At 43.2% G+C, this 72,089-nt stretch overlaps 3 protein-coding genes across 3 annotated transcripts; all 3 read left to right on the plus strand.

Moving 5' to 3' along the window:
* Positions 1–15,726: 15,726 nt before the first annotated feature.
* LOC127299293 (protein CHROMATIN REMODELING 20) lies at positions 15,727–30,592 on the plus strand. The gene is made up of 26 exons (XM_051329242.2): positions 15,727–15,955; positions 16,982–17,355; positions 17,849–17,911; positions 17,998–18,093; positions 18,180–18,272; positions 18,742–18,932; positions 19,010–19,247; positions 20,449–20,544; positions 22,685–22,762; positions 22,862–23,302; positions 23,420–23,700; positions 23,902–23,989; positions 24,087–24,290; positions 24,753–24,872; positions 25,063–25,229; positions 25,746–25,887; positions 26,136–26,285; positions 26,384–26,439; positions 26,512–26,815; positions 26,974–27,115; positions 27,305–27,363; positions 27,747–27,979; positions 28,994–29,197; positions 29,279–29,357; positions 29,477–29,724; positions 30,052–30,592. The coding sequence occupies exons 2-26, from the start codon at positions 16,996–16,998 to the stop codon at positions 30,419–30,421; spliced, it is 4,503 nt and encodes a 1,500-aa protein (XP_051185202.1). The 5' UTR covers positions 15,727–15,955; positions 16,982–16,995; the 3' UTR covers positions 30,422–30,592.
* A 4,758-nt stretch (positions 30,593–35,350) lies between these two features.
* Positions 35,351–36,055, plus strand: LOC139832890 (uncharacterized). Its single transcript, XM_071822837.1, has one exon. It carries the CDS (start codon positions 35,351–35,353, stop codon positions 36,053–36,055), a length of 705 nt encoding a protein of 234 aa, XP_071678938.1.
* A 19,450-nt stretch (positions 36,056–55,505) lies between these two features.
* Positions 55,506–56,720, plus strand: LOC127332697 (protein FAR-RED IMPAIRED RESPONSE 1-like). The gene has a single exon (XM_051359023.1). It carries the CDS (start codon positions 55,506–55,508, stop codon positions 56,718–56,720), a length of 1,215 nt encoding a protein of 404 aa, XP_051214983.1.
* The last annotated feature ends 15,369 nt before the right edge of the window (positions 56,721–72,089 follow it).

Consider the following 72,089-nt stretch of genomic DNA (forward strand, 5'->3'; position numbering starts at 1 on the left):
AAGGATCATCATCACCTGCAGCACATGGAACATCTTGCTCCACTTGGGAGCCATTATCCTCCAAGAACACCACGTCACAAGATACTTCAATAGCCGTAGTGGACTTGTTGTAGTATCTATAGGTGTGGGAGTTCTCCACATAACCAACAAATGTACCCACTATAGTTCTACTTTCAAATTTACCGAGCTTCCCTTTATTGTTCTTAACAAGACATTTGCATCAAAAGAAACGAATGTACATGACATTAGGCTTGTTACCTGTTGCTGCTTGTGACGGTAAAGCACACGTCCGTTGGGAACCCCAAGAGGAAGGTATGATGCATACATCGGCAAGTTTTTCCCTCAGTAAGAAACCAAGGTTATCGAACTAGTAGGAGTCAAGAAGCACGTTGAAGGTTGATGGCGGCGGAGTGTAGTGCGGCGCAACACCAGGGATTCCGGCGCCAACGTGGAACCTGCACAACACAACCAAAGTACTTTGCCCCAACTTAACAGTGAGGTTGTCAATCTCACCGGCTTGCTGTAACAAAGGATTAGATGTATAGTGTGGATGATGATGTTTGCAGAGAACAGTAGAACGAGTATTGCAGTAGATTGTATTCGATGTAAAAGAATGGACCGGGGTCCACAGTTCACTAGTGGTGTCTCTCCGATAAGAAATAGCATGTTGGGTGAACAAATTACAGTTGGGCAATTGACAAATAAAGATGGCATGAGAATGCACATACATGTTATGATGAGTAGTGTGAGATTTAATTGGGCATTACGACAAAGTACATAGACCGCTATCCAGCATGCATCTATGCCTAAAAAGTCCACCTTCAGGTTATCATCCGAACCCCTTCCAGTATTAAGTTGCAAACAACAGACAATTGCATTAAGTATGGTGCGTAATGTAATCAACAAATACATCCTTAGACATAGCATTGATGTTTTATCCCTAGTGGCAACAACACATCCACAACCTTAGAACTTTCTGTCACCGTCCTGCATTTAATGGAGGCATGAACCCACTATCGAGCATAAATACTCCCTCTTGGAGTTACAAGTAACGACTTGGCCAGAGCCTCTACTAATAACGGAGAGCATGCAAGATCATAAACAACACATAGATGATAGATTGATAATCAACATAACATAGCATTCAATATTCATCGGATCCCAACAAACGCAACATGTAGCATTACAAATAGATGATCTTGATCATGTTAGGCAGCTCACAAGATCCAACAATGATAGCACAATTAGGAGAAGACGACCATCTAGCTACTGCTATGGACCCATAGTCCAGGGGTGAACTACTCACACATCACTCCGGAGGCGACCATGGCGGTGAAGAGTCCTCCGGGAGATGATTCCCCTCTCCGGCAGGGTGCCGGAGGCGATCTCCTGAATCCCCCGAGATGGGATTGGCGGCAACGGCGTCTCTGGAAGGTTTTCCGTATCGTGGCTCTCGATCGACGAAGGCTTAAGTAAGCGGAAGGGTAGGTCAGGGGGCGCCACAAGGGCCCCACACGCTAGGGCCGCGCGGCCAGGGCCTAGGCCGCGCCGCCCTACTGTGGCGTCGCCTCGTCGCCCCACTTCGTTTCCCTTTCGGGCTTCTGGAAGCTTCGTGGAAAAATAAGATCCTGGGCATTGATTTCGTCCAATTCCGAGAATATTTCCTTACTAGGATTTCTGAAACCAAAAACAGCAGAAAACAACAACTGGCTCTTCGGCATCTTGTTAATAGGTTAGTGCCAGAAAATGCATAAATATGACATAAAGTATGTATAAAACATGTAGGTATCATCATAAAAGTAGCATGGAACATAAGAAATTATCGATACGTTGGAGACGTATCAGCATCCCCAAGCTTAGTTCCTACTCGTCCCGAGTAGGTAAACGATAACAAAGATAATTTCTGAATTGATATGCTATCATAATCTTGATCAATACTATTGTAAGCACATGTAATGAATCCAGCGATTCGAAGCAATGGTAAAGACAATGGTTAAACAATTGAATCATATAGCAAAGACTTTTCATGAATAGTACTTTCAAGAGAAGCATCAATAAGTCTTGCATAAGAGTTAACTCATAAAGCAATAAATTCGTAGTAAAGGCATTGAAGCAACACAAAGGAAGATTAAGTTTCAGCGGTTGCTTTCAACTTGTAACATGTATATCTCATGGATAATTGTCAACATAAAGTAATATGATGAGTGCAATAAGCAAGTATGTAAGAATCAATGCACAGTTAACACAAGTGTTTGCTTCTTGAGATGGAAGAAGTAGGTAAACTGACTCAACATAAAAGTAGAAGAAAGGCCCTTCGAAGAGGGAAGCATTGATTGCTATATTTGTGCTAGAGCTTCTATTTTGAAAACATAGAGAGAGCATAAAAGTAAAGTTTTGAGAGGTGTTTGTTGTTGTCAACGAATGGTAATGGGCACTCTAACCCCCTTGCCAGACAAACCTTCAAAGAGCTGCTCCCATGAAACATTTTTATTTTTGGGTGGCACTCCTTCCAACTTTGCTTTCACAAACCATGGCTAACCGAATCCTCGGGTGCCTACCAACAATCTCATACCATGAAGGAGTGCCTTTTTATTTTAGTTTTATTTAGATGACACTCCTCCCCACCTTTGCTTTCTCAAGCCATGGCTAACCGAATCCTCGGGTGCCGTCCAACAATCACATACCATGGAGGAGTGTCTATTTTTTGTAAAATTATGAAGGTTAATTAATTTGGGACTGGGAATCCCATTGCCAGCTCTTTTTGAAAAATTATTGGATAAGCGGATGAAGCCACTAGTCCATTGGTGAAAGTTGCCCAACAAGATTGAAAGATAAACACCACATACTTCCTCATGAGCTATAAAACATTAACACAAATAAGAGGAAATAACTTTTGAAGTGTTTAAAGATAGCACTCAAGCAATTTACTTTGGAATGGCAGAGAAATACCATGTAGTAGGTAGGTATGGTGGACACAAATGGCATAGTTATTGGCTCAAGGATTTGGATGCATGAGAAGTAATCCCTCTCAATACAAAGCTTAGGCTAGCAAGGTTATTTGAAGCAAATACAAGTATGAACCGGTACAGCAAAACTCACATAAAAACATATTGCAAGCATTATAAGACTCTACACTGTCTTCCTTGTTGTTCAAACCCTTACTAGAAAGTATCTAGACCTTAGAGAGACCAATCATGCAAACCAAATTTTAGCAAGCTCTATGTATTTCTTCACTAATAGGTGCAAAGTATATGATGCAAGATCTTAAACATGATCCTTATGAGCACAACAATTGCCAAGTATCAAATTATTCAAGACATTATACCAATTACCACATGTAGCATTTCCCGTTTCCAACTATATAACAATTAACGAAGCAGTTTTATCCTTCGCCATGAAAATTATGAGTAAAGCTAAGGACATATTTGTCCATATGCAACAGCGGAGCGTGTCTCTCTCCCACACAATGAATGCTAGGATCCAACTTTATTCAAACAAAACAAAACAAAAACATACAGACGCTCGAAGTAAAGCACATAAGATGTGATGGAATAAAAATATAGTTTCACTAGAGGTGACCTAATAATTTGTCGATGAAGAAGGGGATGCCTTGGGCATCCCCAAGCTTAGATGCTTGAGTCTTCTTGAAATATGCAGAGATGAACCACCGGGGCATCCCCAAGCTTAGAGCTTTCACTCTCCTTGATCATATTGTATCATCCTCCTCTCTTGATCCTTGAAAACTTCCTCCACACCAAACTCAAAACAACTCATTAGAGGATTAGTGCATAATCAAAATTCACATGTTCAGAGGTGACATAATAATTCTTAACACTTCTGGACATTGCACAAAGCTACTGAAAGTTAATGGAATAAAGAAATCCATTAAACATAGCAAAACAGGCAATGCGAAATAAAAGGCAGAATCTGTCAAAACAGAACAGTCCGTAAAGACGAATTTTTTAGGTGCACCAGACTTGCTCAAATGAAAATGCTCAAATTGAATGAAAGTTGCGTACATATCTGGGGATTACTCACGTAAATTGGCAGATTTTTCTGAGTTACCTACAGAGACTACTGCTCAAATTCGTGACAGCAAGAAATCTGTTTCTGCGCTGTAATCCAAATCTAGTATGAACCTTACTATCAAAGACTTTACTTGGCACAACAAGGCAAAAAATAAAGATAGGGAGAGGTTGCTACAGTAGTAACAACTTCCAAGACTCAAATATAAAACAAAAGTGCAGAAGTAAAATCATGGGTTGTCTCCCATAAGCGCTTTTCTTTAACGCCTTTCAGCTAGGCGCAGAAAGTGTGTATCAAGTAACATCAAGAGACGAAGCATCAACATCATAATTTGTTCTAATAATAGAATGAAAAGGTAACTTCATTCTCTTTCTAGGGAAGTGTTCCATACCTTTATTGAGAGGAAATTGATATTTAATATTACCTTCCTTCATATCAATAATAGCACCAACAGTTCGAAGAAAAGGTCTTCCCAATATAATGGGACAAGATGCATTGCATTCAATATCCAAGACAACAAAATCAACGGGGACAAGGTTATCGTTAACCGTAATGCGAACATTATCAACCCTCCCCAAAGGTTTCTTTGTAGAATTATCAGCAAGATTAACATCCAAATAACAATTTTTCAATGGTGGCAAGTCAAGCATGTTATAGATTTTCTTAGGCATAACGGAAATACTTGCACCAAGATCACATAAAGCATTACAATCAAAATCATTGACCTTCATCTTAATGATGGGCTCCCAACCATCTTCTAACTTCCTAGGAATAGAAGTTTCAAGTTTTAGTTTCTCTTCTCTAGCTTTTATGAGAGCATTTGTAATATGTTTCGTAAAGGCCAAATTTATAGCACTAGCATTAGGACTTTTAGCAAGTTTTTGTAAGAACTTTATAACTTCAGAGATGTGACAATCATCAAAATCTAAACCATTATGATCTAAATCAATGGGATCATTATCCCAATATTAGAAAAAAATTCAGCTGTTTTATCACAGATTTAAATAGCTTTTAGCAGCTTTAGTGCAGCTTTTGCACACTTTGCATTAGAAGTGGAAACATTGCCAACACCAATTATTTTACCATTGATAGTAGGAGGTGTAGCAACATGTGAAGCATTAGCATTGCTAGTGGTGGTAATAGTCCAAACTTTAGCTATATTATTCTCTTTAGCATTTTCTTCTTTTTCCTACCTAGCACGCAATTCGGCCATCATTCTAATATTCTCATTAATTCTAACTTGGATGGCGTTTGCTGTAGCAAATGACTTAATATCTTTATTTTCATTAGGAATAACTTTCAATTTCAAAAGATCAACATCAGCAGCAAGACTATCGACTTTAGAAGCAAGTATATCAATTTTCCCAAGCTTTTCTTCAACAGATTTGTTAAAAGCAGTTTGTGTACTAATAAATTCTTTAAGCATGGCTTCAAGTCCAGGGGGTGTATTCCTATTATTGTTGTAAGAATTCCCATAAGAATTACCATACCCGTTACCATTATTATAAGGATATGGCCTATAGTTGTTACTAGAATTGTTCCGATAAGCATTGTTGTTGAAATTATTATTTTTAATTTAGTTCACATCAACATGTTCTTCTTGGGCAACCAATGAAGCCAACGGAACATTATTAGGATCAACATTTATCCTACCATTCACAAGCATAGACATAATAGCATCAATCTTATCACTCAAGGAGGAGGTTTCTTCGACAAAATTTACCTTCTTACCTTGTGGAGCTCTTTCCGTGTGCCATTCAGAGTAATTAATCATCATATTATCAAGAAGCTTTGTTGCGGCGCCTAGAGTGATGGACATAAAAGTACCTCCAGCAGCTGAATCCAATAGGTTTCGCGAAGAAAAATTCAGTCCTGCATAAAAGATTTGGATGATCATCCAAGTAGTCAGTCCATGGGTTGGGCAATTTTTAACCAAAGATTTCATTCTTTCCCATGCTTGGGCAACATGCTCATTATCCAATTGTTTAAAATTCATTATACTACTTCTCAAAGATATAATTTTAGCAGGAGGATAATATCTACCAATGAAAGCATCCTTACATTTAGTCCATGAATCAATACTATTCTTAGGCAGAGATAGCAACCAATCTTTAGCTCTTCCTCTTAATGAGAAAGGAAACAATTTTAATTTTATAATGTCACCATCTACATCCTTATACTTTTGCATTTCACATAGTTCAACAAAATTATTTAGAGGGGAAGCAGCATCATCAGAACTAACACCAGAAAATTGCTCTCTCATAACAAGATTCCGCTGTAGTAGCAGGTGGAGCAATAGGTGTGCATAAGAAATCATTATTATTTGTGTTTGTGAAGTCACACAACTTAGTATTTTCAGGAGTACCCATTTTAGCAATAGTAAATAAAACAAACTAGATAAAGTAAATGCACGTAACTAATTTTTTTGTGTTTTTAACATGGAGAACGCAAACAAGATAACAATTAAAGTAAAGCTAGCAACTAATTTTTTTTGTATTTTGATATAATGCAGCAAACAAAGTAGTAAATAAAATAAAGCAAGACAAAAAAACAAAGTAAAGAGATTGGAAGTGGAGACTCCCCTTGCAGCGTGTCTTGATCTCCCCGGCAACGGCGCCAGAAAAAGCTTTGCTGCTTGTGACAGTAAAGCACACGTCCGTTGGGAACCCCAAGAGGAAGGTATGATGCGTACAGCGGCTAGTTTTTCCCTCAGTAAGAAACCAAGGTTATCGAACCAGTAGGAGTCAAGAAGCACGTTGAAGGTTGATGGCGGCGGAGTGTAGTGCGGCGCAACACCAGGGATTCCGGCGCCAACGTGGAACCTGCACAACACAACCAAAGTACTTTGCCCCAACTTAACAGTGAGGTTGTCAATCTCACCGGCTTGCTGTAACAAAGGATTAGATGTATAGTGTGGATGACGATGTTTGCAGAGAACAGTAGAACGAGTATTGCAGTAGATTGTATTCGATGTAAAAGAATGGACCGGGGTCCACAGTTCACTAGTGGTGTCTCTCCGATAAGAAATAGCATGTTGGGTGAACAAATTATAGTTGGGCAATTGACAAATAAAGATGGCATGACAATGCACATACATGTTATGATGAGTAGTGTGAGATTTAATTGGGCATTACGACAAAGTACATAGACCGCTATCCAGCATGCATCTATGCCTAAAAAGTCCACCTTCACGTTATCAAACCCCTTCCAGTATTAAGTTGCAAACAACAGACAATTGCATTAAGTATGGTGCGTAATGTAATCAACAAATACATCCTTAGACATAGCATTGATGTTTTATCCCTAGTGGCAACAACACATCCACAACCTTAGAACTTTCTCACATCGTCCTGCATTTAATGGAGGCATGAACCCACTATCGAGCATAAATACTCCCTCTTGGAGTTACAAGTAACGACTTGGCCAGAGCCTCTACTAATAACGGAGAGCATGCAAGATCATAAACAACACATAGATGATAGATTGATAATCAACATAACATAGAATTCAATATTCATCGGATCCCAACAAACACAACATGTAGCATTACAAATAGATGATCTTGATCATGTTAGGCAGCTCACAAGATCCAACAATGATAGCAAAATTAGGAGAAGACGACCATCTAGCTACTGCTATGGACCCATAGTCCAGGGGTGAACTACTCACACATCACTCCGGAGGCGACCATGGCGGTGAAGAGTCCTCCGGGAGATGATTCCCCTCTCCGGCAGGGTGCCGGAGGCGATCTCCTGAATCCCCCGAGATGGGATTGGCGGCAGCGGCGTCTCTGGAAGGTTTTCCGTATCGTGGCTCTCGATCGACGAAGGCTTAAGTAGGCGGAAGGGTAGGTCAGGGGGCGCCACGAGGGCCCCACACGCTAGGGCCGCGCGGCCAGGGCCTGGGCCACGCCGCCCTACTGTGGCGTCGCCTCGTCGCCCCACTTCGTTTCCCTTTCGGACTTCTGGAAGCTTCGTGAAAAAATAAGATCCTGGGCGTTGATTTCGTCCAATTCCGAGAATATTTCCTTACTAGGATTTTTGAAACCAAAAACAGCAGAAAACAGCAACTGGCTCTTCGGCATCTTGTTAATAGGTTAGTGCCAGAAAATGCATAAATATGACATAAAGTATGTATAAAACATGTAGGTATCATCATAAAAGTAGCATGGAACATAAGAAATTATCGATACGTTGGACACGTATCACCTGTGAGAAGATCGTATGGAGTTTTATTATGCAGGGGGCGGAGGAAAAGCCGGTTGGAATAGTGAACAACTGTATAGATGGATTCTCCCCAAAAGTTACGGGGTGAATTGATTTCACTCAACATAGTTCTTGCCATCTCAATAATAGTTCGGTTCTTCCTTTCAACAACACAATTTTATTGAGGGGTGTATGGAGCTGAAAACTCATGCTTGATTCCATCATCATCAACAAACTATTGCATAGTGTAGTTCTTGAACTCGGTGCTATTGTTGGTCCTTATCGCCTTGATCTCAGATTCATACATATGTTGAGCCTTCTTGGCGAAGATGATGAACTCTTTATAGATCTCATCGTTAGACTTAAGGAGAAATACCCAAGAGTATCTTGAGTAATCATCAACAATGACCCGTCTGTACTTGCTCCCACCAAGAGTATCATAATGTGATGGCCCAAAAAGATCCAAGTAAAGGAGCTCCAAAGGCCTAGACGTGGTGACGATACTCTTGATAGGATGACTCTTCTTGAGTTGCTTTCTAGCTACACATGCACTGCATACACAATTTTTCTCAAAAGAAATGCCGGTTAGTCCAACAATATGCTCACCCTTTAGGAGTTGTTTAAGATTTCTCATATTGACATGACCAAGGCGGTGATGCCACATCCAACCTTCGTCATGTTTGGCTGCAATTAGACATGTGGAGGGAGAGAGGTTCTCTTTCGAGAGGTCAGCCACGTAAAAGTTATTCTCCACATATCCAACAAGGACCAATTTGAGGTTATCACTCCTAAAGACATTCACACAATAATTAATAAAATATGAATTATAGCTGGCATCTGCAAGGTGATATATAGAAAGCAAATTATAGCCAAGGGATTCAACAAGCATGACCATCTCAAGGCACAAGTCCTTAGAGATTGCCACCTTGCCATACCCAAGTACCTTTCCCTTTGAATTGTCAGCAAAGGTGATGCTTGACTTTTTATTAACATCTTCTATGAATTGGTCAAGCACACCTCTTCCTCCGGTCATATGATTGGTGCATCCACTATCAAACACTCATTTTGGACCACCGGAGGAATACCTCTACAAAATCAAGTAGAGGTTTTAGGAACCCATCGATTAATGAGTTCCTTTGTAATGTCAACAAGATCTTTTGGTACCCAAATTGAGTACCCTCTATAAGCATAGCCATTATGAGGGCCAACATATTTAGCATAGACATCACCATAATAATCAATAAATAAATCATAGTGATTGTTAGGTCCCGTGCGGTCACCACTAGTGGCTTTGCCCTTTGAGGCTTTGCCAATACTAGTGACCTTCTTGTCCTTCTCTTGAGCGGGTTTCTCCTTCTTGTAGGGCTTGGGAGCATACCCAAGTCCATATTTTTGATTGTTTGACCTTTGATTACTCAAAAGGTCATCCAATCCCATCTTATTCTTGGCGGTGGTGAACTTGGCTAGTTCCTTTTTCAACCTAGCATTTTCCTCAAGAATAGTTGCTTGCTCACAAGCCGATTCATTAGGATGATAGTTGAGACCATATTTGGTCACCAAGGATTCAAGATATGTATTGGTCTCAACATGCAAAGATAGCTCCTCTTGTAAACAAACATGTTCCTCAACAAGTTTGGCATGCTCACAAGTAAATGAGGTGGAGGAACTAGCAACATTTTCAACAATAATGGGATCATTCATTGATCCAAGAGCCTTCTTGTAGGTTTCTTGGAGTAGGTCATGGTTCTCTCCAAATTTCTTGAGCCCATCCTTAACAAGCTTGTTAGCTTTTTCAAGGTGGTCAAGATCCCTAGTGAGAGAAGCATGAGCAACTTCAAGATCCTTCTTTGAAGCATCGATCTCTTGGGCCAATAATTGAGCCCTTGCAATAGTTTCAAGGTCCATAACTTTATCTACTTCGAAAATTTGTTGCTTAAGGCCTTGAGATATGCACCTTTTGGTTTTTAGCTCTTGTCTTAAGAGATTGAATCTCCGTTCTTTATCATTCAAATGATATTCTAATTCCTCAATGGACTCGTCCCTTTCTTTGAGGGAGTCCATCAAGAAATCAAACTTGACAAGAGCATCACCACGAAGAGTGCATCTAACTTTGTAAAGTTCCTTAAGCATAGGTACCTCATCTTGATTTTCAGTTTCATCATCAAGAACACTAGATAGAGAAGGTGGGGATTCCATTACCTTTGTTTCCCTTGCCATTAGACAAGAGTCGACGATCGTAGAGGAGGGAGAGTCATCGGAGTCATCATCATGAGTTGTTCTTGCCATGAAGGAAGAACCAATATCATTCGGAGTTGAGGACTCTGTGGAGTAATCCTTGGAGTAGTCATATGTGAAGAGTGACTCGGGTTTGGAGAAAGCCATACCAGCCACTCCGGCCTCCTTCTCCTCATCTTCTTCCTCTTCATCGAAAGTGTACTCAGCCCCAACAAAGGCTCTTCCCTTGTTCTTCTTGTATCATTCATTGATTGCTTTTGGCTTCAATCTTGGCTTGACCCCTTTGATAAACTTCGGCTTGTCTACCCTTTTTCCATAAGGGAACTCATTTGCAAAGTGACTATATTCATCACAGTTGTAGCACGTTCTCTTCTTCTTCTCAATGAAGGATATCGGGAACTTCTTCTTGTACTTCTTGGCAAAGAAGGCAAAATCTGTCACGATGTCACTAGTTGAAGTCATCTCTTCATCTTCTTCGATTTCATAAGCTTCTTCTCTTTCTTGGTCAGCTCTAGCCTTGAAAGCAAGGTTGTGTGAGGATCCATCGACACAGTTCATCGCCATGAGCCTTTCTCCTGTCTTGGCCATGTTGTCATTGGCTGCCACATAGGAGACTAGATCATATGCGTTCAGATCAGCTTGCTTGGTAAGAATTTGCAAGTTGAGTGCAAGGTTGGTGTCCTTTTGTTTGACAACAATCATGGCAATGACCTTGGACTTTATGAATTCTTCATTCATTTCAAAACCATCATTGTATTTTTCACATCCAAGGCCCTTGACCTTTACTCTAAGAGCACCAAGCCTTCCATAGGCATCGGCCAAGGATTCTCCTTCTCTAATCATGAACATAGTTGCCTCTGTCTTTGCTGACTCATAGAGAGCTGCTTGGATCAGATTGGTTCCCTCTTGAAGTACTACAATCCGATCCCAAAGCTCTTTAGCGGAGTCAATGTCATTGACTTGATCAAGGAGCTTGCGGTTGATGCCACTTCTAATCTTGTCACATGAAGAGGCATTGAGTTGGCGGTTGTAGAACTCAGTGGAGGTTAGCCTAATAGGATCTTGTGGCTTCCGGTAACCATTCACGATGATCTCCCACAACTCCACACTGCAGCTGTGAATATGATACTCCATAGAGGATTTCCAAAAAGAAAAGTGAGTTCCATCAAAATGGGGAACATTCCAACTATGGTTTATATGAGGCATGGGTGAAGTGTTTTTGGGATAGTCATGATTGACTTCATGGAAACCTTCTGGAGGAACCGAAGTCCCACTAGAAGTCCCACTAGTCAGGTTCTTAAGCATGTCACTCATTTGTGCCATTTGGCTTTGTATTTCATCCTCCTTTTTTTTTCTCAGCCTCATATGCTAAGAATCTGGAATTCATCTCCTTAGCCGAAAGGTTAGAATCTTCATCCAGACCCTCGAATAGTTTATCCATCTCACTCTTAAGGCCGTGAAGCCCTTAAAAAGAGTCCATGCTCTCATACCAATTGAAAGTTCAGAGATGGTAAACCTAAAGGGGGGTGAATAGATTTCTACAAATTTTAATTCTTTCTTTGCAATATTAGGCTTTGCGGAATATAAAGGTGAGCCTAATACCAACTAGGTGAGGCACCCTATATGATGATACAAGTAACTCGAGCATGAAGGCTCTCACAGGCAAATATAACACAAGTAAAGAGTTTGGTTAGGGATAACCGATAGCACGCGGAGACGAGGGTTTATTCTCGTGTTCCCTTCCTTTGCAAGAAGGTACGTCATGTTTGGAGGGGTGGAGGTACCACGAAGGATTCCCCAACGCCACGAAGGCTCACCCTATTCTCCGGAGCCTATCCCACGAAGGAATAGCTCACTCACTTGTGGTAGACTTTGAGGCAGCCTCCAAACCTTCACAATCTTGTCATGAGCAAATCCACAGCCCGGATGCTTCCGGACCTCTTTTGCCCACATAAGGTTTCCAAGGAACCCTAGAGAGCAAGTATCTCGATGAATACAAGGGGAAACAAGATTTGGCTCGGTGGAACTATAGATCAGGGGCTCCTCTATCTTTTACCCGGAGGGATTCGAGTTTGGGTGGAGGAGGAGGGAGATCTGAGGCTTTTGGTGTTTCTATCAATGTAGTATGAGAGAGAGAGCTCAAGAACAGTTTGTAATGTAGTGCCTAATTGTTCAGAGGTAGGAGAAGGGGTATTTATATGGTCACTTGAAATCTGGCCGTTGCAACTTGTCCAGCTCAGCAATTCTCTGAGGAGCCCGGTCAACCGGGTCTAGGGCCGGGCCGCCCGGCGTAGGGGCCGGTCCAACTGGGCCACAAGCCGGACCGTCCGGTCCAAACCGGGCCTAGCGCCGGGCCGTGACCGGAGCGGGTCTTGTCGCGCAGTACATGGCTCTTGGTTGCCACAGGAGCAGGGGCCGGTCCGTGCCGGGGCAGCCGGTCCACAACCCGGTCCGACCAGGCGTGAGACCGGGCCAGTCCGGTCTGAACCGAGCTGCAAGCCGGGCCAGCACCGGACGAAGGGAAAAACTCCCCTAGATTGTGCCCGGTGTGCACCGGTCCAGGGGCCGGTCGGCGCCGGGCCAGCCGGTGCCACGGCCGGTCTGACCGGGCCTGTGACCGGCCAGATGCTGAGCAGTCCTTGTTCATTGTTGTCGAAGTGGGGGGTCTCCCTTTACCTTCTTGTTACATTGATACACCATTATGCCTATTTGACTAATAATGTGAATAATCTCATAGACATGTATTAGTCTAAATACTCTAGCAACGGTGTCATTGTTACCAAAATAATGGATAAGAGTAAACTACCCTTACACTGGCCCATCTTGTGAGGTCCAAGTGCTTTAGATGCCTCTCTTGATGAAATATTAACATCCCCATAATTCTAGCTCAATTTGACTTCTTGTATGTCCCTGAAAGTTAAAAAAATACACAAAATAAGGTTTTTCTATCCTATAGAGTTATAATCAAAATAAAGGGGATCATTGGTAAACCCCAAAAATCAATATAAAACATAGATATAACATCATATATATTGCAAATATGTGGTAATATGTGTCAACAAACTACGAAGTTCGTGCATGCGTTTTACATGCACCAGGGACCCATGCCCATATGTGCTAATGGTTCCACCTGTCAGTTTGAGCATCAATTCGAGTTTATTTTGTTTTTAATGTTTTTTGTGGCAAGTTAGAGGGAACATGTAGAACATGAAGTGGTACCAAAGTAGGAATTTAGCTAGAAATATGGTGGTTTTAATGCTAACAAATAAAAAATGACCTAATTTACATTGCCTCAATTTATTTGTTCCATACTTCAAGTATTCTTAACGCGACCTTAAGTTGCAACAACATAAGATGGATAATGTTGACATTATATTAGACATATCACCTAGGCTTTTAGCTAAGTTAGAAGAGACATAAAAAGATTTTTGCTTGCTTTGATGAAGGAATAGCTCCTTACTACATAATAGAAGACAATTTTCTGGCTAAACTAGATCTCACATGTTCTTTTTTTATACTTATGTCCCATTTTATTTATGTATTGTTGTGGACACAAATTACTACAAGAAGACATTAAGGCACGACTAACCATGTAAAAATATATATTATTTTCTATAGATGATATGGACAGCAACATGATACTCTTATGAGTCGATGGAGATGCCTTTATGGGCCAAAACTACCTGCATACATATAAATTGCTCCATTTGACTTAAGTCTTTCTTTCTAAGGTTAATCACTATATATCATCCTTAAATTATATTTCTATTTCAAATTAACTTGCATACTATTCAAATGTATAATGTCGAGAAAAAGAGAACCTTGTCAAATACAACTTTATGGGTTCTCCATCTTTTGAAGAGATGGATACTTACGATTAAAAGGATGTGAATCTCACAATCCGGCTACCAACCTAGAAGGAGAATTGTACATGATTGCATCGACGACATCACTGAACCATCTCCAACTTGTTACCGACCTTCCTATAAGATCTTGTTATAGCAGTGAATAGGGCTGGACAAAAAGCTCGAAGCTCGACGAGTTAAATGAGTGCTCGTTTGCTCGACTCATTTGAGCTCGGCTCGTTTTGTTAACGAGCCGAGCTGAGCAGCAATTTTTGCTCGTTAAGGTTAACGAGCTAAACAATCGAGCCGACTATGTTCGTGAGCTACTCGTTAAGATCGGTAACAAGCTGAGCTTCACCAGTTTTGACAATGAGTCACTTAGTTATCTCAAATATTTGGCACGAAGGGGCCAAGAAAAATAGTGCTCTTTAAGCATGCTTGAAACTCCTACAGTAGGATCTAAAAACCTACGCTTCCGCTCTTCCTCACCAGGCAATGCACACATGTTTGCTTTGCATTGCCTCCTTAACGATCCTTAACGAGCTGCTCGCGAGCGCTCGAAAGAACATAACGAGTCGAGCCGAACAATGATTTTAGCTCGTTATTCTTAACGAGCTTAACGATTCGAGCCTTAACGATCACGAGCTTAACGAGCCGAGCCTAAACGATCCGAGCAGCTCGTTAATCCACCCCTAGCAGTGAAGTTGATTTATTCACGAAAGATCCCCCCGCAAGCAAATAAGAAAAAACAACTTAAGCAACACAATGGGCCATCTAAATAGTGAGAGTCATAATGGGCCTATAATGTAAAAGCCCATTGTTTCTCACAAAAAAAAGTGAAGCCCATTATAAAATCTCCTATATAAGGCGACAAGACACTCTAGGGTTTAGGGTTAAGATAAAAATTTATTTTTTTGAAACCCTAGCCGCCACCCCTTTCGTGTGGCCGGAGTCACCTATTTGGATCTAGCAATTTGCCGAGGAATCCTTGTTGTAGATCCATTGCTGCTCCAATAGGAACTGATTCAAGAAAAGCATAACAAGTTCACATTGACTCTGATTCAGCTCCAAACCTACCCTTTGGCAAAAAGGTAACCCAATAGTTTAAATCTATATACATACTATTAGTTTCTACTTTACTCGTTGCAAAGTTTTTAACCCATCAGTGTAGCCTGACCCTGTATAACAAAGGACGGGTGACGTTCATATTCTCACCGAGCCCATCACGATTGTAGATTCAAAATTCAAAATCTTCACAAAAATCGAGATGAGCTACAGCGGTGTGGAGGGAGAGGACATGTGTGTCCGTTGTCGCGTTGGGTAGAGTAGAGTACGCAGGAAGGAAGAGGGGGGAGGTCCTTTATTTATTTTTTCTTGACCATTAATTAAGAAGGGGAGTTGAAAAGAAGGCGACGGTCAGACTGGTGGTGGATTATTTCGATTGCTGTCAAGTGAAGAAACCTTCCTTTTTCCCCCACCATTTTCGCCCAATTTCTCCCATCTTCCCCCTCTGCTCTGCTTTCCCCACAAAAAACCGCGCGCCCCCATTGCCCGCCTCCTCCCGCCCCACCTCGTCGGTTTGGCCGCAGAGGTCCACGAAAACCCTAGCCCGGGGAGGCCCCTGCGTGCGCGCGTTGTTCTGAGGTAATCTTCGCCACCTCTCCTCCTCCTCCGCGCGATTGGCTTTCGCTCTGCTCCGCCGTGCTTTGCCGTTGGTGTTCCGTGATTCGAAGTAAATAAGGGGATCGACCGTCCTGCTTTGCTCTCGGCCGGCTCCGACGAAGCGGCGGCCTGTGGCCTGTTGGAATTGTTGCGGAATGCGATCGTTTTTTTTTTGGGGGATATGCCCCTCGGGATCGAGAGATTATTCCTTTGTTTCGTGCTCGTGCTTTTTTCGGCGTTTTGTGTGTAGATTGGATTCATGTTTTGGCGGCGCCGGATTTTATGGGGGTGGGTTGTCGCGTAATGCTCAACTGCTCTGTGATAATTACGGCAAGTCTGCTCATGTGCATTTGAGACGTTATTTAGGGCTTAGTGACGTGTCACAGTGCCCATCGGCAATGGCATGGACTGCAAACATTCGTGCACTGATGTAGTCAGTTCATGATGTGCCATATTCCTCGGATGCTGCTGTCTTAGGCTCTCCTTTTATTTTTTGCGAAAAGTGTTGGGCTCTTCATTACATGGCATGCATTGTCCTGCAATATTATTTCTCTTGTGCTTTGATCAAGATTCAGTGCGGATGCTAGCGCATTTTGAAACTATCAAAATCAATCAAGTTCAGGTTTCTTGCTTTGTTTTGCCTCAAAATATAATTATGGGCCTTTTGTAGTTGTAGGTGGAGTTATATGTTATGCAGTTTCATTGGCACTTGCGTACATTCTTGTATCTGGACTGCTTTTAACATTTGCTAATGAAAGTGAACAACAGTAGATGATGTGCTTTCATTTAGTTCAGCAAACAAGTATCTGCATTTTGAGCTGGTAATGTATATGCGTTCATCGGAAAAATAGGCTGTTGGTCAGGTTACCCCTTAGAGTCAAGCAACCTACAGTAATGTTAACTGTTATTCACGAATGCACAAGAACACATGGCATTTACCACTCTTTTTTGCTTGAACGTATGTATATTCATATTCAAATATTGTTTTGTATTTGTTGTATTTTGCAGACAACGGTTTATGTATGCAGGATGGAACCTCATATGTTTCTGTAGCAGCGACTGATGCTATGGATGTTAATGCAAAATCATCTGGTGCCCAGTTAGAAAAAATGGAACCTGTTCACTCGAATGGACAGCCAGGAGATGATGTCATAATTATTGAATCTGAAGGGGATGGAAATAAAGTTGGAGTGCAAACTAGCATCAGAGAAGGTGCCCTTGAGGACCACAACGAGCATAAATGTGGGAATACGGATAGTACTGTGCTTGAAGAAGAATCCACTAGTACCGATGATGATTCGGACAGTGACTTGTATGGTTTCTATCTCCGCGAATCAGAGAATGAACAAACTTCAGAGTCTGATGCTGAGAAAGACACTGAGGTTTGTGCATTTAATTATCTAATTAATGGCTGTCAAACTTTTTAAGTTTAACATGTTCAATTATGAGATCAGAACTTTCCAATCAAAGTAAAAAGTATGTTCACCATTTCCCTACAAAACGTATGTTTGCTGCACCCTTCAGTATTTTCTATTGTTTGCTTGATATGCTTTTCGCTATCCTTGTTCCCCTTAGTTTCAGATCACATTAATGTTTGCTAGACTACTTATCAATCTTAGCTTATCATATATACTGCAGTTCAACATTTCTATGATTCTTTTATTTATCTATTTAACACATTTGTTATGCTACTTTGGATTCTCTTGTTGATCAATTCACTTGAGGCAATCGATTGGCTGCACAGAATGAATATGGGTTCGACTTATGTTACTCATATCTGTTCTACTTTGCAATCTGGAATTTTGATGTGTGTAGTTCACACTTTTTTTTTGCATTTTTTGGTTATTTGTTCTCTGAAAATTGATTTTCCAACAGGTGTCTTTACCTGAGGAAGAAGTTGAAGAATTAGTTGCTGAATTCCTTGATGTTGAGAGCAAAGTAATCCTTATAACTCCGCTGTTTAATATACACCTTGTTTCTGAGCATGTCTAATTTCATTCATTGTGTTCTTCGGTAACACTTAGGCAGCTCAAGCGCAAGAATCACTTGAAAAGGAGTCACTGGAAAAAGTTGAAGCTGAAGTAAGATTGGAGTTATCTGAGAGGCTCCAAGGAGATGCGGTTTGTGAATATCTGTACATTTTATTTCAAGTTATAATTTGTTAACTTTCAGTTTCTCGGCACTGATATAATTATACTTTAAATAGTTGGATTTAGCTGTATCAATTGAGATGGAGCAATTCAAGAAGGCATGGTCAACTGAACTTGACGACTTGGAGATCCGCACTGCTGATCTGCTGGTATGATTTTGCTCGAAAGAGTTTTTTTTTCTGTCCATTAAACAGAACCAGTGATTAATTGTATCTCAGTGCCATATTGATTTCTGCTGCCATCTCCATGTTATCAGATGCATGTCTTGAATGCCCGTGCCAATTATTTATATAAACATAAACTTGTTTCATTAATTGTATTAATATTGATTGTTTCTACGCACATCTATTGTTTCGCTATATTAACGATGGACGTTTAGTCCTTGAATTAGATCAGTTGGAGTTTGCAACCTTGCTAAGACATAGTAGAAAATGATTACTCTTAAAGTTATTCCATCATAGGTCTAATGGCCTAGTGCCAAATGTATCATAAGTCTAATCATATTATATTGAGTTTTAATTTCTGAAAGCAATTTTAGGCGTGTTTTTTTACTTCCATTTTCTTTGATATGTGTTTATTTAATTATCCCTATGTACTAAATTGCAATTTTAACTACAGGAACAACTTGATGCTGCTGGTGTTGAACTTCCCAGCCTATATAAATCAATAGAAAGTGAAGCCCCAAATGTTTGTGAAACTGAAGCATGGAAAAATAGGACTCATTGGGCTGGTTCTCAAGTTTCTGAAGAAGCTAACAAGTCAATCAGAATAGCTGATGAATACCTTCAGTCTTGTAGACCTGTAAGGAGGTATTTTACGGCCAGAAGTTGGTTACTCCTTTGTTTTGTTTTTCTAGTCTGAGCTTTTGCCTGCTTTCTTTAATCAGAAAACACGGAAGGCTTCTGGAGGAAGGTGCTAGTGGCTTTCTTGCCGGAAAAGTTCCTGTTGGGGATGATAATTCTGTACAGTGCCATGAGAAAAGTTGGAATTCATTCAATGAGCTTATTAATTCAAAGAAGTGTACCAAAAGTTCTTTTGGAAGTAGTAACTGGGCATCAGTTTATCTGGCCAGTACTCCCCAGGAAGCTGCCGCCTTAGGTCTCCAATTTCCAGGAGTTGATGAGGTGCCACCTTTAACTGATTAACTGTTGATTTAATTGTGGCATGTCACGATTGTATTTTTATTAGCTTCATACCCTCCTTCAGTAAAATCTCAAATTCTACATTAAACTGTACTACTCCCTCCGATACATAATAAGTGTCTGTGATTTAGTATAACCTATTGTATTTTTGTGTGGAATCTTATTGTTGAAATATCAGGTCAAATAATTAGATTAGAATTAAGACCAATAACATATACCTTGCATCCAGCTTATTATTCCTTCTGTTTAACAATGTACCACTCCGTTGTGCATCCGGCCACGTTTTGCACGTTTTGCCTACCTTTTTGTACCCACGTGTTCAAAAGGTTTCCAGATTGGTTGCACGAAAGCAAGGTTGGAGCTATGTTGTCGACATCATATCAATAACTTTGTGCCTTTTTAGTTTTCAGTGACATTCTACTCCTTCCAGTTCAAATTATTTGACTTCAGGAAATTTATTTTGGTTTGCAAGTAGATCCTGTTTTGGGGGTTCAAGGGTCAAAGGAGTTGTGTTTAAGGCTGTGGGCAGGTTTTTAGTATATGGAGTGTATGTGTATTGATTAACTGATACATATATCACCATCAGCTCTTTCAAAACTGAAAACATCCAAGAAATATGTGAACCTTCATGAATGCCTCCGTCATGCATTTGTTACTTCAATAAATTTTCTCAATCTACACATCGTTGCATCTTTCACCTTGTGTGACATTCAGTACACCTGTCAGAGTATTCTGGCTATTTTAGAGAAGAAAAACATGTATTCTGGCTATCTTGAATGTATTAATGTCACACAAAACTTATCTTGAATGTAGAGATATCTTGAAACCTGTCGAGTGAACAGTACAGCTGTCAGAGTATTCTGGCTATTTTAGAATCTTTGCCTCATAAATTCTTCATATGCATTGTTTTTTTTAGGTTTTACTGAAGTTCTAGAAATAAAATGGCTTATACGGTGGAAGTTAGTGCGACATTAGCTTTTATTTTTTTCTGCATTCTTCTTTAGTTTTAGTAACAGATAAGTTTTGTTTGATTTCAGTATCATCTTTATATTCTTCTGAGTAAATGGCCCCTCTTATTATACTGATATTTTCCATAAAGGCAGTTCATCATCCGAACTTGCACATATTTTATATGTTTTCTCCATGGAATTTGCTCAGCTAAAGTTCCAATTACTGTTTATAGGTGGAGGAGTTAGCAGAAGTTGAGGGTGTTGTTGATGACATAAAAGGCGTTGATGAAATGGAGCTTTCTGAAGAACAGAGGAAAAAATACAGAAAGGTCAGTTGAAACCACTTTTACAGTAATTCATAATTAGCTAGCAGTGCAAAGGTACCACCCTTCTTTGTGCTGATCATGGGTGCTCATGTTCCTGTTCTTACATATCTGCTTAAGCATTTTACAATAATTTTAGTGAGTGTGTGTACTCTTTTTCATTTTATTGCATACTAGTTTCTCCTTGTATGATAAGGTTGCTTGTTATGTTTATGATAAACAGAAAATTTGAAAAATCCAAATGATGTTTATAGTTACATGTCTACTCTGGTAAAATTCTGATTGTAATGCATCCAAGGTGCTTTTAATCCTTGTATCTGTCCACCACTCCCGATGTTTTGATTGAAGGCCTTAGGCCAAACTTCATTAAGATAGAAAGGAAGGTTTCTTTTACAAGATTGCAGGGTTTTGGCTGAGGTTGCCGAAAAAACAAAACAAAGGAACTAAAACTAAGTACATCACCACAGGACACCACAGGCTCACGTAAAAGGCCCCGACTCTTAAGACCTAAGGATACTTAGAAGGCGATGACGCAACCAGCTGCTCTCCAAGAGCGTATGTCCTTTGTTATAAGCTCGAAGATGCGATCCACCATGCTAACCTCCTGCTGAAAAAATCGAGCCTTTCGCTGCTTCCAAATCCCCCAATGCACCAGGATGGAATTGGTGTCAAAATCGTGACATAGGTTCTTGGGCACCCTCTTTCTGGCCCAGATCCACCAGTCTTCAGTACTCTGGAAAGCTTCGCTCAGTATTGGGAAGTCAGCCCTGGACCATGTGCGAACCTGGCACCAGACTGCATAAAACGGCATGAACAAACAGGTGAGTGCAGTCCTCGTTAGCCGCCTGTGAGGCCAGCCTCTTAGAGCTAGATTATTGGCGCTGAGACAGTGTTTGTGCACCGCTAACCAAATGAAAAATTGCACTTCATTGGAGCCTTTTATTTCTATATCGGTTTGGCGCAAGCGAAACGAGTTTGGCCATGAAGAACAATCGATAAGCCGAGTTGACGGAGAGGTTGCCGCCAGGAGAGTACCGCCATATAGTGTTTTTAGGTACTCAGGTTTCCTTTCCGTGAGGACGACGGCCTTGATCATGTCCCAAAGCTGGATGTACTGCACTAGAGCCTGAGAAGACAGGCCTCCAGACAAGTCTCTGACCCATCTGTAATTGTTCCGGCGCAGCGACTGATGTCAGAGTTACGGGCATAAGAGAAGAGAATGGGGACGGTGTCCTGAACCAACCGTTCCCCAGGGAGCCAGGCATCTGTGCAAAATTTTGCATGCATACCATCACCTAGCCGGAAGAAACTGTCGGCTTTGAAGAGATCAGATACGTCATGATTGTCTTTTACAGGGATAAGGGACCATGGCTGTGCCTCTGGTGCCCACCCAAGCCAGGGCCAACGGCAGCGGAGCGCAGTGCCGAACAGCCGCGGATTGAGTACGCCCAGACCGCCGTTCTGCGTTGGCTGGCACACTCCGGACCAAGGCAGGAGACAATGGCCACCATTCACGTCTTCTCTTTTCCAAACGAAACCACAGCAGTGTCGATTGATAATGTCAAGAGACAAGATCCCATTGAGGTAAGACGGCAAGTAGATGCAGGGGCAACACCATCAATACCGAATGAGTGAGAGTGAGTCTGCCACTGGTCATCAGGAATTTGGGTTTCCATCCTTTTATTTCCTTAAAGACTTATCAATAAGGGGCAAAACATTTGCTCGACGGAGGGGAGCCATGGTTAGAGGGAGGCTGAGGTAGGTGATGGGAAACTTCGTCTGAATGCAGCCAAAGTGATTAGCCGTGGTAAGAGGGAGGCTGAGGTAGGTGATGGGAAACTTTGTCTGAATGCAACTGAAGTGATTAGCCACGAAGCCATCAGTTGCTTAATCACAGCGAATACAAGTCGCGTGGCTTCTCTGCATGTTCACATGTAAACCTGACACTTCGGCAAGCCATTCCTGATGTTTCATTATTGCACCCAATACCTATGTTGTTTTTCTTAAACACCACTCAGTACCTATGTGGTCATGACGATTCTCTGATTCAGTTGCAGTACGTCTGGCATATGGCATGTTAAACAGCCAAGACTTGCTGATATGTTTCACTGCATGTTAATAAATATTACTAAAATACCTTGTGCAGGTTAGGGAAGAAGATGATGCAAAGACAATGAAACGCCTGCGGCGTCATATGAAAAAAAGGACAAGAGGCTTGTGTAAGGTAACTACTGTTCATGTTAGTATTTGGTGATACCAGCTTGTTTCTTACTCAGCTTGATTTGTTCGGTTTTCTTGTGTGCTCTGCTTTACATTCATGCAGGACAACATTGATTTGGCCTCATCATCAAATGTATGCTCTGAGCCGCCCCCATTACCTGAAAAGCACAAAACTGATAAAAATGAAGTTTCTGGTGAGCTGCTGAAGCGCACACGTGAAGATGGTGCTGATCTTGACCACAAGAGGTCGAAAACTGTAGTAATAGAGAGTGACGATGACATGCTGATAGATAGCAAGCTAGCTTTGCGTATCAAAGACAGTGAGCATAGTTCAGCAGAACTTGAAAATGGGGTTGACATTATTGATCTTGATCTCATCCCGTCACAAAGTCCTACGCTTAGTGATATAGATTTACCTAAGGCTTTCAAGTGTACAATTTGCACCGAAATGTTGAATGCCTCTGATGTGCATCGTCACCCAGTACTAGATGTTATTGTTTGCGGGTCTTGCAGATTTCTGGTGATAGAGAAGAATCGTCTTGAGGTGAATACTAACCCTCTTTGTCTATAGTTTGAACTGCTTTTAAATAACGTGAATGCAATTTGCGGATGAACAACGCGTTTGTAATCTTCTTAGCTGTGCTATTTGTTTTTATTGCAGGGTCCTGTATCCGGTGGTTATTGCACCTGGTGTGTTCAGTGTGAAGAACTTCAAAGTTGCAGTTCCTGTAAGATGCTATTTTGTACAAAATGCTTATCAAAGAATTTTGGTGAGGAATGCTTATCAGAAGCTAAAGTCGCGGGTTGGCAGTGTTGCTGCTGCCAACCCAGGCAACTGGAACACTTAATATCTGAATGTGATAAGGCCCTGAGTGGTGATGTTGAATCTTCTGATCCTGAGAGTGACAATACTTCTGGAACCAAAAACATTGACCCTGTTAGGTATGCTATGTTGTGCTTTTACCATTATATGACTACTCACCATTATATTATATTACCTCTGTTCCACAATGTAAGACGCTTTCGTAGGCTATTTTAGCCTACCAAAACATCTTATTTTAGGAGCGGAGGTAGTACATCACACAATATTGAAAAAATGCTGAAGATTTTCCCGATCTGTTTGAATGTGTAAAATGTGGTCAGCAAGCACAAAAGAAAAAAGAAGATAAGAAGAATCATGGATGATACAGAACTTGGGGAGGAAACAAAGCGCAAAATAGCAATGGAGAAGGTGCACGGTCTTTTATGTCGTGCACTATTTTTTTCTAAATATCATACTTTTTTTTATTTGAAGCTCTTCAGGTTGTAATCTGTATATTCTTTTATAGGCTAGACAAGAACATGTGAAGTCCATGCATGAGCAGTCTGCCAGCAAGTTAAGGAGTGGCATCACTGGAACTTCCTCTGGAGCTCTATCAAAAGTCTTTCTACAGGATGCCGGGGATGGCCATATAGTCAATGTTGCCAGGGAGGAAGACGAGGAACCTGTTAGAATTCCAAGCAGCGTATCTGCTAAACTAAAGCTTCATCAGGTTTGTTCGTGAAATATACCCAGTAAACCCTGCGGGTGCACATTCATCCTTGCAATTAAATTTGATATGTGAACTTGTAGTTTTACTTCTTGTGGGTTTCCTTGTGCAAAGTTGCTTGACACAAATGTTTGTCTTGTGTGGTGACCATATGTGTAATCTCTGTAAACAGATTGTCTAATGAAATATATGGTTACATCAAAAAAAATTGATATGTGAAAGCCTGTGTCAAAATGATATGCTGAATTATAATGTGTTCGAATAGTGATGCACAAATAGAAATCCTGGTCAAATAAGGACAGGTTGTGTTCCCTACCTTTGCTAACTTATTTTCTAAATGGTTATTAAAATTCATTGACTGTAATTGCTTCCTAGGTGGCACCATGTCACTTGACTACCAGCCATGACCTATACCAGTACTGCCACATGGCCTCTTATCTGACTCATTGCATTTTTATATTTCAGGTATCAGGAATAAAATTTATGTGGGAAAATGTTATCCAGTCTGTCAGAACAGTCAAATCCGGGGATAAAGGTTTTGGGTGCATTTTGGCACATAATATGGGGCTTGGGAAAACTTTTCAGGTCTCTGTCATATTTTATCTTGTTAGTTTCATTATAATTTACTTACATCATAACATTTGAATGGCGATCAAATTATGTGCTGGGAGCTATTCTACAGTATGCCTTTTAACCATTTGGTGTGGCCTGATTCTGCCCCCATTACATGAGATATAGTATTGGATATGTATATTTATGCATTTGCACTTTGCAGGTTATTACGTTCCTGTATGTGGTTATGAGATGTACTCAGTTGGGATTTCGAACGGCACTTATAGTTACCCCTGTTAATGTTCTGCATAATTGGAAGAAAGAGTTCACCAAGTGGCATCCGGCAGAACTAAAGCCTCTTCGTGTGTATATGCTGGAAGATGTGCCAAGGTACAGATAATTTTTTGTGATAATGTTGTCCTTTGTTTCACTCTTACATGTGGTTAACTTTATTTATCCAGTGTAAACCTTAGAGCGCATCTGGTGCCAACAATACTAACTTGTAAAGCCTGATGGGCTCTACTGCAATTGGTATGACAATTTAGCTTGTGCTAGCTTTAGAAGAAATCTTGCCTTGTGAGGCCTAAAGAGAACACTGAACAGGGCAATCAGTCATGTTAAAACTACTACTGCTATCGGTACATTGATTGGAAGATGGAACTTGGTTGGTGGTTTGTATTTTGTGATAGGCTGAGATTTTGTGCTTCTGTGACTCTGTGCTTTTCCTAAGTTTTGAAACATGGGCTGGGAAGTTCTGTTCCTAGACTTTAAGTTGTGCAGTTTTTGTGAAACATAGTGGCCTCCCCTTCAGTTGAGTGTGATCTCACTATGTTTGTGATGTTTCTGTAGTAAATATTTAAATTAGCATGGAACAATGCATTTCCTCGCTAACATTTGTTTATGCAGGGTAAAAAGACTATATTTACTAAACAAGTGGCGAGCAAAAGGTGGAGTGCTTCTCATTGGTTATTCATCCTTCAGAAACTTATCTCTTGGAAGACATGCCAGGGAAAAAGATACTGCAGATGAGATTTCGAATGCTTTGCAGGTGATATTATGGGCTGTGTGTATTTTTGTTGCAAGCTTTTATTTTATGGCAGCTAATGAGCTTTTCCAGGTTCATTGAGCAAACATGATATTTTTTCATTCTTTCCGTCGCTATGTAGTGAGGTTTCGAATGCCGTCCTTTGTGGAAGTATATATTAGCTTGTCGATGTTCGTGCATGTATTATGGTTTTCAATGATTTTATTTAGCTGTGGGTTTTGATACAGTTCATTTACTTATGTCACTATCAGTGTGGGCCAGATATTCTTGTATGTGATGAAGCACATATGATAAAAAATAGGAAGGCTGACATTACGCACGCTCTAAAACAAGTAAGGACACAAAGAAGAATTGCGTTAACTGGATCCCCGTTGCAGAATAATTTAATGGAATATTACTGTGTAAGGAACTTTGCACTTCACCATATACAGTTTTATTTCCAGTATTTGATGTCTAATAGCACTAGTGCTAATTGCTTTTGGTTTCATCCTGTGAACAGATGGTTGATTTTGTCAGGGAAGGCTTTCTTGGAAGCAGCCATGAATTCCGCAACAGGTAATGGAATGCTCAGTTGCCATGGCACCTTGATGTTTTTGACCTTAGGAATGACATGTTTTGCTCTGTCAGGTTCCAGAACCCAATTGAAAATGGGCAGCACACAAATTCTACATCAGATGATGTCAAGATCATGAACCAACGGTCACACATTTTGTATGAACAGCTGAAAGGCTTTGTCCAGCGAATGGACATGAATGTGGTGAAGAATGATCTACCACCAAAGAAGGTTTTTGTCATCACTGTAAAGCTCTCTCCACTGCAAAGAAAGCTATACAGAAGATTCTTGGATGTGCATGGTTTCTCAAGTAGCGCTTCTTCAGAAAAACCTTTTAAGCACAGTGGATTCTTTGCCAAGTACCAAAAGCTTGCCCAGGTACGACAAATTTGAACCAGCATTTTGTTAGCAAAAACAAGATAGAATGCTGTCTGGTCTTATCAATTGGGGCTAATACGTTTTTATTGTGTTGTAGCATAATCATAGTATTTCTTTATGTTCTTGTTCCTTATGCTCGACAATATGTTCAAGTGTAGATCTGGAACCATCCTGGCCTTCTCCAGATGGCTAAAGAGCAGAGAGAAAGTGTACGCCGAGAAGATGCTGTTGAGAACTTTCTTACGGACGAGAGTTCTAGTGATGATAATCATAATACTGAAAGTCAATTGCTAAACGGAGGTAATATGTTATCTAGTTTAAAACCCATCCTTGGTGACGATGCACTTCAAAGTTTAGTAAAGAAACAATAGATTATTTTTATTTTTGAAGATACTTGTTTTGTCCTCAAGCTGGCTCCTCTGATATATTTCTCCTGTTGTTCTCTTGTGAAATTTACACCTGGTTTGAACTGTTTCGGTAATTTCACAGATAATAAACAGAAGATTAGAACTGATCAGCAGTCAACGAAAATCGACTTTGTGAACGAGGTACATATTTGACTATAAATGTTAATTGTTTGAAACTTCCAATTAACAGTATTGCATAAATTAAACTGTCACAATCTTTTCTATTGCGCATACTATTCAATTATTTATGCTTTCCAGCTGTGTACTTGGTTTCTGTTTATTAATATGGTCTATAACTCTATATGCACCACAATGGCTGATTAATTGAAACATACACATCGAATGAACCCCTTGGTGTTGTACTCCTGTCTCATGAAAGTTGTCTGAGATTTATCTAAATTTAGATGTATCTAGACACTAAATAGCATCTGGATAAATCTAAGTTTTAACAAATGAGTAATATTTTCCACCCACCTCCTTGATTATGAAAAATTACCTTGTTAATGTGCTTCCATTTCTTGTAGGAAAGTAACTGGTGGGAGAACCTTATAGATGAAGGTACTTACAAGGAAGCAGATTACAGTGGCAAAATGGTCTTACTCCTTGATGTACTGGCAAGTTGTTATGAATTAGGTGACAAGGCATTAGTGTTCAGCCAGAGCTTGACCACTCTGGATTTGGTTGAATTTTATCTATCTAAGTTGCAAATTAAAGGAAAAGAAGGCAAATACTGGAAGCAGGGCAAGGACTGGTACAGGTATACTTTCATTTTTGACTGCATTTCTTTTGCCCACAATGAACCTTACAAATATTGTGTGGATTTGGAAGTTCCATATTTTTTTATTGCTTTGCTTCGTGGTTTTGACATGTGTGTAAGATAAAAAAAGTGGAATCAGTCGTGTTGCCATATTGTCTATAATTTTTTTCATCATCACTTTGTCTTTTTGTGGATTAATAACAAAATTTTGTCGTGGACAATTGAAGATGCTGGACCTGTATGGAAGTGTCTACCACAGTTATGAGACTTATTCTAGTGAACTAACAAATACTCCCTCCTCAAATTTTGTTGCCTATGATTTTTTGTCAAAGTCAAAACTGTAAAGTTTGATAATTTCCTAGTCAAACTTTACAAATTTTTACTTTGACTAAAATTTACACACAACGTTATTTGGGAAGGAGGGACCTGCATGGCTTGTACCTTGTCGTAGTGACCTGCATGGCTTTATCATGGTGGCAAATACATACATGCGCCTTGTGTTCTTTTTGGCCGCAAAATTGCTGTGTTATGCTTTCAAATTTTATCAAATTAAGCAATTCTGCAAGAAGCTTAGGTGGTGAGTTCTAAGCTTTTGGCCAGAATAGAGATGGACTAGACTAGCAAGTGCCTGCTTGACTCTTTGTCCATAGTATATATAGGTATGGAGATGTTTCAGATACGAAATTTATTTGAGAAGATCCTCATTCAAATGTGCCAGGCTTGCAGCTGGTGCCCATACAAACTGACTTTAGGTAGTTCAGCTGCAGCTTGCAACCTATCATGACATACTGTGCTGAAACAAGCTTTTGGACCATTTTGGTTCACATTACAGCCTTTTTTATACTATTTCTGCTAAGATTATGACTTTATTTCCAGCATGTAGTTTACAAGGCTAGCGTATATAATAATCTAATTATGCAAAAACGATTGCTACTTTGAGCATCTTATTATGCAAAGATTGTATCATCAGTATTCAGTTCTCTAAATACCATGTCTTTTTACTGTGCCATACAGGCTTGATGGGAGCACTCCATCTTCCGAGCGGCAGAACCTTGTAGAGAGATTTAATGACCCTGCGAACACAAGAGTGAAATGCACATTGATATCTACTCGAGCTGGATCTCTGGGCATCAACCTTCATGCAGCAAACCGTGTGGTCCTTCTGGACGGTTCATGGAATCCAACACACGATCTGCAAGCTATTTATCGGGTTTGGAGGTCAGAACTAGTAGCATCATTCATACAGCATTTGTATTTTTATGTGATTATATTTTTATTTGATTATATTTTCATACCCAGGTATGGCCAGGTCAAACCTGTGTATGCTTACCGCCTAATGGCTCATGGAACAATGGAAGAGAAAATATATAAGCGGCAGGTAAGTTTACATTTGCCTTCCTGGTTTGGGGTCCTGAGTTTGAACTAAATTGTTCTTTTTTTTTGCATAGCAAATCAACTTATTTGGAATCTTCTCAATTTGAATTTCTTGCTTGGTAGGTGACAAAAGAAGGGCTTGCAGCAAGAGTGGTTGATAGACAGCAAGTGTCTAGAACAATCTCCAAAGAAGAGATGTTGCATCTTTTTGAATTTGGTGATGATGAATTACTGGACCAGAGTGGAAGCGATTCTACCATAATTAATCACACTAAGGTTGGAATGGAGAAGCTATCCCTGCCCATCAGCAGTGAAACCACTGAACTTCCCGTGGACGGGATCATGCTGAACTTGCTTAGTGATCACCCTCGGTAAGGCCTAATAACCTATTAATGTTAAAACTATAAGTATCACGTCATAAATGTTAAACTATAACGCCATAAATGTATAATATACAACAATAACAACAACAACAACCAAGCCTTTCAGTCCCAAACAAGTTGGGGTAGGCTATGTATAATATAATGCATACTATTTGGAAATCATGAAGTAATCAAACATGTAACCTTTGTAATTTTCTTTAGTTTGATTGCCTGTAGCCTTATTTTAAAAACATTAATTTATGTTATTTGCTTGCTATGAATGTATTGAAGTGCTAAGCAGCTGCTGGAAGATTAATGTGTGCTTCAAACTTGTAGGTGGATTGCGGGCTATCACGAACATGAAGTTCTTCTGCAAGAAAATGAAGAGGAGAGACTCACCAAGGAAGAGCAAGATATGGCCTGGTCAAGTTTCAAACAATCACAGCAGTTGGATGCTGTGCCAAGGAAAGGTGCACATGATCCTGAGAGAAAGCCAACAGAGACCATCGTCCCGCCACCTAAAAGAAGTCGCCAGTCGCAGCAACCAAAGTCTAATTCGAATAACCAGAAGAAATGCAGCAATCTTAACCACTTGCTGACTCTAAGAAGCCACGGCACCAAAGCTGGATGCACGACAAGCTGCAAGGAATGTGGCCAGGACATTAGTTGGGAGACTCTGAACAGATCGGATGGTAGATTGAGGTGACGCACCTCGGCTCACGCCGTGCAGAAAATGCATTTTTATGCGAGAATTTCAGTCTACATACAAGTAGATTGAGAAGTCATTTTTTGATACAAATGAAAGGTGCATTAATTGGAATTGCATGTCTTTTCACCCGATCGATGGAAGATATCAGAAATCCACCTGTTACTGTTACTCCCTGCCATCTATAATGACTATAAAATAAGTGTCCCGGCTTTAGTTCAATTTAATCTAAATCTGAACTAAAACCTTGATATTTATTATGGATTGGGGTGACTACTTATTATTGCCGCCACCCCCTCTGCCCCTGCGAGATTTCCTTCTGTTCAACAAGGTGTATGCGTATTCCAAGACTATTTTTTGACTAAAAAAATTGAGCAACAAAATTTTTGTATTGAAAAATACATTCTAATGATGCTAATTTAATACCAACAATTTTCATAAATTTGAAGCACTTCTTGGTAAAAAAAAATGGAACTAAGAGCATCTCCACTCGTCTCCCCGACTAGGCCCCCGAGCGACGTTTTTCCAATCCGGACGGCGTTATTTGGTCCAGTCGCGCCCCAGGTTCCGCGATTTCGTCCGGAATTGGGCCTAAATTCATCCGGCGATCCCACGCCATCCCCGGCCCCCCCGGGAGCGCTCGGGGACTCCGGACGAAACGAAAGCGCGCGAAACGTCGAGGAAACTTCCTGCGCGTCTGGTGGCCCCAACTTGTCGGCGAGAGACACCGATCGTCGTCCTCATCGCATCGTCTTCCGCGCGCTGTAAAAGCCTACCGCCGGTCAGTATTCGCCGGACGCGTAGCTTCCACGCGGCGAGGTTAATGCCGTCGCCTCGGTATCACGCGCGCCTACCTCTATTTATCGCCGAACTACCGCGTTTGCCCCGCATTCACCTCTCTCGCATTCCACCAAATCTTCCCCAAACTCGAAAGAGGTAGCAATGGCGAACGACGGTGCGGCCAACAACGGCTTCGGCCGCCGCTCTCTCCACCAATGGGAGGGACGGCTCCTCCACGCGGCGGAGCAGCAGCGGCGGCTGATGGATCTGGCCGCCGCGCGTCAACTCGCCGCCCGCGCCGCCGCACCATCCGCCGGTAGGAACGCCGCGCCCAGGAGGGAGGTGGTCAAGCTCGAGGAGAGCAGCGACGACGACATCTACCGTCCGTCGCCGCCACGTGCCGCGACGCCGGCTGTGGCACGAGCCGTCAGTACGGCGCCGCCGCCCCAGGACGACGCCGGCTCGAGCGACGACGATGGCGGCGACTACACGGCCTTCTACCGCCATTTCGGCATGTAGGAGGCCGCTTTTTAGCTTAAGTTTTAGTTTGCCAATCGCCGAATTCAAATATATGTACGAATTCGGCCTATTTATGTACGAACTCGCCTCTATATGTTAAATATCATTAAATTTCGCTTATGTTTGAACGAAGTCGCTAATTTTGTCTGAATTCGCCGAAGTCCGTTACATCCATCCTGGGCTCGCGGCTAGGAAAATGGGTCTCCCCAGGCCAAATTTTCCTCCAATCCGGACGACAATATCACCAGATTTGGGCGTGGAGAGCCCTAACGGCTGGAGATGCTCTAAGCCCATTTCCAACGAGCCACCCAAAATGGATATATTGTGCCTGTTGTTGTACTTGCGGCCTAACAGCGAACTACTGATAACGTGCCGGCCGCCTGGCCCCACACTACCAACAGCTAGGCACTGGCAGTAGTTGATGTTAGTAGTGTGCTCATTCTCACATGCTACTACTAATGGTTTAATAAAACAAAACAAAAATCCTAGGTGAGCCTGGTACAACAGACATGTGAAGCGGCTTTGTCGGGCTTTTTTTTTTGCCGAAAGAAACACATCTATTAGTCCGGTTCCAGATTACAACACACCCCAAGAAACAAAGAAATTACACATAGGTCCCAAGGACACCACTCGACTGCGAACGCCGACGTGAGACAAGGACGCGCAATACCACCGCCACCGCACTCCTCCAGAGCTTGCAACCGCCGCCCTCATGGTCCCCGTTGTTGCCATCCTACCTCGAGATTCAGGGGAGAATAGTTTTCACTTAACAGTGTTTTTGAGCTTTGCAGAAGCTGGAAGACAGAAATGCAGAAGAAAAAATAGGATGGTAGAGCTAAAGACAAAGAACGCTCCCCTCTCTCATGCCGTTCTAGACTTGCTTTTGGGTTCGTAAGGGCGTGATTATGTTACTTTTTCTCCTTCTGGTGGTTGTGGTGTTGTATGGAACTCGTAAAAATGGTTTTGTTCACGAAATTGGGGGTGAATCCCTTTTCTCTAAAAAAAAAACTCTATTCATCCGATCTGTACCGTAGGTTTCACATCCAATGGTCCCTAATAACTAATCCATCGATTGCACCTCAGGTTCAGATCTCGTACAAGTTGTCCCCAAGAATTTGAGGTAGGGTGAAGTCCAAGAAATAATGCAAAGACCAAAATAGTCCCAAGACATTAATAATATACTCCCTCCGTTTTAAAAAAATCTTCTCAACTTATTCTATGTACAGATGTATCTATAATTAAAATGTGTCTATATGCCTGCATATCTATACAAAATTGAGTAGATTTTTTTAGGGACGGAGGGAGTATATGATTTTAATGTGAGACTTTGATACCATTGTGGATATCTTGTTGCGCAACTTGATCTTGATGATCTTTGTTGCCGAGAAGGCCCTTTCAAATGTTGTTATCACCTATAAAAGCACTGCCAACTCAATGGGGCGATAAACTGTAGAAAACATAATGTGCCATTAAAATATCAAGACACGACCTCTAAAAATATCTAGCTATCCTAGTATGAATAATGAATATCTCAATATTATCTTATTTATGCTTATGCTCATAATAGAGAAGCCCCCATGATAAATTTAGGTAAAATGAGCAAGCATATTCAAAACCTAGGAAATGAGCCTCTTCTGTCAATACAAGAGAAGTTTTTTAAGCAACTATGAGAATAGCTCGATAAAGCGATGGTCCAAATCGGTGGTAACAGAGTGTACACAAACATAGAAGGTATGGTGTCCACGCTGTAAATAAAGATAATCAACAATAACCTCGTGTCTCCCTCGTTTTCTTGATTTTCTCCATTTTATTACAGTTTCTTCCAAACTTAAGATTGTGATGTCATTTTCTGCGGAAATTGACATCCTCCAAGATGGGCTCTCTCAATTATTATTTCTCCAACTGAGAAAACATGTTCTCCCTCGAATCTGTAAAAAAAGATTGAATGGACTAATACAATTAGAACTCTAGATTACTAAAATATACAAAGCCATAGTAAAACCATAAGACATAATCCATCCCATATTTAGACTTGGTTTCGGCTACCCCATAAGCTGTCCACTCAGTACACCACCTAGTACATTGTTTGGAGTCAGGTTTTGTTAGATTGATCATTGGCTATTGCAAAGAAAAAGTTTCATTTTCCTGCTAGACTTGACCCGGACCATGTTTTCGGTCGAGTATAAGTTTCACGCAGTGTTGATCAAAACAAGCATATATTTCTTATAGAGTGTATGTTTTCAACATACGACCACTCAAATTGATTAGAAAAAGGGAGCGTCTAGATATCAGGCGACTGATTTTTATTAAGTCTAAGTTGATTTCTTAGCTATTCAATTTGCATATGTAATTAAGAAAATACAAGTTGCAACCCATACGCAACTGAGAAAATATAAAATATGTAACTGAGAAAAATATTAGTTACAACTTATGCACAACTGAAAAATATTAGTTACAACTTACACGCAACTGAGAAAATATCAGTTGCAACTAGTACGCAAGTGAGAAAAAACCAATTGCAGCCCATGCGCAACCGGAAAAAATACAAGTTACAATATATGCGCAACTAGAAAATATCAGTTGCAACCCATGCTGATAAAATATCAGTTGCAACCTATATGCAACTAAAAAATTATTGATTGCAACCCGTGTGTAATTGAGAAAATATGAGTTGCAACTCGTGCGCAACTAAGAAATACCAGTTGAAATCCACTTGCACTTCCCATATCCGCACGGATCACGAGACAAATCAGATGGCTAAAAAATCGACTTAGACTTAATAAAAATTCAGGCGTCTGATTTCTAGCAAAACCGTTAGAAAAAAACACGTGCATCTAAAATGTTTTGCCAAAAATCAAGATAGGACATCCGACTACCTTGCCCTAGTGGAAGCTCCGCCCTTTCTCAACTATATACCGAAGTTACTTCAGAAAGTTCTCTCGCCAAAGCGTATAAACAAACCATGACGCTATGGTGGTGTTCATGTTGAAGTAATGTCTAGCGATTTTGTTTCATCTTCACGGCCGCGAGAGAAAAGGCGGAAATTCAAAGGTGATTGCCATGGACGTGGCTGTCAAAGTCTTGGTCGGGGCTGGTGGACGGACGGGGCTATACTGGCCTCCACGACATGGCCTCGGTACTGGCTGCTACGGCCACCACGCCGGACAAAGATCGGTGCCACCGCTGCGATGCAGGGCAACCATGGTGAGCTCGCTGTTGCCGGAGGTGCTGGTGGACGGACGGGGCTATACTGCGCGGCCACTACACCACAGATGTGTTAGAGTTTATCTACTGTACACGTTTTGTATTCAGAGTAATATACTTGTACGGTTGGTGACCCATAGCCACCATATACTATAAATACAACAATGAGAGGCTCGGGATTGTATCTGAGTAGAATCAAACATACATTGTTTCCTAAATTTAACATGGTATCACGAGCAGGCTCTTCTGCTGCATCTACCTGATCGCAATCCACGAGATCATATCTCCGTCACCGTCGCTTCTGTCGCCGGAAATTGAGCAACGCAAGATCGCAACTGTCGCCGAAATTTGAGCGACGCCAGATCACATCACCCTCCACCCACCGCATCGTCTTCCGCCTCGCCCTCATTGCTCAGGACGATCGCTATGGCGTCATCGTCCAGTTACGTTCCCCAGATCAATCTCGGGACACCTCCGTCAAACAAATTGACGAGGAAAAATTTCCCTCTGTGGCGTTCTCAACTGCTTCCCGCCATACGTGGCACTCAACTCGTCGGAATCCTCGACGGAAAAGATGCAGCACCACTGCAAGAAATAGCCCCTACTACGGCAGAGAAAGAAGCAGACGCCCAGGCGAAACCGGTGCCGAACCCGGCATACGCAGTCTGGCTTGCACGGGATCAAACAGTCCTGTCCTACCTCCTTCAATCTCTCTCCCTTGAGATATTACCTCATGTCCATCAGATTGAGAGCAGCCGTGGCGTTTGGAAAGCCCTGGAGGAGATGTTTGCCGCACAAAGTGAGTCACGTATCACCAATCTGCTCATTGCTCTCGCAAACACGAAGAAGCTCCAGATGACTAATGCGGAGTTCCTTACGAAGATGCAGGGGTTCGCCGAAGAATTGATCTCGGCTGGTCATCCTCTGCCTGATCGCCAGATTGTCTCGTACATCCTCGCTGGTCTTGGAGCCGGATACAACTCACTGGTCACCGCTCTGGGCGTGTCTACCACGCCGATCACGTTGAGCATGCTCTACTCTCAACTGCATGCATATGATCAGCGTCAGGAGATGCTGAATTCCTCGCCACCTGATGAGTTTGAGACATCTGCAAACGCCGCATACCGCTAGCGTCGTCAGTACTTCGCCAACAATACTAGCTCTGGCAAACCACGCGGTGACCGCAGTGATCGCCGAGATGAGCGCCGTGATGAGCGCCGGGACGGTCGCAGAGGAGACGATCGCCCATACAATCAAGGACGTGGTGGTGGACGTGGACCTCTAGGAGGGGGCCGAGGACGCGGTCGTGGATGCCGCCGCACCACCCCATGGGCCAATGTCACTTGCCAGATCTGTGGTAAAGAAGGCCATTATGCTAAAGATTGTTGGTCCCGCTATGAGGATGATGATGGCGGCTATGGTGACAAAGAAATCAACGCTGCTTATGGGGTAGATACTAATTGGTACGAGGACTTGGGTGCCACCCATCATATCACCGGAGAACTCAACAATCTCACAATCAGGGACGTGTATAAGGGCTACGACAAGGTCAACACTGCCAATGGACAAGGTATGGCTATTTCCCATGTTGGTCAATCCATAGTTCATAACCATGCTCGAAATTTTCATCTTCGCAATGTCCTATATGTCCCTAATGCATCCAAAAATCTTCTCTCCGTTAATCGTTTCACATATGATAATAGAGTATTCATAGAATTTCATCCGTTCTTCTTTTTGATCAAGGATCATGTCACCCGGAAAATAATTCATAGAGGACGGTGTGTTGGAGGGCTTTACCCTCTTATTTCTTCCTTGGAGTCGCCAAATTCTAAGAAGCATGCTTTTGTTGCCGCTCAACCATCACCGTCTCGGTGGCACAGTCTTGGTCATCCTTCGTTTCTCATAGTTAGGCATATTGTTAGCAAAAATAAACTTCCATGTTTTAGAGATTCTAGTCATGAATTAGTGTGTGATCCATGTCAGCAAGCTAAAAGTCATCAGTTACCGTATCCCATCTCCACCAGTGTATCTACAGCTCCTTTACAATTAGTCTTTTCCGACGTATGGGGCCCTGCACCTACCTCTGTTGGTCGTCATGACTACTATGTAAGCTTCATTGATGGTTATAGCAACTTTACTTGGATCTATTTACTTAAGAAAAAGTCTGATGCTCTTGCTGCCTTTGTGAACTTTCAAAAACTTGTTGAACGAACTTGATAGGAAAATTCTTGTTGTTCAATCTGATTGGGGAGGTGAGTACATTGCACTTAAATCTCACTTCCAGACACAGGGAATATCTCATCTTGTGTCATGTCCCATGCTCATCAGCAAAATGGGGCAGCTGAGAGAAAACACCTCCACATTGTTGAGGTTGGTCTCTCACTTCTTGCTCACGCCGGTATGCCTCTTAAGTTTTGGGATGAAGCGTTTCTCACAGCCACATATCTCATCAATATGCTACCCAGCAAAGTCATCAACAATGACACACCTGTGCATCATCTCTTAGGCACACATCCAACTTACTCATATCTTCGTGTGTTTGGTTGTGCCTGTTGGCCCAATCTTCGCCCCTATAACAAGCGCAAACTTGTCTTCCGTTCCACACAATGTGTGTTCCTAAGATATAGTCCACGTCATAAGGGGGTAAAATGTCTAGAAGTGTCCACTGGTCGAGTTTATATTTCTCGCGATGTTGTCTTTGATGAGACTGTGTTTCCATTTAAAAATCTACACCCCAACGCCGGTGCTCTTCTTCGCAAAAAAATCCTTCTTCTTGATCCATCTCTTCACAATTTTGAACAAGGAGATGATATTATTGATGATTCACATGTGGAAAATAATCATGCTACTAATCCATTGTCTAGACCTGTTTGTACTGTTCTACAAGATGCAACTCCTCAAAATACAGCGTCAGGCGAAAATTCTGCTCAAAACAGTGCTTCCAGCAGTTCTGGAGGTTCATCTGATGATTCAGGTGGAAATAACAGCAGCACAAGATCCCAAGCTAATTCCATTCACAGATCTCCCTCGGGATCGACGGAGATTGCCTCGGATCGTGCATCTGACTCACCTGGCAGCAGTCCCAGCGCCTCGGATTGTGCGGCTGACGTGCCTGGAACCGGATCCAGCTTCGCGCGCTCCATGTCGCACCGGTCGGCCACTCCAGCGCATGGACGGGCGCCCTCTCCCGCGCATCGAGATGCCCCCGGATCGTCTGCGCCCACACCTCCGCATGGCTCTCAAAGTTACTCTTAAAGTTATTTGGAGGTATTTTACGGCCACACCGCTCCATCTGTGCGTCAATCTGCAGCTACGTCTACACGGCCGGTCACTAGAGCTTCCAAAGGTATTGTTAAGCCTCGTGAGTACAAGGATGGCACATTTCGATGGGTTCTATCATGTTCCACAGCTGAGCGCGCAAATCTTGAGGATGCTTTACAAGACTCAAATTGGAGGGCTGCCATGAATGAGGAGTTTGATGCTCTCAAGCAAAATAACACTTGGAGACTAGTGCCATCTCGTGAAGGTAAAAACATCACTGATTATCGATGGATATACAAAATCAAACGCAAGGCCGATGGATCCATTGAAAGATATAAGGCTAGATTGGTGGCAAAAGTGATGAGGTCTAAGACCTAGTTTGTGGCCCGATCTCGCGATTGACCCAAATCCAAAAGGGGAAAAGAGGGAGAGGAGGAAGAACGCGAAGAACACGAAGAACGAACACACGCACGCCAACCCGATACAATTGAATTCTTCCTCTCGTGGCTCGATGGACCACGCCAATAGAATCAACCGCAAGAGACGCGAGGTAGAATTCCGGATGAGAGATCAGGGTTGGAGACGAAGACCGGTGAGGGAGAGAGAGTGGTGCACACTAGAATCTCACTCACAAGTATCCAAATCCTCATCAAGAGTAGCCTTGATTACAAAGGGGATCTAACCCTAGGGAGACAAAGCTCAAAAGTAGTTTTAAGCTCAGATTATGTCTAAGGAGTAAAAGGGGGCGTCCTGGGTCCTTATATAGGCCTACAAGGCGACACATGGCGAAAAGGTACGAAGTACACGACTTAAGCAGTTTTGACAAGGCAATTCGACGAATCCGGTCAGGAGCCCGGTCAGACCGGCCCTGGGACCGGGGCGTCCGGTCCAGACCGGGTACTAGACCGGAGGGCGACCGGAGAGGGGTCCCGGCGACGCAGTAACGTGCCCGGTTGCAGTCAGCGGAAAACCCGGTTTGGACCGGGGCGCCCGGTCATGGATCCGGTTAGACCGGGTCCTGGACCGGCTGGCTCCTTCCCTTCCTTGGCGTGCTTCGGATGACGTCGGGTCCAACTCCACGTGCATCTTCTCGCCCAGCTGCTCCTCTCCTCCTCTTGACCATGGTGTGTCCTCCTCTCCGGGGTCTTGATGCACCTTGTACCTAATAACACAAAGCGTGTCGGCATGAGGTAGCAATCCATCCAATGGGGTACCGAGATCGAGGGTAGTGAGGAGCGAGTTCACCTTATCATGTAGTGCTTTAACTCGAGCCCGTGTCATTGGTCCACTTGGGGGACTTGTGGGTCTTGGTGAGGAGGTGTCCAAAGGCCACCCTGCATCATCCCCCCCCCTTGGGAGAGAGTCGTCCTCGACTCTTGTTTCTCCTCATCTCCATGATAGGGTGATAGGTCGGAGATGTTGAACGTGTTGCTCACCGAGTACTTGGAGGTTGGTATGTCGATGACGTAGGCGTTGTTGTTGATGCGCTTGAGGACCTTGAAAGGCCCATCTCCTCTTGGCTTGAGCTTGGAGTTGCGTTCATGAGGGAATTTTTCTTTCCTAAGGTGAATCCAAACGAGGTCTCCTTCTTCAAACACTCGTTCCTTCTTCTTGGCGTTGAGGCGAGTAGCTTGGCGAAGTACATGCTCTTGTATGGTTGCTCTTGTGTCTTCATGTAGTTTCTTCATGGCGGTGGTGCGCTTGTCGAAGTCCATGTTCGTCCTTTCATGAAGAGGTAGTGGAAGGAGGTCGAGCGCCGTGTGCGGTTCGAAGCCATATACGACCATGAACGGACTCCGTGATGTTGTGGAGTGCTTGGCTCGATTGTAGGCGAACTCCGCGTGGGGTAGACACTCTTCTCATGACTTCAAATTTTTCTTCACTTGTGTTCGTAGGAGAGTAGAGAGGCTTCGATTGACCACTTCCGTTTGTCCATCGGTTTGAGGGTGCGAGGACGATGAGAATAAGAGCTTCACTCCAAACTTTGCCATGAGCGACTTCCATAGATAACTCATAAACTTGACGTCTCGATCCGACACAATGCTTGCCGGTATTCCGTGTAGGCGAACCACTTCCCTGAAAAACAATGAAGCAATGTGTGAAGCATCATCGGTCTTATGGCATGGTATGAAATGAGCCATTTTAGAGAACCTATCCACTACCACAAAGATCGAATCATGCCCATGTTTTGTTCGTGGTAAGCCTAGTACAAAGTCCATGCTTATATCCGACCAAGGAGCATAAGGAATAGGCAACGGTGTATAAAGGCCATAAGGATTGGAAGTGGACTTAGCTTGTAAGCATGTTGTACACCGTCGGCAAAGGCGTTCCACGTCGCGGTACATTCTTGGCCAATAGTAGTGGGTTGAGAGCATGGCATATGTCTTCTCTCTTCCGAAGTGTCCCATAAGACCACCACCATGCGATTCTTGTAAGAGCAAAAGGCGAAGCGACGACATAGGGATACAAAGTTTGTTGCCCTTGAACAAGAATCCTTGGTGCAAATAGAAATCATCGATGCCCTTCTCACTAGAACACTTTGCAAAATTGGGCCAAAGAAAGTATCAGAGGCATATTGTTCTTTGATTTCATCAAGACCCAACACATGGAAATCCAAACGAGTGAGTAAAAGGGTGAGCTTGCGAGAAAGAGCATCCGCCACTACATTGTCCTTGCCCTTCTTGTATTTGATTACATACGGGAAGGACTCAATGAACTCAACCCATTTTGCGTGTCTTTTGTTCAAATTGTGTTGGCTTTTCAAATACTTCAAAGACTCATGGTCGGAATGAATGATAAACTCTTTTGGCCAAAGATAGTGTTGCCAAACTTCAAGAACACGAACCAAAGCATAAAGTTCCTTGTCATATATAGGATAGTTGAGGCGTGCGCCATCCAACTTCTCACTATAGTATGCCACGGGTTTTCCATCTTGCATAAGAACTCCACCAATACCAAGTCCACTCGCATCACACTCAATCTCAAAAGTTTTTGCAAAATTTGGAAGGACGAGAAGGGGAGCTTCGGTAAGGCTTTTCTTCAACTCATCAAAAGAATTTTGTTGGGCCTTGCCCCACACAAATGGAACATTCTTTTTGGTAAGCTCATTCAAAGGGCAAGCAATGGTGCTAAAATCTTTCACAAAGCGGCGGTAGAAATTGGCGAGTCCATGGAAACTTCGAACTTGACCAACGATGGTCGGCGTGGGCCAATTATGTATGGCTTCAACCTTCGAAGAGTCCACTTCAATGCCATTGGCGGAAATCACAAATCCAAGGAAAACCAATTTGTTTTGAGCAAATGTGCATTTAGGGAGTTAGCATAAAGCTTCTCATGACGCAAGATGCATAAGACTTCTCTCACATGGTGCACATGGTCCTCGAGATTTTTGCTATAAATGAGAATATCATCGAAATAGACAACCACACTCTTGCCAATGAGAGGTCTCAAGATGTGATTCATGAGACGCATGAAAGTTGATGGAGCATTTGAAAGACCAAATGGCATGACAAGACATTCATAGAGACCAAGTTTGGTCTTGAATGCCGTCTTCCATTCATCACCAATTGCCATGTGGATTTGGTGGTAGCCACTACGCAAATCGACTTTAGAGAAAATCGTGGCACCACTCAACTCATCAAGCATGTCATCTAAACGCGGAATGGGATGGCGGTAACGAACGGTAATGGCATTGATGGGGCGGCAATCCATACAAATTCGTTGCGTCTCATCCGGTTTAGGAACAAGAATCACCGGAACGGCACAAGGGCTAAGGCTTTCTCGCACGTACACTTTAGCGAGGAGATCTTGTATTTGGTGTTGAATCTCCTTTGTGTCTTCGGGGTTGGTGCGGTAGGCGGCACGGTTTGGGAGCGGAGCGCCGGGAATGAGGTCGATGCGGTGCTCTATGCCTCGAAGCGGTGGAAGTCCATGGGGCAGCTCGTCGTGGAAGACGTCTTGAAACTCCTTCAAAAGAGACAACACAGACGAAGGAATGTTGGTTATGTCGTTAGTATCCGATGACGGTCCCTTGCAAATAAGCACATAGTGCAAGGTGGTGGATGGGTTTTCTTGCACTTCTCTCCACTCGCTTTTGGTGGCTAGGAGGACGGTCTTTCGCTCACTCATGTATGGTTTGTGGCGCTCACTCTCCTTTTGGTGGGTCGCTCCCTCTCCTCTCAACTCACTATGGTGGGAGTGTTGTTGTGCCCTCGCTAAAGCCTTCGCATTGTCCGCGATGATTTGGCTAGGAGTCATTGGGCGAAGCTCAAACTTCTTATCCTTGACCGTGAAGGTGTATGCATTGGAGTATCCATCATGTATAACCTTCTTGTCAAATTGCCATGGGCGGCCAAGCAACATGTGGCACACCGTCATGGGCACCACGTCACACTCAATAGTATCTTCATAGGGGCCAATCTTGAAGTTGACGGTGACGGTGTGTTGTATCTTGACGTTACCCTTGTCACTTAACCATTGGACATGGTAAGGATGAGGATGCTTGCGAAGCGTGAGGTTGAGCTTCTCACACAACTCGGTGCTTGCTAAGTTGTGGCAACTTCCTCCGTCGATGGTGACCTTGATTGACTTGCCACCAATACCGGAACGGGTTTGGAAGATGTTGCAACGTTGATCTTCCATAGCTTGAGGTTGAGTTGTTAGCACCCTTGTGACCACAAGTGAAGGGCTTGGGTCATGCATGCATAAGAGAGGGTCTTCTCCACTTTCTTCATCATAATCTCCTTCATTGGCGACGGCGGCTTGTACAAGCGCTTCATATTCGCCTTCACTTAGCATCTCTATGTCGCCATTCTCCATAGTGATCATGACCTTGGTGTTCTTGCACTCAAAGGATTTGTGGCCTTGTGCGCCACACTTGAAACAAGTGACATTGGAGGGTCCCGTAGAGGCCTTTGAGGAGGCGGTGGAGGACACCGTTTGCTTCATGCGACTTTGGATAGTCGGTTGCTTGGATGGTGTAGCGGATACGGCGGGCTTGACACTTGTTGTAGGAGTTGATGTAGCGAGCTTGGAGGTGAAGTATGACTTGGACTTGAAGTACTTGATGTCCTCAATCACTTGGCGCTCGGCTTTGGAGGCTTGGTGAACCAACTCAACCATGTTGGAGTATTGTTGGAACTCCACAATTCTCTTGATGGGGTAGTTGAGTCCATTGAAGAATCTAGCGATGGTTTGGTTCTCGGACTCTTGGATGTTGGCTCGCATCATATTTAACTCCATCTCCTTATAGAACTCCTCAACGGTCTTGGTGCCTTGCTTCAATTTTTGGAGTTTGTTGAAGAGGTCGGTCATGTAGTGTGTTGGGACAAAGCGAGCTTGCATCTCTTCCTTCATCTCTTCCCAAGTGTCAATTGGAGGTTCACCCTTTTCTTCCCTTAGAGTGAGTACTTGCTCCCACCAAGTGTTGGCGTAATCTTCCAATTCAAGCGATGCTATGGCCACTTTCTTGGCACCGGAGTAGTTGTGGATGCGGAAGATCTTGTCAACCTTGAGTGCCCATGAGAGGTAGGCCTCGACATCGTCTTCACCCTTGAACTTGGGCATGTTGAACTTGAGCTAGCCGAACATGTTCTCTTCATCTTCCAAATTCCTTCGGCGAGGACGGGTGCCTTCATCTCTTGCGGCTTGAGGTGGTAGAGGAGGTCTTCCACGGCCAACCATAGCATTGGGTTGGTGTTGAAGTTGAACACTAGCTTCACTTGGTTCACGATGTTGTTGTTGTTGAGGTTGTGGACGACGTCCAAGGATGGCCCTCTCATCTTGATCATGTTGCGGTTCTCCTCGTCCCCGTTGGTCATGACGAGGGTGATTTCGGAGATCACGCCTCGGTGGATCTTGATGACCTTGGTCTTGAGCATCAACATGTGCTTCACGATGAGGTGCCGGTTCCATGTTGTGGATGACGTTGTCGTGGGGTTGGTCGTCACGCCCATGGTGGGCATGGCGAGCCGCTTGATGACGATCTTGGTGTAGAACTTGTTCTTGCGGAGGATGTTCATGGGGACGAGCATGGCGATGGAATTCTCCTCGCCTTGAGTTGGAGCGAGAGTCTTCTTGACGAGCATGCGGGCGATGAGGTCGATGATGATCTCCATGCCTTGAGTTGGAGCTTGAGGACGTATGGCGATCATGAGAGTAGTAATCTTGTGATGAGCTTGATGATGATGAGGAAGTAGAGCGATGTCGATGTCGGCGGCCCAAGTTGTTGATGGCGCGCTCGAGACTATCCATGCGCCGCTCCATGTTTGCATCATTGGCCACCACTTGGCCATGCAAGTTGTCCGTAGCTTCACGAAGTAGAGAGATATCTTGATTCACAACGGAGAAGTTGTGGGCCACTTCTTCATATTGCTCGTCGATGCGTGTCTCAAACAATGTAAGTTGCTCCTTGAACTCTTGGCGTTGTGCCCATAGATTGTGTTGGGTAGCCAACCTCTCGGTGTTGCGTAGGACTTCATCCTCCTTAGCTTCGTCTTCGTGCCTATCCATGATAGCAAGACAAGAACTATGTTGTGTATGTTAGTGGAAGAAAACTACCTCGCACTCTTACCTTGGTGTGATAGTATTGAGGCGATCAAACGAACCGAGAGCAAAACCAATTGTATCGGGTACACACGCAAAGCCACATGCAAAAGCTAGCAAATATGGTGTTAGGTGAGTATGGTGGAAAGCCAAAAGAGGAAATCCAAAATTAAGTATGTTGTTAAAAGTGGGTAAGGTCCAAAAATCAAGTGTCAAAGTGGAGATCACTATGAACACGGAAAAGTTGTGGAACGCACACACGGGATAAACGGGGTTAGTGCGACCAAGGAATGAACGGAAAAACAAAAACCTATATGCAAGGTGGTGCTCGGTGTCACACTAACACAAGAAGAGATCAAAGCTTGGTTGCAATTGGAGAGACAACAAGATTCACACGCGGCCTCTCTTCTCTTCTCTCTCTTTTGCTTAAAAGCTTTTTACTCTTTTGTATACGGTGGCACTTGCACTCTTTTGTATGTATGGTGCTACTTGCACTCTTTTTGTATTTTTATTTCTTTTTTTCGCACTATGTTAGCGTTAGCCTCGCTTTTACTCTTTTGCCACACGAGTTCTTGCTTATAAGCTTGACTCCACACTACACACACACACCTCACAATCGGGGCCACGTGCAATGTCTCGCAACACTTGATAAGCAATGCTCGATAGGATAGATCGCAAAAGGAAGAGGGGATACAAGGGAAATGCAAGTTATACCTAAGATATATAGGCGGTGATGAACACACAACTTGCGATGATGGTGGTGGTGGTGGTGGTCGGCGGTGGTGTTAGCAGTGGTACCCGGTCCAGAGGCCGGTCTGGTCGGGCCTGGGGCCAGCTTCTCCGGTTTGGCGGCCGGTCGGCCGGTTGCTGGGCCGGCTGGTCCGGTCTGGGGGCCGGTCAACCGGTTGCTCGTGTTTCTCTCTCCTGTTCTTCCCCAAACCAAAGCCAAAAGATCAAATCGAAGGGAAACGAAGGAATTGGAGGCTAAAAGGTGGGGGAAATAGTAGATCTACACTAACAACACCAAATCCACGGATCAAAACCACTAAAAACTCAACAAAATCGTAGATCCATCCAAAGGCAATCTAGGGCTATTTTTTGGTTTTTTGAAAAATTTTCTAGAGACGAAATTGGGTGGGTGGGAGGTCAAAATCGCGGTAACCAAGAGCTGCTGATGCCATATGATGAGGTCTAAGACCTAGTTTGTGGCCCGATCTCGCGATTGACCCAAATCCAAAAGGGGAAAAGAGGGAGAGGAGGAAGAACGCGAATAACACGAAGAACGAACACACGCACGCCAACCCGATACAATCGAATTCTTACTCTCGTGGCTCGATGGACCACGCCAATAGAATCAACCGGAAGAGACGCGAGGTAGAATTCCGGATGAGAGATCGGGGTTGGAGACGAAGACCGGTGAGGGAGAGAGAGTGGAGCACACTAGAATCTCACTCACAAATATTCAAATCCTCAACAAGAGTAGCCTTGATTACAAAGGGGATCTAACCCTAGGGAGACAAAGCTCAAAAGTAGTTTTAAGCTCAGATTATGCCTAAGGAGTAAAAGGGGGCGTCCTGGGTCCTTATATAGGCCTACAAGGCGACACATGGCGAAAAGGTACGAAGTATGCGACTTAAGCAGTTTTGACAAGGCAATTCGACGAATCCGGTCAGGAGCCCGGTCAGACCGGCCCTGGGACCGGGGCGTCCAGTCCAGACCGGGTCCTAGACCGGAGGGCGACCGGAGAGGGGTCCCGGCGACGCAGTAACGTGCCCGGTTGCAGTCAGCGAAAAACCCGGTTTGGACCGGGGCGCCCGGTCATGGATCCGGTCAGACCGGGTCCTGGACCGGCTGGCTCCTTCCCTTCCTTGGCGCGCTTCGGATGACGTCGGGTCCAGCTCCACGTGCATCTTCTCGTCCAGCTGCTCCTCTCCTCCTCTTGACCATGGTGTGTCCTCCTCTCCGGGGTCTTGATGCACCTTGTACCTAATAACACAAAGCGTGTCGGCATGAGGTAGCAATCCATCCAATGGGGTACCGAGATCGAGGGTAGCGAGGAGCGAGTTCACCTTATCATGTAGCGCTTTAACTCGAGCCCGTGTCATTGGTCCACTTGGGGGACTTGTTGGTCTTGGTGAGGAGGTGTCCAAAGGCCACCCCGCATCAAAAAGGTTTCAAACATCGCTATGGGATAGACTATGAGGATACTTTCAGTCCTGTTGTCAAAATTGCTACTGTTCATCTTGTTCTGGCAGTTTCAGTTTCCAGGGGATGGAGTTTGCGACAGTTAGATGTCAAGAATGCGTTTCTTCATGGTATTCTGGAAGAGGAGGTCTACATGAGACAACCACTAGGGTATGAAGATAAGGGAAAACCTAATCATATTTGCAAGCTTGACAAGGCGCTCTATGGCCTGAAACAGGCACCTCGAGCATGGTACTCTCGGTTGAGTGATAAACTCATTAATATTAGTTTTGTTGCTTCCAAGGCTGACATGTCATTTTATATATCGGAAGTTCAGCACCACAATTTTTATGCTCATCTATGTTGATGACATTATTGTTGCTAGCTCCTCTCAAGCTGCAACTGATGCTCTTCTGAAGGATTTAAGTCAAGAGTTTGCACTCAAGGATCTTGGTGATCTTAGTTACTTCTTGGGCATTGAGGTACAGAAGGTTGACAATGGACTAGTGCTAAGTCAGTCAAAATATGCACATGACATTCTTACACGGTTGGTATGGAACATTGTACAAGCACGCCGACACCTCTTTCTTCCTCTGAAAATATTGTTGCTCAAGGTGATTTGCTAGGTCCTGAAGATAGCACCAAGTATAGAAGTGTTGTAGGTGCGCTACAATACCTTACACTCACCAGACCAGATTTGTCCTATGCAGTCAATAAAATATGTCAGTATCTGCATGCTTCTACTACTATGCATTAGACTGCTGCAAAGCGTATTCTGCGATATGTCAAACATACTATGACAGTTGGGCTCACATTCATGAAGTCTAACTCTACTCTGGTTAGTGCCTTCTCTGACACAGATTGGGCAGGATGTGTTGATGATCATCGGTCCACAGGAGGATTTGCAGTATTCTTTGGACCAAATCCGATTTCTTGGAGTGCTAAAAAGCAGGCTAGAGTTTCTAGGTCAAGCACTGAAGCTGAGTATAAATCTATTGCCAATGCAACAGCTGAGGTAATATGGTTGCAATCCTTACTAGCTGAACTAGGAGTACGGTTGACACAAGTTCCTTGTTTGTGGTGTGACAATCTTTTGCCACGTACTTGTCAGCAAATCCTGTGTTTCATGCTACATCAAAACACATAGAGATTGATTTTCACTTTATTCGAGAACGAGTGATGAAAAAGCAATTGGAGATTCTGTTCATTCCTTCGAAAGATCAAGTTGCTGATGAGTTTACAAAACCGCTTCCGTATCGAGAGTTTGAGGATTTCAAGCATAATCTCAACTTATCGAAGTTGTGATTAAGGGAGGGTGTTAGAGTTTATCTACCTGTACACGTTTTGTATTCAGAGTATACACATGTACGGCTGGTGACCCATAGCACCATACTATAAATACAACAATGAGAGGCTCGGGATTGTATCCGAGTAGAATCAAACATACCCTGTTTCCTAAATTTAACAAGATGAACGCCGACCAACCACGCTTTTTGCTGCGTCGCTGTATCGTGCTGCTCCGCGTCCTTGGCATGTTAAAGGACTTTGGAGACAGACCTTACGGTACTGCAGGGCCGCACGAAATTGACTCGCACATCCACAATGGGACGGTCCTGTACTCGTGGCCGCCGATGCCAAGAATGGCATCCATGGAAAAAGTATGGAAGTTTGGAACATCATGCGTACATCCCCTGCATCTCGCACAGCCAGCATGCGTCGCGAGCTGCGGGAAGCGTCTCCACCATCCCCTGCATCTCGCGCGGACAGCGCCGATCCCATCACCTGCACCCCGCAGCCGGCAGCGCCTCCCCATTAGCCATCGGGGACCCCATCACCTGCATGGCTGCAACCCATGCATCTTGGTGGCGGCCCGGCCCATGCGATCTAGCAGCCTTGGGACGAGTATCTCTTAGCGGCGGCTTCAATCTCGGCATCACATATTAAATGATCCGCATCAAGCCCCAAGAGGACGTCTACATCTCCTTCCTCATAGCTTATATCGACGTTGGTGAGGTCGCCGCCGTTCACGCCAACATCACTGTCAGACGCGCGTGTCCGGCCTCCCTCAGCCGCTAGCCTACTGGCTGCTGCTTTCCTACACGAGCCATGGCGACTCAATGATCGCCAGCAAGGTGTTTGACGCTATACCTGTCAAGAATGGCATCACATGGGTGACCATGGTGTCGCCCTAATCCGATCATGCTAGTTTCCATGCGAAAGCAGTAAAACTTTTCACCTGCATATGTCATAAATGACAGGGACTCGCTGGTGGTCTACTCAGCCATGCCACTGTGGCAGTGCTGCGGGCATATACTCAGCTGAGCAAACTAAGGAGGCTCGGCTGCGAAAACCAATACAACCTAGACTATCTTCATGGTAGCTTACCACCGAAAAGGCTTACTGGATGAGGGCATGAGGCCATCTACATCTTAAGGGACATGGTGCCATCAGAAGTCGCCAGGCCCAGGAGCAGCTCCTCCCTCTCAACCATTTTTGCAGTATATGCAGAATTAGAGAACCACACTTGCCATCAAGCACATTCGTTCATGGTTAGATAATCAGGCATTTATATTTGCTATTATTTTATTGTTGCGGCAATTTAATGTAATAGATTAAGTTATTTTTCTTCTTAGGTTGATTAATTTGGTATTTGCACTTTTACATTAAAATTCAATATTACCTAGCACCACATGCTCTTTTACTTTGAAGAAACTTGAATAAAAGAAAAAGAGGTATATGAATATATGGCAGTAGAATGGGAGCTGAGATAATACACGTGACCTCGGCAAATCCTATGATAATCTTAAGGAAAATGTATACCTCCAAACCCACTATTACTCCATAAAATCAATGATATTTTGAATTTATCCATATTTTAATGTATGTACATACTAAACAATATCTAGATACGTTTAAATCTTAGATAAATCTAAGATATCCTTTTATGAATGTAGGGATTATATTTTTCAAATTGGTGTCATGATTTTCACTAACACATTGATCTCGGTAAGTTTATGCTATTTTTTTCAATTAAATTTGATATGTCACCGTAGCAAAGCACGGGCCTTGTTAGTAGTGGTAAGATACGGATGGATGTTCTATTCCTTCCTCGAGCTGCAGCTAGCAAATCTGTAACTGCTGATCGGTGATAGGGTTTTATTCCATCCGGATTATTCGATATATAGCACGACATGCATGCTATATATAGGGGACAGCAGCTCTAATAAAACTGAAACTGGACGTGGTGTGCAACCTTGGATCCGTAGTCTCAGACGTCGATCGTCTTGCTCGGCCATCATTCACTGGATGGAGCACGCGTTGGGGTTCTCGTCGCTGAAGGTGTCCGGCGCGTCGTTGATCATGTAGTGAGGCCCCCGGGGGTGGCCGACGTAGTTGATGTAGTTGTCGTAGAGGTTGGCGGTGCTGTTGGCGCTGCCGCCGTACTGGTCGTAGTTGCTACCGCTGCCGCTGCCGCCGTACTGGTCGTAGTAGCCGTCGCCGCCATACTGGTCGTAGTAGCCGTAGCCGCTCTGTCTCTGAGGTGGGGGTGGCGGCGGGTAGTTCGGAGGAGACGTCGGCGGCCTGTAGCGAGGAGGAGGCGTCGGCGTTGCCGGAGTAGGTGGAGGAGGCGAGGGCGCCCTGCGCGACGGTGCCGGCCGAGTAGGTGGAGGAGGCGAGGGCGCCCTCCGCGACGGTGGCGGCCGAGTAGGTGGAGTAGGCGAGGGCGCCGTGCGCGACGATGCCGGCGGATCGATCACGCGGTGGGAGAGGATGCTGACGGACCTCCTCAGCTTTGTCTCGAGCCGCGTCTTGAGCTCCTGCGCGCTCGCCGTGCCCAGGACCCACACCTTCTGCTCCGAGCTCGACCACCAGACGTCCTTCACCCCTGCAACCAAAGATATCATCAGAACTCATGAATTGAAGCATACGTACGTGTAATACAGTATATGGAATCGGATGCATGCATAGTTACCAGCTACTTTCTTGAGGGCCTTGGAGATATTGTTCTCACAGCCGTAGCAGTCCATCTGGAGTTCCACCGTCGGCATTGTCATGCTGCAGGATCTCGCAACCCTACTCACGATTCTCTGGTCAATTCGAAGTCGTAGGTGCTATTCCCCTAGTTACATGCGCTGTTTATATAGGATATTAGAGGGGAGAAAATAAGTAGGGGCGATCGGCGAATGACGGAATGTATCGCTAATCCCTGGATTAGCTCGCTCGTCAATTATGTTTCATAATTACGTTCGCCTTCCATGGAGCATCCGGTGCACCGTAGATTCAGATTTACTTTTTTTTTTGGACGTGGCTAGCCAACATCTGGTGCTGGTTAGTCCGGCCCAACATCTGAGTGCTGGTTGATCCGGCCCAGCATTCGAGTGCTGGATGGTTCGAACCAGCATCCGAGTGCTAGTTTGTTCGGGCCAGCATCCGAGTGCTACTTTTGCATGGCCTAACATCCGATTTCGTTTCTCTTCCGATCAATCGTCCAATACACGCACAGACAAACAGAAAAAGAAAGTTAAAAAGATGGGGAAAAGGAAAAAGGACCAATGCTATATCTGTACCACCCTCCAACGGCTGTACAGGACCAAACCCACCATACCAACTCGCCTCCTTCCTCTCCAAGAACTCATCTCCTTCCCTATCTCCTTCTTCCTCCTCCAGATCTCCTACGGAACTCCCATGAATCCAAAATAGTTCATAGGAATTGCACATCAGCAAAAACATCTACTTCTCCCTCCAGCAGAAGGTAATCCCTATTCTCCTCCCTATCTATCTTCAGCAGCATGAACACATTTGTTTGGTTGGTCCGAACCAACCAGATATGTGCCAACACCTCTCCTCCAAGATCTCCAGAGAAAAAAATTCTTTTTTATGATGAACAGCTGCAGATACATGGCTAACAAAATCAAATTTGGTTTCTTTTTTTCTACAAATCCGTGTTGTTCTCTTCTGTACAAAAAGACCTAGCTTTTCATGAACATGTGCACAGATATGGCTTGGAAAACAAAATCAACATACAAATTTGGTTTCTTTTTTTTTCTACCTACAAATCTGTGTGGTTCTCTTCCGTATAAAAGATCTGGATTTTCATGAACATCTGTAGAGATATGGCTTGGAAAACAAAATCAACATACAAAACTTGGTTTCTGTTCTACCTATAAATCTGTGGTCTTTTCATGAGCACTTGCAGAGATATGTCTATGAAAAATATGCAAAGTTTGATTTCTGTTCTACGTACAACTTTTTGTAAAATCATACTACCCCTGATTCCAAAAACAAATCTCAGGAGGACAAGATAAGCACATGGATCTGTAATAAAATCATACTACATGCAAATCTAGTCTATTTTTCAACAGCATGAACACAAAAGCACATGGATCTGTAACAAAAAAGATATGAATTCAAGAGGAGACGAACCTAGTTTACTTTTCCATAATATGTATAGGCTGATTTTCAAACTACAATGCACCATGCTGGGATACTTTTTACCCCAAACTAGGTTGATCAAAAAATAGATGAATACTATCACAAGTAGTGGAAGAGAGAAAGCATACTTGTGGCACATATATAACCATAGTTTTCATTTGCATAGTAACATCATAGTAAAAACAAGAAGGCATCATAGTAGATAGTATGGTTTGCAGGAAATAGAAGGACAAAGTTTGGCAAACACCAGATCATGGTCAGGAAATATAAAAATGCAAACTACTAGTGGCGATTCGGAAACAACAGTCCACAAAAACCAACTATATGTGTTCTTGTTTTATCCGAAACATATAGGCGTAGCGATTGAGTTGCAGAATGATTTCCTTTCTGGCCTTGATATTCTGATGCCTCTTTTTGACTACTTGATCTTTTTGATTAAAACTTCCATAGTTAAAATGCAAATGAATTTTCCAGTTCAAAAAATGCACAAAATAAAAAAGGTAACTTAAAAATGAAATCAGTATGTTTAGGTAGTTGCAGGTCTTGTTCTTAAGCTGCTGCTTATTTGAAACATGATAGGCCCCCTAATATGAGAAAACAAACATGCTAGGTTTGAAGTAGTTGTTCATTTAGTCGGCTTGGTACATGCTTTATTTATGAATCAGTGCACCAAAAACAAAAAAGTAACGAGGATTTATTTTTCATGTTAACAGATGTCAGGATTCGATCTGAATGCCAGTTCAACAGAAGATGATGACATTGACATGGATCCTCCTTTTTGCACTCAAGCTCCACCAGCGGAGATGGTTGAAGAATCTCCAGACCCGATAGGCAGCGAGGAGGAAGTTGGTGGTGGTTTAAATGACCACATTAGTAGAGGCCCGTATAACAATTCAGCTTCACACAATGTTGGGAACAACAGCATTCCGACTACTACAATGCCTACAGAATCTACCACTTATCCATATTTCGAAGATGGTGGAGATGACAGAGCTGGCATGCATGAAGAAGTACTTTCCACCCCCACAGAACCATTTCTTGGTATGCGGTTTGATACTGTCGAAGCATCAAGAGTACATTATAATGCTTATGCAACGAAACTGGGTTTCTCAGTGAAGTCTCACACATCCCAAAGGAACAGACATACAAACATACTCGAGAAGCAGCAGTTTGTATGTAACAAATTCCGCAAACCTAAAACAGAGGAAGAGTTCCAGAGAGAAAGGATGAACATTATTGAAGAAGTGAGCCCAGTTCAGATGGATGAAGAAAATTCAGAAGAAGGACATGATGAAGATGATGAAGCTGAACCATCAAAACAAAGTTCTAGTAGATTAGCGGTTAAGCGCAAGAGGGAAACTATCAAGCAGACGAATTGTCGTGCTAGAATGTTTGTGAAGCTAATAAACAACAAGTGGGAGGTGACCTATTTTATTGCAGAGCATAACCACCCCATGGTTGATAAGCCATCCCTGGAAAAATACTTGAGATCACATAGGGGTATTCCACCTGATGAGAGAGAGTTCCTAAGATGCCTACACAATTGCAATTTGCAAACAGGTTTGATCATAACCAAACCATTTTCTTTTCCATTATTCATGTTCCTAAAAGTGGTCAGCATTTTGGAAGAAGTGTTTTGCAGCAGTAGAAATGCACCTTAAGGGATTTGTTGGGGAAGCAAATTTGTTAGTATAAAATTGCTACTTAAGGATGTTTGATGAAGCAAAAAGCTATGTATGGTAATGAAAACCAAGTTGCATATTTTTTGTGTGGAAAAGCCAAATTGAAAAATCAAAATGCATTTGTTCCAGAAAACAACTTTGGATAATATATCAGTTTGCAACAAACCTTAACCAGTAGACAATCAAGTTGGTTTTATTATTCGTTGTTTTCCCCATTGGATGGTTTTATTGTTTGTCGATTTTTTTAGAGAACACAAGTATGGTTTGTTTTCCTAGGCAACTTAAGCATGTTGATGAATCAAGTTAGGAAATGCAACTCAAATTAGTGTGCAACTTAATGTTTAGAAGTGGTCAATGTATTTAAGAAGTGTGTGCAGTAGTAGGATGCAACTTAGTTATCATTTTGGGAAACCAACTTGGTTACTATGAGTTTGCTACTTAAGCATGTTCATGAAGCAAGTTAGGAAATGCAACTCAAATTAGTGTGCAACTTAATGTTCACAAGTGGTCAATGTATTAAAAAGTGTGTGCAGTAGTAGGATGTAACTTAGTTATCTTTTTGGGGAACCAACTTGGTTACTATGAGTTTGCTACGTAAGCATGGTGATGAAGCAAAGTTAGGTATAGTAGATAAAAATGAAGCAAGTTAGCCTGCATTGGGAAACCACCTTGGATAATATGAGTTTGCAACATACCTTACCAGTGGTTGCAAAATGTCTGCCTTCCATTTATGAACCTTTTTTTGAAAAAGTGACCTGAAAAAATAAGAGTGTAAAATTAGTTGCATGGAAGATGGAGAAAAAGTATGTATTGCCTATAATGTATGTATTGCCTATAACACAAGAGTAGATTCCTTTTGCTATTAAGAAAGGTTTGTAACATGTATCATAGGTTAAGTGACGTTGTGCTCGATTTTTCATTTGCAAAAAATGGCAGGACGCATGATGGAGATTATGTCTGAATTTTATGGTGAATATGCTTTTGTCCCATATGGCCCTAAAATGATATCAAACTTGAGGTCAGAATTCAGGAGTGAGAACAAGGAATACGACATAAGCGAGACACTTGACTATTTCAAGGAGTTAAAGCAGAAAGACCCAGATTTCTTCTATGATTTCTCGTTAGATGATGAGAGTAGAGTTGGACACATATTCTGGGTCGACAGTGTTGCGAGGAAAGCTTATGAAGAATCCTATCATGATTGTGTGTCTTTTGACACAACTTTCTTGACAAATCGCTTCAGCATGCCTTTTGCCCCCTTCGTCGGGATAAATAGACATGGACAGTCATTCATGCTGGGTTATGGTTTGCTTTGAGATGAAAAACAAGAAAGTTTTGAGTGGCTTTTCCGCACTTTCCTTAAAGCAATGCATGGCAGGCAGCCGTCGAACATAATCACAGATCAGGACTGGGCTATGAGGTATGCGATAGAAGCTATTTTCCAAGAAACCTAGCATCGAAACTGTCGCTGGCATATAATGAAGAAAGGTAATGAGAAACTTGGTTCTTTCATAGGAAGGCTTCTAGGTTTGGCTGAGGAATTCAAATCATGTGTTGATCAGAGTTGGACTGTAGAAGAGTTTGAAGCCCGTTGGCAAGAAATGGTTCTGAAGTGGGAATTGTCAGAGAATGAAACATTTGCTTGGTTAAAGAAAAATGCCCACACGTGGGTTCCATGTTACTTCAAGGATCGCTTCTTCCCCTTCTTGCAGTCAACTCAGAGAAGTGAGGGGTTCAACGATGTGCTGAAGCGGTATATTCATCCTCACAACTCAATTAAGCATTTTGTGCAGCAATACGAGAAAATTCAGTGGAAAATTTTAGGCGTTGAGGAGAACAATGACTACAAGACAGAACATCTTGAGCTAGTACCACAAACCACTTTCCCGATTGAGAAGCATATGCTTTCAGTTTATACAAGGGATATCTACCACAGATTCAAAGTCAAGTTTGAACTCATTGGTAGGTACAATGTGCAGGTTCTGGCCACAAACATGTACTACTTGGTTCCTAACAATGAGAGGTGCTATCCATACGGGGAAAGAAGCTACATGGTAAATGCAAGTGGTGAAAACAACTACAACTGTGATTGCTGCAAGTTTCAACGCGACGGGTTGCTTTGTTGTCACGTGTTAAAGGTGTTCACACACATAGGCATTGATAGGATACCAGAGAGGTACATCACCAGGAGGTGGACTCAACTTGCAGTTCAAAGTGTCACATTGCCTACTGGTCCTGTGTTGGATGAGTTGATGCCGGAACAGTCGCGACAAAAGTTGCGTTTTGCAAATTTATGTTCATCATTTGTGCAAGTTGCTAAACTGGGCAGTGAAACTGCACAAGCATCAGCTATTGCTCGCAGACACATTAGGGAGATGAAGGCTGAGTTTGTGCAATTGAAGAAAGTACGAAGGAAAAAGGCTAAAAGCAATACATCTACAAACGCAACACAGCCAACCATACCTACTTTTGCGCAGCAGCATACATCAGATCCTAATGCCCCGCAACGTACACCTAGAGCTAATGCACATCAGCATACAGTTGGTCGTAATGCCCCGCAACCTACACCTAGAGCTAATGCACATCAGCAAACAGCAGGTCCTAGTGCACCGCAACCTACACCTAGAGCTAATGCACATCAGCAAACAGCAGGTCCTAGTGCATCGCAACCTACATCAAGTTCTAATGCATAGGAGGATACATCGGTTCCTCATGCCCAACATCAACCAGCAGCTCCTAATGTGAAGCGTGCAACACCTTCTGCTCCTACTACTCATCAAGCAAGTTCTAATGCGCAGCAGGAGACATCGGTTCCTCCTGCCCAGCAGCAACCATCAGCTCCTAATGTGAAGCGTGCAGCACCTTCGGCTCCTACTACTCGTCAAGCAAGGAATGCAACGTCTTTGCCACAAACTAGTACCAGTAAACGAGCAAAAGCTACTGGTAGGAACTGGTTTGACACTTCAGCTCCTACGGGACAGCAGACACAACCAACGGAAACCAGCGAGCAAATCCCTATGGAACAAACATATGCATCGCCTCAAGGTGTCCATGTGGGTCCTTCTCCGAGTACAAAGTTCTCAGGAAAACAGGCAGAACATACCTCCTCTGTGCCACAATCTGCTGCCCCCCTTGCACCTCAGCATCGAGGGAGTGCGAACAAGAGAGCGTTAGTGCAAGGGACATCTTTGGAACAACCATCTGGTGGTGTGGTTGCGCCAAGAGATGAACCTTTCTTTATTCTCAATCCTCCCAGATCTAATACTAAAGGGCGTAAGAAAAGTCGAATTCCAGCATGTATTGAGTTGCAGCCAAAAAATTGAGTTTGTGCGGTGTGTGTGGTCAGCGTGGTCATAACACTGAGACGTGTACTGATGCGTTGGGCAATAAGGCCAGGCAGCCATGAAATCCAGAAAAAGTTTTGGAAAAAAAGATCTAGAGAAATGAAGTCATGATGTGTAGTCATGAATATATATTTGTATTCCTCTTTATTTATACAACATACTTTTTTGCTGCAGCAAATTACATGGATGTCTGTGGGGAAAACCAAAAAAGGTGTAGTGGTACAATGCTAGCTTTAACCAGCAACTATATCTCATTTCTTCTTCATTATAATTGCTTTCCATTTGACAGTATTCTTGACAAATGTAACCCATGTATGCGTCATCTTCTTCCTTATGTTTGGGATGTGAGAGGCTGAGTAGTTTGGTAAGTTCCTGCCATTCCAATGTTCTGCATTAAACAAGGTGCAAATGCCACACTCCGTGATGCAGTGTGTGTAAAAACCAAGTTAGTTTTGAATGGGGAAACAACTTGGACAAGTGGGGAACCCAATTTAGGTTGGATGGAGAAAACAACTTGAAAACGTGTGAAACCCAAGTTAGTTTGAATGGATAAACAACTTGCACATGTGTGGAACCCCATTTTAGTTTGAAAGTAAGAACAACTTGGACATGTGTGAAAACCCAAGTTAGTTTGAATGGATAAACAACTTGTACATGTGTAAAAAAAGCAAGTTATTTTGATATGGAGAAACAAATTTTGCTCATGTGTAAAAATCAAGTTAGTTTGAATGGAGAAACAATCTTAGTACATGTGTAAAACCCAAGTTAGTTTGAATGGATAAGCAACTTAGTAAGTTTGTGAAACCCCAAGTTAGTTTGTAGAAACAAACTTAGTACATTGTAGGAAACAAAAAACTCAGTACATCTGTACAACTTACTACATGTTTGAAAAAAACAAAGTTAGTATATATATATTTTGCTGAATTTGCGTAATACTGGTCCCTCAATGTATGAACAGCTGAGAATGTCCTCGACAGTTTGAGCTAATTTTCTATCAGACAAAGATCTAATGGAATCCAACACCTCAAATCTCCTATCTCTAATGTTGATGACGAATAACCAATAGTGGTTCACTGGTTCATCTGCGTCAAGTGCCAAGTTTTCAATTACTGGCAACATCACCTACATTTTATTATAGAGAAATAAAATTAGCATGCAGTTGTGTTGAATGTAAGTATGTGATTTAGCTAGTTAGTGCAATGTTACACAAAAAATCGAGACTGATCGAGACAGAACCAAGAGTTGAATACCCATGATTTTTGGATCAAGCTTTCGCCCCTGGAAATCATGGTTGTAGATTTTCAAAAAAGAAATCCAAACCTCTACTCATTGGTTGGAAACAAAAAAGGTGGTTCACTTTAACTTAAGCATGTTTTTGGAAAACCAAGTTTGTCGAGTCACTAATGCAACTTAAGCATCATTGCGATAAACACACAAAAATAGGAATTTTAAACTAGGAAATGAACAAGTATCCAACTTATGTTGGAGATATGCCCAAGAGGCAATAATAAAGTGGTTATTATAATATATCTTTGTGTTTATGATAAATGTTTGCATACCATGCTATAATTGTATTAACCGAAACATTGATACATGTGTGTTATGTAAAGAACAAGGAGTCCCTAGTAAGCCTCTTGTATAACTAGCTTGTTGATTAATAGATGATCATGGTTTCGTGATCATGAACATTGGATGTTATTAATAACAAGGTTATGTCATTAGATGAATGATATAATGGACACACACCCATATAAGCGTAGCATAAGATCATGTCATTAAGTTCAACTTTCTATAAGCTTCCGATACATAGTTACCAAGTCCTTCGACCATGAGATCATGTAAATCACTTATACCGAAAGGGTACTTTGATTACATCAAATGCCACTACGTAAATGGGTGGTTATAAAGATGGGATTAAGTATTCGGAAAGTGTGAGTTGAGGCATATGGATCAAGAGTGGGATTTGTCCATCCTGATGACAGATAGATATACTCTGGGCCCTCTCGGTGGAATGTCGCCTGATTAGCTTGCAAGCATGTGACTGGTTCACAAGAGATGATATGCCACGGTACGAGTAAAGAGTACTTGTCGGTGATGAGGTTGAACAAGGTATCATGATACCGATGATCGAACCTCGGACAAGTAGAGTATCGCATGACAAAGGGAATCGGTATCGTATGTAAATGGTTCAGTCGATCACTAAGTTATCGTTGAATATGTGGGAGCCATTATGGATCTCCAGATCCCGCTATTGGTTATTGGTCGGAGAGAAGTCTCAACCATGTCTGCATAGTTCACGAACCGTAGGGTGACACACTTAAGGTTTGATGTCGTTTTAAGTAGATATGGTCTAAGGAAGTCTGGAGGGTTCCATAATAGGTGTATCCATGTTTTCCTTAAGGGTTAAGAAGTTTCCCCTAAGGCAGATTCGGATTTGGCAAAAGAGTCCTAGTTCTAGTAGGTTTTGGCTGACAGAAACCTACCGGAACTCTCCCAAACTTTGGGGGCAGGTCTTGGACGACCCAAGGACCTTTTCCACCTATAAAAGGAGGGCAAGGGGAGCCCCAAGAGGTGCACAAGTCGCAGCCCTTTCCCCCTCTCCCCAAACCCTAGCCGCCCCTTCCTCCTCCTCCCTCTTGCACGGCTACGGCAAAGCCCTGCCGGAGATCTCCACCACCAACGCCACCACGCCGTCGTGTTGGTGGGATTCCGAGGAGGATCTACTACATCCGCTGCCCGCTGGAACGGGGAGAAGGACATCGTCATCAACACCGAACGTGTGACCGAGTACGGAGGTGCTGCCCGACTGTGGCACCGTCAAGATCTTCTACGCGCTTTTGAAAGCGGCAAGTGATCGACTACAGCAACAACGAGATCTAATCTCGTAGGCTTTGGAAATCTTCGAGGGTTAGTCTCATGATCTTCTCGTTGCTACCATCTTCTAGATTGGATCTTGGCTTGTTATTCGTTCTCGCCGTAGGAATTTTTTTGTTTTTCTATGCTACGAATCCCATCAGTGGTATCAGAGTCGTGTCTATGCATAGATTGGTTGCACGAGTAGAACACAATGGTTTTGTGGGCGTTGATGCTTTTGTTGTCTCTTGTTATGTGTACTTTGCATCTTGCGGGATGGTGAGATGAAACGGCCCGGGCTAACTTTACATGACCGCGTCTCATGAGACTTGCTCCACGCTTGACATGCAACTTGTATTTCATAAGTGGCTTTGCGGGTGTCTGTCTCTCTCACCATAGTTAAGATTCAATTTACTCTTTCAACTGACAATATTAGTATCACCGTTTGACATAGGCATCCCTAATGGGCCTGCCGAAGATGGTACCCGGTGTTTACAGAAGGCCCAGAAGTCAAAGAATATGAAGTTCGGAAGCCCAGTTAGCATTAAGGGAAGTTAGAGTTGTATTAGGAAATATAGAGACTTGTAATTTTACGGGACGGGTTAGAAACCCTCTGATACGTCTCAAACGTATCTATAATTTCTTATGTTCCATGCTACTTTTATGACATTACCTACATGTTTTGTTCACACTTTGCATCGTTTTTATGCGTTTTCCGGAACTAACCTATTGACGAGATGCCGAAGTGCCAGTTCCTGTTTTCTGCTGTTTTTGGTTTCAGAAATCCTAGTAAGGAAATATTCTCGGAATTGGACGAAATCAACGCCCAAAATCTTATTTTCCCGGAACCTTCCAGAAAGTCAAAGGGGCACCAGAGGAGAGCCACAGGGGGCCCACACATGGGGCCGACGCGGCCAGGGCTGGGCCCGCGCTGCCCTATTGTGTGGCGGCTCCATACCCCCTCCGACTCCGCCTCTTCGCCTATTTAAAGGTCCCTGACCTAAATCTTCGAGACGGAAAAGCCACGGTACGAGAAACCTTCCAGAGCCACCGCCATCGCGAAACTCCAATTCGGGGGACAGCAGTCTCTGTTCCGGCACCCTGCCGGGACGGGGAAGTGCCCCCGGAAGGCTTCTCCATCAACACCACCGCCATCTTCATCAACGCTACTGTCTCCCATGAGGAGGGAGTAGTTCTCCCCCGGGGCTGAGGGCTCTACTGGTAGCTATGTGGTTAATCTCTCTCCTATGTACTTCAATACAATGATCTCATGAGCTGCCTTACATGATTGAGATTCATATGAGTTTTGTATCACTATTCATCTATGTGTTACTCTTGTGATGTTATTAAAGTAGTATATTCCTCCTTCACGGTGTAATGGTGACAGTGTGTGCATCGTGCAGTACTTGGCGTAGGCTATGATCATAATCTCTTGTAGGTTATGGAGTTAATTATTACTATGATAGTATTGATGTGATCTATTCCCCCTTCATATTGTAAAGGTGACAGTGTGTATGCTATGTTAGTACTTGGTTTAAATTGCAAAGATCTATTATGCTCTAAAGGTTACTTAAATATGAACATCGAATGTTGTGGAGCTTGTTAACTCCGGCATTGAGGTGCTCTTGTAGCCCTACACAACGAATGGTGTTCATTATCAAACAAGAGTATATGTAGCACAAAGGAAGAGAACTTATTTATTTATGTGATCAATGTTGAGAGTGTCCACTAGTGAAAGTATGATCCCTAGGCCTTGTTTCCAATACTGCAAACACCGCTTGTTTACTGTTTTACTGCATCTTTACTTCCTGCAATATTACTACCATCAACTGCACGCCAGCAAGCACTTTTCTGGCGCCGTTACTACTGCTCATATTCATTCATACCACTTGTATTTCACTATCTCTTCGCCGAACTAGTGCACCTATACATCTGACAAGTGTATTAGGTGTGTTGGGGACACAAGAGACTTCTTGTATCGTGATTGCAGGGTTGCTTGAGAGGGATATCTTTGACCTCTTCCTCTCTGAGTTCGATAAACCTTGGGTGATCCACTTAAGGGAAACTTGCTGCTGTTCTACAAACCTCTGCTCTTGGAGGCCCAACACTGTCTACAAGAATAGAAGCACCCGTAGACATCAAGCACTTTTCTGGCGCCGTTGCCGGGGAGGAAAGGTAAAAGGCACCCATACTCCGGTCCCAGGTAACTAAGTACTTTTCTGTTGCCATTGTGTGTGTGCTCGAAGCTATTTCCTTTAGATCCTGCAATTGCATCTTTTTGTTTCTTGTTTTCACTAGTTAGGCTTAATGGAAAACAACAACACAATGCGAGATCTTTATGAACTTTATCTTGAATTAGGACATGATGTGTTTCAAGAGAGAATTAAAAAACCCATGGAACTTTATATGCATGCTAATGGGAATGTTATTAGTATGAATGCTTTGAACACCATTGTTGCTAATGCTATGGAAAATTCTAAGCTTGGGGAGGTCGGTTTTGATGAAAATGATCTCTTTAGCCCTCCGGGTATTGAGGAGAAAGTTTATGTTGATTATGATATGCCTCCTATTTATGATGATTATAATGATAGTGGTCTTTTGGTGCCGCCTACTATGGAGGATAAAGTTTATTATGATGATACTATACCTCCTATATTTGATGATGAGAATAATAATGATAGCTACTTTGTTGAATTTGCTCCCACTACAACTAATAAAATTGATTATGCTTATGTGGAGAGTAATGATACTTTTATGCATGTGAATAAGAATGCTTTATGTGATACTTATATTGTTGAGTTTGTTCATGATGCCTCTGAAAGTTATTATGAGAGAGGAAAATATGGTTGTAGAAATTTTCATGTTACTAAAACACCTCTCTTTTTACTGAAAATCTTGAAGTTACACTTGTTTTATCTTTCTATGCTTGTTACATTATGCTTCATGAATTTATTTGTGTACAAGATTCCTTTTCATAGGAAGTGGGTTAGGCTTAAAATTTGTTTCATACTTGCTTTTTGATGCTCTCTTTTGCTTCAATTCTTATTTCTTATGGGAGTGCATCATTAAAATTGCTGAGCCCATCTTAATGGCTATAAAGAAAGAACTTCTTGGGAGATAACCCATGTGTTTATTTTGCTACTGTTTTGTTGTGTCTTGGAAGTTGTTACTATTGTAGCAACCTCTCCTTATCTTTATTTTATTGCATTGTTGTGCCAAGTAAAGTCTTTGATAATAGGGTTGATACTAGATTTGGATTACTGCGCAGAAACATATTTCTGTCTGTCACGAATTTGGGCAGGGTTCTCTGTAGGTAACTCAGAAAAATCTGCCAATTTACGTGTGTGATCCTCAGATATGTACGCAACTTTCATTCAATTTGAGAATTTTCATCTGAGCAAGTCCAGTGCCTCTAAAAAATTCGTCTTTACGGACTGTTCTGTTTTGACAAATTCTGCCTTTTATTTCGCATTGCCTCTTTTGCTGTGTTGGATGGATTTCTTTGTTCCATTGACTTCCAGTAGCTTTGGGAAATGTCCAGAAGTGTTAAGAATGATTGTGTCACCTCTGAACATGTGAAATTTTGATTATGCACTAACCCTCTAATGAGTTTGTTTCGAGTTTGGTGTGGAGGAAGTTTTCAAGGGTCAAGAGAGGAGGATGATATACTATGATCAAGAAGAGTGAAAAGTCTAAGCTTGGGGATGCCCCCGTGGTTCATCCCTGCATATTTCAAGAAGACTCAAGCGTCTAAGCTTGGGGATGCCCAAGGCATCCCCTTCTTCATTAACAATTTATCAGGTTTCTTCTCTTGAAACTATATTTTTATTCGGTCACATCTTATGTGCTTTACTTGGAGCGTCTGTTTGTTTTTGTTTTGTTTGAATAAATTCATGCTTGTGTGGGAGAGAGACACGCTCCGCTGTTGCGTATGAACACATGTGTTCTTAGTTCTATCTTTAATGTTCATGGTGAAGGTTGAAACTGCTTCGTTCATTGTTATATGGTTGGAAACAGAAAATGCTTCATGTGGTAATTGGTATAATGTCTTGAATAATTGATGGCAATTGTTGTGCTCATATAGATCATGTTTAAGCTCTTGCATCATGTACTTTGCACCTATTAATGAAGAACTACATAGAGCTTGTTAAAATTTGGTTTGCATGATTGGTTTCTCTAGAGTCTAGATATTTTCTGGTTAAGGTGTTTGAACAACAAGGAAGACGATGTAAAGTCTTATAATGCTTACAATATGTTCATATGTGAGTCTTGCTGCACCGTTTTATACTTGAGTTTGCTTCAAACAACCTTGCTAGCCTAGCCTTGTATTGAGAGGAATTCTTCTCGTGCATCCAAATCCTTGAGCCAAAAACTATGCCATTTGTGTCCACCATACCTACCTACTACATGGTATTTCTCTGCCATTCCAAGCAAATACTTCATGTGCTACCTTTAAACAATTCAAAAGCTATTATCTCTTATTTGTGTCAATGTTTTATAGCTCATGAGGAAGTATGTGGTGTTTATCTTTCGATCTTGTCATTTACTTCGGACAGACTTTCACCAATGGACTAGCGGCATATCCGCTTATCCAATAATTTTGCAAAAAGAGCTGGCAATGGGGTGCCCAGCCCCAATTAATTAACTTGCATTAATAATTCTCTTCACATGCTTTGCCCTGATCTATCAGTAAGCAACTTAATTTTGCAAATAGACACTCCTCCATGGTATGTGAATGTTGGAAGGCACCCGAGGATTCGGTTAGCCATGGCTTGTGTAAGCAAAAGGTTGGGAGGAGTGTCATCCATAAATAATGAAACTAAAATACATGTGTAAACAAAAGAGAAGAGGGATGATCTACCTTGCTGGTAGAGATAACGTCCTTCATGGGAGCCGCTCTTGAAAGTCTGGTTGATAAGGTAGTTAGAGTACCCATTACCATTCGTTGACAACAACAAACACCTCTCAAAACTTTACTTTTATGCTCTCTATATGATTTCAAAACTTAAAAAGCTCTAGCACATGATTTAATCCCTGCTTCCCTCTGCGAAGGGCCATTCTTTTACTTTATTGTTGAGTCAGTTTACCCACTTCTTTCTATCTTAGAAGCAAACACTTGTGTCAACTGTGTGCATTGATTCTTACATGTTTACCTATTGCACTTGTTATATTGCTTTATGTTGACAACTATCCATGAGATATACATGTTACAAGTTGAAAGCAATTGCTGAAACTTAATCATCCTTTGTGTTGCTTTAATGCCTTCTACTTAGAATCTATTGCTTTATGAGTTAACTCTTATGCAAGACTTATTGATGCTTGTCTTGAAAGTACTATTAATGAAAAGTCTTTGCTATATGATTCAGTTGTTTAGTCATTATCTTTACTATCACTTCATTCACTTCATATGCTTTACAATAATGTTGATCAAGATTATGTTGGTAGCATGTCACTTAAGAAATTATCATTGTTATCATTTACCTACTCGAGGGCGAGTAGGAACTAAGCTTGGGGATGCTTGATACGTCTCAAACGTATCTATAATTTCTTATGTTCCATGCTAGTTTTATGACATTACCTACATGTTTTGTTCACACTTTACATCGTTTTTATGCGTTTTCCGGAACTAACCTATTGACGAGATGCCGAAGTGCCAGTTCCTATTTTCTGCTGTTTTTGGTTTCAGAAATCCTAGTAAGGAAATATTCTCGGAATTGGACGAAATCAACGCCCAACATCTTATTTTTTCCCGGAACCTTCCAGAAAGTCAAAGGGGCACTAGAGGAGAGCCACAGGGGGCCCACACATGGGGCCGGCGCGGCCAGGGCTGGGCCCGCGCCGCCCTATTGTGTGGCGGCTCCGTACCCCCTCCGACTCCGCCTCTTCGCCTATTTAAAGGTCCCTGACCTAAATCTTCGAGACGGAAAAGCCACGGTACGAGAAACCTTCCAGAGCCGCCGCCATCGCGAAACTCCAATTCGGGGGACAGAAGTCTCTGTTTCGGCACCCTGCCGGGACGGGGAAGTGCCCCCGGAAGGCTTCTCCATCAACACCACCGCCATCTTCATCAACGCTGCTGTCTCCCATGAGGAGGGAGTAGTTCTCCCCCGGGGCTGAGGGCTCTACCGGTAGCTATGTGGTTAATCTCTCTCCTATGTACTTCAATACAATGATCTCATGAGCTGCCTTACATGATTGAGATTCATATGAGTTTTGTATCACTATTCATCTATGTGTTACTCTTGTGATGTTATTAAAGTAGTCTATTCGTCCTTCACGGTGTAATGGTGACAGTGTGTGCATCATGTAGTACTTGGCGTAGGCTATGATCATAATCTCTTGTAGGTTATGGAGTTAATTATTACTATGATAGTATTGATGTGATCTATTCCCCCTTCATAGTGTAAAGGTGACAGTGTGTATGCTATGTTAGTACTCGGTTTAAATTGCAAAGATCTATTATGCTCTAAAGGTTACTTAAATATGAACATCGAATGTTGTGGAGCTTGTTAACTCCGGCATTGAGGTGCTCTTGTAGCCCTACACAACGAATGGTGTTCATTATCAAACAAGAGTATATGTAGCACAAAGGAAGAGAACTTATTTATTTATGTTATCAATGTTGAGAGTGTCCACTAGTGAAAGTATGATCCCTAGGCCTTGTTTCCAAATACTACAATCATCGCTTGTTTACTGTTTTACTGCATCTTTACTTCCTGTAATATTACTACCATCAACTGCACGCCAGCAAGCACTTTTCTGGCACCGTTACTACTGCTCATATTCATTCATACCACTTGTATTTCACTATCTCTTCGCCGAACTAGTGCACCTATACATCTGACAAGTGTATTAGGTGTGTTGGGGACACAAGAGACTTCTTGTATCGTGATTGCAGGGTTGCTTGAGAGGGATATCTTTGACCTCTTTCTCCCTGAGTTCGATAAACCTTGGGTGATCCACTTAAGGGAAACTTGGTGCTGTTCTACAAACCTCTGCTCTTGGAGGCCCAACACTGTCTACAAGAATAGAAGCACCCGTAGACATCACCCTCCCGGACTCTGTAACTTGTGTATTACAAATCCCTCGGCTCCGCCTCCTATATAAGGGGGAGTCGAGGGACAAAGAGAGGATCGAATCTATTGTCAACATAACCCTAGTTTCTTAATCGTCGAGTACTTTTCGGCTGAAACCTTCGAGATCTACTTGCCCTCTACTTCCAACGAAACCCTAGTCTACAATACGTAGGCATTGATAAGTTAATACCTTGTCAATTGGCGCCGTCTGTGGGAATTAGAGGCGACAAGGAGCTGATCTCGATGACACGTTCAAGATCGTCGACTTCATCAACTGCAAGCAACGCTTTGGACAGAGGTAAACAGATCGAAACTGGTCTAGTCGATTTTGTTCCTCACCCGCCCTCCCGTTTGGATGCATATGCGTATCTGGAGGAGCCTATGGAGATGACGTTTGGCGAGTTCCAATTCCGCGTTGAGAAGGAAGGATCATATCGTCTCGAAATTCCGATCTCGTCGGGATTATCGGCGGTCGATCCCGATTTTTCGGACTCAATATCGTCAACCGAGTCAGGCGAAGAAGAGATTTCGTCGCCGCGCTTCATCAGTACCAGGGCAAGTGAAAAACTCGCCAAGATCTTCAGCGACATGTCCTTCGAGTCATCTGCGGACTCCTATATAAGCGATGACTCGAGCAACGTCGATAGCTTTAGCTCCATCGACAAATCTATTATTGTTGGAGAGGTCTTCACCAATCTCGATGATGGTGTCACCAAACCCGACAAAGTTCAAAATCCAAAATATCATCAGATCTATGCAATTGGAGAACCAAGTCGCCCAGGGGAGGAGACGTCAGAAAACTTTGACGATGCGGGAAATCCGTATGTCGATCCTGCAGATCTCACGCGAGGTTTGGGAACAAAATATATCGGACCAGGAACACGAGAGATGGTGCAATTTCCGTATGCAGTATGGGATCGAGTCGCAAGAGCTATTGATGGCACATAACCAATGACCATTACGGCGACACCTGAGGAGTTACAAGCGTATCAATATAGGCTTGCACGTACCAGGAGGGAGCTCGAGAAGTAGAAAATCGAGTTGGACAAAAGGCAGGAAGCCGCTTCCGCATCAAGCAGGAGAAGGGCAGAGCTAAGCCGAAATTCAAGAACTTCGGGAGATAGTCACAGAGAAGCTCGAAGGAGAGCAAGATCTCAGCTGCAAAATATACCTGAAGCAGAGAGAGAATTTAATTCAAAACCTCGACATGTCTTTCATGTCAATCGACACGAGGGGGAATATTATTCCCAAAACACCGGAAGCGGGATACATGGCAATGCAAGCTTTCATCCTAGCGTCCAGGCCACCTCCCGGATATCCCAGAGAAGCGTTATAGGCCATGGCCGGGTGTGGAGCCATGGGAGCAGCTTTCGCAACTACACCTCCTGAAGGAGCTGCAAGGCAAAATAGTCCGCGACCTACTGTAGCAGTGCAGGATCCCCCGAGAGCGAGTGGGGTCAGAGATACAGCGACTCAGGCCAGGGTGGATAGAGCACGACAGGATAGAAGGGAACATCGGCATTCACCAGAAGTTGCTGAAGAAGATATGTGTGGACTCCCGTGTTTTACGCGACGAGTTCAAAAAACTCGAGTCCCGTCAGGATTTAAGTTACCCGATAATTTCAAAAAATTCGATGGCCTGCAAGATCCCGAGGATTGGCTAGTCGATTACCTTGAAACGATGAAACTGATAGGTGGAACCAGAGCAATAGCCATGCAGAGCATTCAAGTACACCTGAGTGGAGCCGCAAGATCTTGGATAAAGAAGCTTCCCCTAGGTTCCATCGACAGCTAGGATAGTTTTGAGGATGTATTTGTCAAGAATTTCCGATCCACCTGCAAAAAACCTGCATCACTAGAAGAGTTGAGATCATGTCGACAAAAGCATGATGAATCAATGAGAAAATACATCCAAAGGTGGAACATCATTAAGAACTCAGCAGAGAATATATCTGACGAGAGAGCAATAGATGCATTTGTGGCAGGAATTCGACGAGGAGATTTTGTTGAAGACTTGGGGAGAACCAACCCAAGGACAGTGTCAGCATTGATGGAGATAGCAAACAGATGGGCAGATGGAGAAGATGCTGTTCACAATAAGCGACACAGGTCACCGGAGGAGGACCGTAGTCGAAATTTTCAAAATAGACGATGATTTCCTCGACAATTCTCGAGTTACGATGCTCCTGGCCAAATATCGGCTGGGTTTCGGGGAAACACTAGAGGAAACAATAGAGATGAATATCAAAGGAGTAACGAGCAGCGAGGCGACAATAGAGATGACTCTCGGAATAACATGCAAAATAGTGGACAAAGGTTTCAGAGATCTTTTGTATCTCCCGAGGATATGATGAACGGGCCATGTCAGATGCATTTCTATCTCGACAACAATGGGAAGAGGCAGTCATGACATCTACAGAAGGACTGTCGCAATTTTCAAGCAATGTTAAGGGTCGCAGGGCTAGCCAATGCTCAAGCAACAAATAGAAACCCCCAAGGGCCCAGGAGTGAGATCCACCTACCACCTCCTCCCGCAATTACGGACGAAAATCGGCACCAGCTCAGAATAGCGGCAGCACCACACCCACCTCCATATGTTGATCCTAACTCCAATGGCGCGGTCTCGATGATTCAGAAAGCTAGGCCGTCTAATAGGGCTCAGAAAGTAATCTCACGACAAGTGTTCATGGCAGAAAAGATGCCTCCACCAACGATTGAGTACCTAAATTGGTCGGGGCAGGACATTGGCTTCACAATTGCGGATCACCCGCAGCAAGTTCCTCGACCAGGGCAGTCAGCACTTATTTTACCAACGGTGATCGCAGGATTCGACGTATCTCGAGTATTCATAGATGGAGGCAGCAGTCTAAACCTTATGTATGCGGATACACTAAGGAAGATGAACATATCCCTGGCAAATCTAAAACCAACTGACACACATTTCCATGGAATCACACCAGAGAAGCCGAGTTATCCGTTGGGGAGGATCAATCTCGACGTTCAGTTTGGGACCCGAGAAAATTATAGGATAGAAAGGCTGGAGTTCGAAGTTGTGGATTTCCCGACGCAATATCACGCTTTGTTGGAACGACCAGCATATGCCAGGTTTATGGCGGTACCACACTACAGGTACCTGTTGTGGAGGTTACCTGGACCTAAGGGACCAATTACAGTCAAAGGCAGTTTCGCGTTAGCTGATAAGTACGACAAGGATTTTCATCGACTGTCAGAAACTTTCGGGATGCAAGTAGAATACATGGCGTCAAGGCTCACAACTGATTATGATGTGCTTCCAGATGCAGGAAGCACTACTAGAAAAGTTCTGATAGACAACGTCTCAAAATCGTCCGCTAAGGGGTATTTTTCGTCGCCTATGGGCCTAACCCGACGATATGGGTTCTGTTGTGGAAACTGCGTCAGGCAAAGTCCTACGACGATTTTTTCGGTCCGTCGCGCTTGGGCGCCCTTCCGCCACGGAAAATCGGACCGTTGCCCAAGTGTTTCCGGGAGCCCGTTGATCGCGACGTCATGCAACCGACACGTGCGTACGCCGTTAATCGGCTGGTTAACGGCGTTAACCGGCTGAAACACCGTGGTAGATGGTAGGCCCACACGAGGCCTGCCACGTCTTAAGCGGGCCGGCCATTAAGTTTGCGGGCCGGGCCAGCTGACTTAGTTTGACCGGTCAACTATATAGCTGGGCTGGTCCATTAGTTTCGTGGGCCGGGCCTAACCTCTAAGGTTGACTGGTCAAAACATTAATGGGACGGCCCACTAAGCATGTGGGCCGGGCCGAATGCACTCGTTTGACCGGTCAACAGGCAAAAGGGCCGGCCCACAAGACATGTGGGACCCACTTTCCTGTTATCGGGCCGGCCCATTTAAATAGTGGGGTCCACCTTAAAACAACTGGGCCGGCCCAAGAAGTTATTGGGCCGACCCAATTAGCATGTGGGTCCCACTTTCCTTCTATCGGGCCGGCCCATTTAGTACGTGGGGTCCACAATAGATCAAATGGGCTGGCCCAACAAGAAAGTGGGCCGGGCCAAAAACACAGGTGGGTCCCACTTTCCTGTTAAAGGGCCGGCCCATTTAGTTTGTGGGGTCCACCATATAGCAAGTGGGCCGGCCCAACAAGATAGTGGGCCGGGCCAAAAACACAGGTGGGTCCCACATTCTGGTTAAAGGGCCGCCCATTTAGTATGTGGGGTCCACCATATAGCAATTGGGCTGGCCCAACAAGATAGTGGGCCGGGCCAAAAACACAGGTGGGTCCCACTTTCCGGTTAAAGGGCCGGCCCATTTAGTATGTGGGGTCCCCCAGAGAGCAAGTGGGCCTGCCCCACCAGATAGTGGGCCGGCCAAAAACACAGGTGGGTCCCACTTTCCTGTTAAAGGGCCGGCCCATTTAGTATGTGGGGTCCACCATATAGCAAGTGGGCTGGCCCAACAAGATAGTGGGCCGGGCCAAAAACACAGGTGGGTCCCACTTTCCTGTTAAAGGGCCGGCCCAATTAGTATGTGGGGTCCACCATATAGCAAGTGGGCCGGCCCAACAAGATAGTGGGCCGGGCCAAAAACACAGGTGGGTCCCACTTTCCTCTTAAAGGGCCGGCCCATTTAGTATGTGGGGTCCACCACAAAAGCAATTGGGCTGGCCCAACTAGTTAGTGGGCCGGCCCAGTAGTGGGTGGGGTCCACCTTAAAGCAAGTGGGCCAGCCCAATTAGAGTGTGGGGTCCACCGTAAATCAAATGGGCTGGCCCAATAAGTAAGTGGGCCAGCCCGTT

The sequence above is a fragment of the Lolium perenne genome, chromosome 1, assembly GCF_019359855.2.
Source record: "Lolium perenne isolate Kyuss_39 chromosome 1, Kyuss_2.0, whole genome shotgun sequence".
Lineage (NCBI taxonomy): Eukaryota > Viridiplantae > Streptophyta > Magnoliopsida > Poales > Poaceae > Lolium > Lolium perenne.

Excerpts from the sequence above, each read along its gene's own strand:
- LOC139832890 (XM_071822837.1), top strand. The coding sequence starts at position 35,351 with ATGGCGTCATCGTCCAGTTACGTTCCCCAGATCAATCTCGGGACACCT.
- LOC127332697 (XM_051359023.1), top strand. The coding sequence starts at position 55,506 with ATGAAGAAAGGTAATGAGAAACTTGGTTCTTTCATAGGAAGGCTTCTA.
- LOC127299293 (XM_051329242.2), top strand. The coding sequence starts at position 16,996 with ATGCAGGATGGAACCTCATATGTTTCTGTAGCAGCGACTGATGCTATG. Across the intron at positions 26,286-26,383 it reads ATTTAATGGAATATTACTGT|ATGGTTGATTTTGTCAGGGA; the intron begins GTAAGGAACTTT and ends TCCTGTGAACAG. Across the intron at positions 29,358-29,476 it reads AGAAAATATATAAGCGGCAG|GTGACAAAAGAAGGGCTTGC; the intron begins GTAAGTTTACAT and ends CTTGCTTGGTAG.